Genomic DNA, 72,089 nt, shown 5'->3' with positions numbered 1-72,089 from the left:
CCATCAACGCGCCACATTGCGCCCGTCACACTTCGCCCGAGCCCGTGCGCGTCGGGTGCTTCGCACCCTCCGCTAGGACTACTGGGTGTGATTTGGCACATAAGAATATTATCATGTGAACTCTCTTCCTTATAAAGAGCTTACAAGTTTTGTAATCTAGCGATGTGGGACAAGAGTTAGAAATCCTATTTATACCATGGTGGAAGCCTTCCATTTTCTTCCCTCCACCAATGTGGGATGGAATTTTCCTTTACATTTTCCATTCTTCCTTTTACTTCTCTTTTCTTTCTCATTTCTTCATTTCTTTCTTTGATTAGTTTATTCTTTATTATGGTTTGTTATAGTCTCCCCTCCTTATTTTAAATCTCGTCCTCGAGATCTATTGAAATAGGTGTGGGTACTTCCGCTTCATTTTTGATTCTAATTCCCAAGTATATTCTGGTCCACGTTTTGAATCCCATTTTACTTTGACCAGAACTATTCTTTTATGCTTGAGACTCCTGTTCTTCCTATCTTCAATTTTTAATGGTTTTTCAACGAATTTTAATTTTTCGTTTACCTTTATATCTTGAAGGGGTACTTTTAATGATTCTTCAGCTAGACATTTCCTTAGGTTGCTTACATGAAATACATCATGTATACCGGCCATTTCTTCTGGTAACTCCAGCTGATAGACTACTTGTCCAATTCTTTTAATAATTTGGAATGGTCCAACAAACCTTGGACTTAACTTTCCTTTCTTACCAAATCGGACTACTCCTTTCCATAGATATACCTTTAGTAGCACTTTATCTCCAACTTGAAATTCTAATGGTTTGCGTCGATGATTTGCATAACTCTTCTGACTATCTCGTGCGGAATTTAATCTTTCCTTGATTTGAATTATCTTGTCAGTAGTTTCTTGTATGATTTCAGGACCTGATAATTGTTTTCCTCCTATTTCTGCCCAACACACTGGTGTTCTGCACATTCGTCCATAAAGTGCTTCAAATGGGGCAGCATTAATACTTATATGATAACTGTTGTTGTAAGAGAATTCTCTCAGTGGTAAATGGTCATCCCAATTTCCACCAAAATCTATCACACAAGCTCTTAGCATGTCTTCCAACGTTTGTATGGTCCTTTAACTTTGACCGTCAGTCTGTGGATGGTATGCTGTGCTCAAGTTTAACGTTGTTCCCATGGCTATTTGGAAATTCTTCCAAAAATGAGAAGTAAAACGGCTATCCTGATCAGATACGATGGATAATGGAACTCCATGTATTGAGACAACTTTGTCTACATACAGTTTAGCTAATTGTTCCATTTTAAAAGTTTCCTTCATTGGTATGAAATGAGCTGACTTTGTTAATCTATCCATAATCACCCAGATTATGTCATTACCTCTTCTCGTTTTAGGTAATTTAGTAACAAAATCCATTGTTATTAATTCCCATTTCCATTTTGGCATTTCTAATTGTTGAAGTAATCCTGATGGTTTTTGATGTTCGGCTTTAACTTGCGAACAAGTTATACATTTCGAAACAAAATTAGCTACATCCTTTTTCATTCCTATCCACCGATAGGTTTTCTTTAAATCTTGATACATTTTATCATTTCCAGGATGCATCGTATACTTGGTTTTATGAGCTTCTTCGAGAATCCTTTCTCATAAATTTCCAATGATTGGTATTGACGGGCGACCCATAGGAAAGCAACTAAGTGATATAAAAGATATAATTACGCTTACGGGATTAAGTTAATTCCATGGAATTAGTTGACTATGGTTGCTCGTGTGTTTGGAGGTTTAAGGAGCTAGAGAGCGGTGTTACGAGAACACGGGCGAAAACGGTGAAGGAAACAAGCTGGAACGCGAGAGATACGAAGAAATCAAATCGCGGAAATGAGCTCCACCGTGGCCCACGGTTTGAACCGTGGCCCACGGTCCACCTGATGCAAAAACTCCAGACTCCACCGTACCGTGGAGAAGAAGGGAACCGTGGAGGTGACCGTGGCCCACGGTCTACACCGTGGCCCACAGTCATGCTGGTAGACCTGTTGACTATTGGTTAACCGTGGACTACAGTTCACATCGTGGCCCACAGTCCTGGACGGAGACAAAGTTGCATGTCTTTTAATAGGCCGTTTGGGAGTGTCTTTTGGACTACTTTTTCACCTTGGCTGGCCTACAGGCGATTTTGGAGAACAAAAACATTATTTTGGGTCTTGTATTGATTTGTTTTATGTCTTGGATTGTGAGAAACAAGTTACTTGATGCAAAGATGATCTCCCGAACCATGAGTGGCTAGTTACTTCGGTATTTCTCTCGGGATGTAAGGTTATTTGCAAAACACTTTTGTTTCTTGTTCTTGAACTTGGATTGATTATCGACATGCTATGTTAGTATGATCATGTGCTTGTGTGATTGTTTGTAGCTTGTCCATATTCTTTCCATCTAGCTTTTAGCCATATGTTCTTGGTGTCGTTGGCAATCGAGATTGAGTGGAAAGAACTAGGGAGAATAGTATTGATTGATTGATTAAGTAGCAACCTCGCATTCTAGAAATCCGAGTACTTAGTGCTTGATTAATCACAACAATTGCATACACACAAAACTGAGATATTACAGTTTATCCATTGAGCGTTAACAAAAGTGTTGAATAATAACCCGAACCCCAAGAGGAATACTTGTTTAATTATTCGTTTACAACTTTCATTTAGTTTAATTTAGTATTAAAAATCAGATCAAAACCAACTTGGAAATTACTTTGTGTCATTTACATTTATCTTAGATTAATCATTAAGCTACTTGGTTAACGCATTTTCCCCAAACTCTTCGTGTTCGATACCCACTTACTGCTATCTAATTTAGTTGTATTTGGTTTAAGTTTGCGTGAGCCTTCGACCTCCCGTCAAATTTTGGCGCCGTTGCCGGGGAGTAGTGCGCAACGTGTGTTACTTTTGTAGTTTTTGTTTAATTGTTATTGTCAGTTTTACGCGGGTTGTGTTAGTGTGCAGGTACCCACAGGTATATGCATACGCGAAACTCTCGGTCTTCATCACCGTTAGTTTTTGATCTGGAAATCGAAAGATCTGCTCGTCAGAATCGGATTCTTCAAAGGGAGAATAAGATTACCAAGACGCCAAGCACACACAGTCAAACAACTGACACCACAAACATGGCTTTGGGTCAATCCGTACCACCTATACCACCACCCATCAACCCAGAAAATCCTCCTTCTAATGAAATCATTACCACTCCAAATCCTACTAGTGAGCCCATTTCGACCATGTTTAGCTTTCAACCACCATCTAACCTTCCACCATTGACTAATTTCATGCCCACTCAAGGACAATCATCGAACTCACAACAACAATCACCTTTCCAATCTCAACAAAACCCGTCTTATAATCAACCATACACATTACCACAAGACCCACCCATCATCCATACTTCACCGGGTCTTAGGTTGGGCCCGCATTCATTTGGCGGGCCACGTTTTGGTGACAATAGAGAAGGGTATGAAGAGTATGAAGAGGGGTATTCAAGTGGGGGCGACGGAAATCAAGTAAGGGTGCAAGGTCAATTTGGGTATGTTGCGCAACAACAAGTGCAACAATGGGGTGTACCACATGTAAATCAAGCACCATTGCAACAACCACAACCATTGCAACAAGTTCCTCCACAACCTCATTATCAACAACAACATCAACAACCAATACCTCAACCTCAATTCCAACAATACCCACCGCCAAGGCCCGTGTATAGGAAAATGAGCCAACCGAGAGTACCAATGGGGGTACCAAGAAAGCATGTGAGAGAGATGGCGAGGGGAATCGAAGCTCACTTTCGACCAATCATTACAAACAACCCATCTCCGGTGGTCATTCCTCAATATCAAAATGGAAGAACATTTGAGGTCAGATTCAACGCACTCCAAAGTTTACCAAAGTACAAAGGTTTAGCAACTGAAGAACCCTATTTCCATTTGGAGGCGTATGACTCGATTTGCAACATGATCGGGGGTCAAGGTTTTTCACCGGATGAGGTCAAGTTGGTTTTATTCCAATTTTCGTTAGAAGATAAGGCAAAAAGATGGTTTTACACCTTGCCTTCCGCATCAATCTATACTTGGGCCGAGATGTAACAAAGGTTCTTGGAAGAGTTTTACACGGCCCAAAAGACAAATGATGCAAGACGAAGTTTGAGAAGCTTCCAAAAACAATCGGGCGAGATGTTTCATGAAGCCTTTGAGCAATTCAACATGATGATCAAGAATTGCCCTCACCACGGTACTGCTCTTTGGGAATTGTTGAACGTGTTTCATGAGGGGTTGAGTACGGAAGACGAACGGGACTTAATGTCAATCACAAATGGTACATTTGGTACAAATTATGAACAAGAGGAATGGGCATTCTTGAAAAAAAATGTCATTTACATCGAAGAGAAAAGCTCAAACCGCAAGAAGAGCAAGACCGGCTACCACGAGACCACAAGTGCTTGCGGTTAACAATGAAGAACCTCAAGTCTCTAATCAAGTATATGATGTATGCACGAACTGTAACGGGTTGGGATGCAAGTGATTTGTTTCCCGGTGTGGAAGGGCAAGTTGAAGAGGTAAATGCAATTCAAGGTCAAGGGGGTGGTCGGAACTACAAAATGAATTCAAACACCTACCACCCCGGGTTGAGAAATCATCCCGATTTTCGATATGGCAACCCATTGACTCAACTCAACCCTAACTTCCAAGGAACTTCTCAAACCCATTTTGTCCCTCGTCAACAATATTTCAACCAAGGGAATGCTCAAGGTGGGAACAATCAAGGAAGTCAAAATCACTTTAAAGGAACGGGTGGAGGTCAAATCGGGTCTTCGGGCCAAGGTGTATCAAGTGGGAATGAGGTAATGGATATGCTAAAGTCAATGCAACAAGACATGCAGAAAAGGAATCAACTTGATGAAGCCCAAATGCAAAAGGACGAAAGTCGGGACAAGGCCATCCAATCATTGACCACACAAATGGGTAAACTTGCAACCGAGGTGGCGGAATTGAAGAAAAACAAAGGTAAATTGCAAAGCAACAGCAAGATAAACCCTTCTCATAACTCGTCTCATAATGTTCCTATTAATCATGTATGTGTGTTGAGAAGTGGTAAAGAATGTAAGGCGAACTTGTCGTTGGATTTGGTTGATGGGGAAGTTGAGGATATCATGGGTAAAGAAAGTGATGATGAAGAAGTTGAAATTAATAAACCCACTAAACATGTCACTTTTGAGAAACCAAACCAAGCCTCGGGTCAAGCCCAAAATTTAAATGACAAAAATAAGGAAGTGGAGTCAAATGTAATTCTATTTCCTTCGGCTTTACTTGACCCGGGCAAGAAAAATGTGATTTCAAAACGGGGTCCTCAAAAGGAGGAAATGTGGGAGGTATTTAAGCAGGTTAAAGTAAACTTACCTTTACTTGAAGCAATAAAACAAGTGCCCGCTTATGCAAAATTTTTGAAAGAATTATGCACTCAAAAGAGGCAACAAAAAGTGCCTAAACGGGTGGATTTAACCGAGTGGGTAAGTGCGGTTTTAAAAGGTCTTCCTCCTAAGCTTCAAGATCCGGGAACACCCTTAATTAACATTCAAGTAGGTGATTTTCAAATGTCTAGGGCGTTATTAGATCTTGGGGTCGGGGTCAGTATTCTTCCGGGGGGTTTGTATGACTGATATGACTTTGGTCCCTTGAAACGTGTGGAGACCACGGTTGTATTGGCTGATTTGTCTTATAAACTCCCCTGGGGAATCGTACGGGATGTGATTGTGAAGGTAGAGGAATTCTATTATCCTATGGATTTCTTGGTCTTGGATTATTCATTGGGTGACTCAAGTCAACAACAAAATGTTATCTTGGGTCATCCATTCTTGAACACGGTTCATGCCATCATTGATTATAGGTTTGGTATTGTTGACATGGCATTTGGCAACCGGAAAATGCGTTTAAATGTTTTTACTAATGTTGCTAATTCTTTGAGTGGTGAAGAATGTTTTTTGGCAGATGTGGTGGATCATTGTAATCCTCATGAATATGATGAAGATTGTATGGAAGCTTGTATTTGTGATGATTCTAAACAGGTACACGTGTGTGCTTTGCGGTTGGAGGAGCACAAACAAGATGCTTTAGCTTTGCAAGAGAAGAGACCACCATAGACACATCAAACGAAAAGTTTGCCAAGGGAGATCAACTCGGACACAAAACCATCCTTGGAATGTCCACCAAAAGTGGAGTTAAAGGAGCTTCCAAGTCACTTGAATTACGTTTTCTTAGGAGAGACTGAAACCCTCCCGGTTATCATTGCCTCTAATTTTGAGGAAGTTCAAGAGCGGGCATTGATGAAGGTGTTGGGAGCACACAAGGAGGCCATTGGGTGGACACTTGCAGATTTGAAAGGTATTCGTCCTTCTATTGTTATGCAAAAAATAATTACATATGAGAAGGCTAAACCAACAAGAGAGACTCAAAGGAGATTGAACCCGAACTTGCGGGAAGTGGTGAAGAAGGAGGTAATCAAGTGGTTGGATGCGGGGATCATTTATCCCATTTCAGACAGTACATGGGTGAGCCCGACACAGGTAGTGCCCAAGAAAGTCGGCATCCAGGTACTTAAAGATGATAATGGTGAGCAAATCGCCACCCGACTGGTAACCGGGTGGCGAGTGTGCATCGATTATAGGAAATTGAATACCGCCACTTCAAAAGATCATTTTCTGTTACCGTTCATTGACCAAATAATTGAAAAACTTGCGGGTCAAAAATATTATTGTTTTTTTGATGGGTATTCGGGGTATAATCAAATTGCAATCCATCCCGATGACCAACACAAGACCACTTTTATTTGCCCATATGGCACCTTTGCTTTCAGACGGATGCCATTTGGGTTGTGTAATGCCCCGGCCACTTTTCAAAGATGTATGATGAGCATATTTTCGGATATGGTCGGGGATTCACTTGAAGTTTTCATGGATGACTTTTCCATTTTTGGTTCAACTTTCGAGGCCTGTCTCAATGATTTAGAAAAAGTTTTAAAACGATGTGTCGAGACAAACTTGGTTTTAAGTTGGGAGAAAAGTCATTTCATGGTGCAAGAAGGTATTTTGTTGGGACATGTGGTGTCAAGTAGGGGAATGGAAGTCGATCAAGCAAAGATAAAAGTAATTTCATCCTTACCACCCCCGAAAAATGTTAAAGGGGTGAGGTCGTTTTTGGGACATGCCGGCTTCTATAGAAGATTCATTAAGGGTTTTAGTGTAATTTCAAAACCCTTATGTAGTCTTTTGTTGAAGGATGTCCCTTTTGAGTTTACTAATGAGTGTTTGCAAGTGTTTGATAGTTTGAAGAAAAAGTTAGTGCAAGCACCCATTTTGCAATCCCCGGATTGGTCAACACCGTTTGAAATTATGTGTGATGCGAGTGACAACACGGTGGGAGCGGTTTTTGGTCAAAGAGTGGACACAAAGCCAGTGGTGATCTATTATGCGAGCAAGACTTTATCCGAGGCACAATTGAACTACACCACCACCGAAAAGGAGTTGTTATCGGTGGTGTATGCCTTAGATAAGTTTCGCTCGTATATCTTGGGAAGTAAAGTTGTGGTGTACTCGGATTATAGTGCGGTGCGTTATTTAAGGGAAAAGAAGGATGCAAAACCGCGTTTGATTCAATGGGTGTTATTGTTGCAAGAGTTTGAACTTGAAATTCGCGACAAGAAGGGATGTGAAAATGTCGTGGCCGATCACTTGTCGAGAATCACCCTTGAGGGTGTTGATGGTCCGAAAGAGATAAACAAGAGATTTCCGGATGAACAGTTGCTCTTTGTTTCGACCGCACCGTAGTATGCCCATTATGTCAATTATTTGGCCACGGGTGCGACTCCGGAATATTGGTCCAAGAAGAGAAGGCAACAATTTGCAGCCCAAGTTAAGCAATACATTTGGGATGAACCGGATCTCTTCAAGATTGGAGCGGATCAAGTAGTGAGAAGATGTGTACCCGAGAACGAAGTACAAGAGATCTTGAAACACACTCATTCGTCGGCATGTGGGGGTCATTTTAGTGGCTCTAAAACGGGGTACAAAGTACTTATGTGTGGATTCTATTGGCCGACGATTTTCAAGGATGCTAGTGAATTCGCTCGGCATTGTTTAGATTGCCAACGAATGGGGAGTATATCGAAATGGAATGAAATGCCGTTACAACCTATTTTGGTTGTAGACACTTTCGATGTGTGGGGCATAGACTTCATGGGCCCGTTTCCAAATTCGTGCGGGTACTTGTACATTCTTGTTGCAGTTGACTATGTGTCAAAGTGGGTTGAAGCGGTTGCAACAAGAACTAATGATCATTCCGGGGTGTGCAAGTTTGTACAAGCCAACATCTTCTCAAGATTTGGGATTCCCCGAGTTATCATAAGTGATGGTGGATCGCATTTCAAGAATTTTGCATTTGGCAAATTGTTGAAGCGTTATGGTGTGAATCACCGAATTGGAACACCCTATCATCCTCAAAAAAGTGGCCAAGTTGAAGTGTCGAATCGACAAATTAAAGAAATTTTGATGAAGACGGTTCGAGTTGATAAAAAAGACTGGTCGACTAAGTTAGATGATGCATTGTGGGCCTATCGCAAGGCTTACAAGACGCCGATTGGTACTACTCCGTATCGGTTGGTGTATGGAAATGGATGTCATTTGCCAATGGAGTTGGCTCACTAGGCATTATGGGCAATTAAGAGTGTTAATTTGGATTACAAGGGAGCCGGTGAGTTAAGAAAGTTGAAATTGAACGAGTTGGAGGAAATACAGGATGAGGCATATGAATGTGCTTCGAATTACAAAGACAAATTGAAGAGAGTGCACGATGCCAAGATAAGGAAACAAACATTTGAGGTTGGGGCAAAAAGTGTGGCTTTATAATTCAAGACTCAAATTGTTTCCCAGAAAGCTCAAGAGCAAATGGATGGGCCCGTTTGTGATCACTAGGGTCGGGAAGTTTGGCGATGTGGAGATTGAAGACATGCAAAGTCAAGCTAAACAAGTTGTGAATGGCCATCGTCTCAAACCATACTTAGAAGGGAAAGATGTGAACATGCTTAACAATGAGTTTCCTCTTAAGATCACCGGACGGTTCCACCGCATAAAGGCCAAGGTGTGTTGTAGGGTGTAAATATTTTTTGTTTACATTGTTTTTCAAAGTTACCTCTCTCTCTCTCTCTCTCTCGTGGTAGTGTGTTCGAGTCAAGTGTGGGGAAGTCCTTAGGAATTTCTCTACCGTGTTGAGGACAACTAGGGATTTTCATGGGGGTAGGGTAATTTTAGTTTTCGTTTATTCTAAGTATCGATTAATCTTTAGTTTTCTTTCCAAAAAAAACGGGTCCACCGTTGACCACGGTTCAGACTGTGGGCCACAGTCATGTCAGCGTAAGACACGGTCCAGAGAGTCACCACGGTACGGTGCTTTCTGGAAATTCTGGAACAACATCACCATGGACCACGGTTCACACTGTGACCCACGGTCCCTCCTGGCTGGATCGTTGACTTTGGTTAACTGTGGACCACGGTTCACACCGTGGCCCACGGTGTGCGCAGAACTGCTGCAGTTTGGCGGGGGTTAAGGGCGTTAAACGAGTTTTAAAATTTTCTTTACAACCATTTTCAACCACAAACTTCACCAACCCTTTTCTATACCTTCATATTCTATCTTCCAAACCCTAATTTAACATCTCTTTCTCTCATTAACCCCAAAACCTAAACTTGTTAATCATTTTGTAAGTGAATTTGTGAAAGGATTAACAATACAACTCTCTTTCCTTCTCATTCTCAAGTGTTATCCCGTTTGTGAGTATTTGAATCCCGAAAAGTTCAAAATTTTTGGGGGTTTCTTGTTTGCTCGTCAAGAATTACTTGTATCATTCTAACACACCAACCAATGTATGTATTTGTCAATTCTTTGAATACATTGAAGAAATTGTTAGGATAGTGTTAATTTGTGTAAACCCACTTGCTTGTTAGTGATAATGGTTACAAATTAGAGTTTTGGATAAGAAATAAATGCTTGAAATTAGTGATTTTTCATGAAAAATCACTAATTTCTATTGAAGATTTGTGACATTGGTTAATTATAATAACAAGTTGGTTATCCACAACTATGGTAGCAAGCAAGTGTGCGGATGGACATATTGAATTAACTTGGTTGTCTTTGGTGATTTGTGTGTATAGATGGGAAGGAATTCAGACAAGGGGAAAGGAAAGGCGGCATCTTCGAGTAGTCGGGCCGCCCAATCCAAAAGAAAACGGTTGCGAGAGGAGCAAGAGCATGTTCAAGTAGAAGTCCCAAGGCCCGACTGGAGGGGTGGGGTGCTATCGAGTTATGCTGTAGAATGGCAACCGGAGTTATTCAAGGAAAAGATGAGCGGTATAAAAGAAGGATTGGAAGGGTTCATGTGTGAAAAGGAGGTGACCGACTCGGGGTTTGAGGCATTTGGCGTATTCGACAAGTTCGAAGCTTTAGGTTGGGAAGCTGCTCTGCAGTGTTATGATGGAGAGAGCGCGGTGTTGTATGACAGGGAAATGGAGAGTGAGTATCTACCTTGAGGTGCCCACCGTTTAGGAAGGGTTCAGAGATGAAGTTGATCGATACTGTGGGTGGAACGACCGTGGAAATGTCCTTTGAAACACTCAATCAAGTTGCTCACTTCGAAAGCAAGCCAGCCAATTCATATGTATACCCGTCGGTCAAAGATTTGATTAACCATCCCGACAGAAGCCCACAATGGTATAATATACTATCGTCGGTATTGGCGGGGGGTAGAGGTACGGGGTCGAACTTTAAGAGGAGGGAGTTGAGGATTCAAGCTCAATTGTTGATGATTATATGTCTTTCTAATGTGATACCCCGCCGGAGCGACATTTCGGTAGTGAGAAACAGCGATATGCCAGTGTTGGCCGCATTGATGAATGGACAACCGCGGATTTCCTTTCGCTACTTGGCCATGTTGAACATATGGACGAGTAGAGAGAGCAACAAGAGGAGGCTGATCCCGCATTGCCGATTGATCACGGCAATACTGAAGTTGCATGGCGCCATTCCAACAGGCGCGGTGGGGTTGAAAAAGACGTTTACGGAACACAAATTGGATTCGTTGGGCCCGGGTTGGACTTATACAAAAAACGAACGGTACCATCAATTGAAGAACGGTAGTGTGAAGTAGCGAGTGTTAAGGAGGATGTTGAGAAGGAAGCGGATGAAGAACTAGAGGAAATAATAGAAGAGGGAAGTGATGATGATGAAATGGAGATGGTTGGTGAGGCGAATGTTGGTGGTAGTGGGTCCCAACAAAGGGGTTGGGACTATTCTTCGGGTTACGCGTCTTATGGAGACAATTGGGCCCACATGGGTTCGATAAACGAGGTGGTGGAGAGGCATCGGCCCTCCACTTTTGATACTTGGTCGGAGGAGACTCGGTCACTTTCGACCGCCAAACTTTCATGGGGGCGTTTCATGAACGGGCCGAGAAAGAGAGACGACCGCAACGAGATGTGGAACCGTGCTCACGCCTATGCGCGCGAGCACGAAACAAACATGCGGTACATGGATGAAAGGAACAGAAGAATGCATGAACAATGGCATGCAGGTGAGGAGGTCGTCCCAGATCCACCAAGTGTGGATTACACATCTTTGCCTCCATACGACGGCTCCGTGCGATACCCCGAGCCTCCATTGCACCACTCCATATGGGTGGACCCGATGCAGTCGATGGCACCACCACCACCACCTTCGGGAGAGGGCACAGCGGCGGAAGTGGCGCGTTTAACTTTGGTGAATTTTCGGACTTCATGACCTCCATTTTCGGGCCGCCTCAACCGCCTTACTATTGATAAGGGCCTCGTCACACCAGGTCTATGTGTTTTTGTTTATTGTGTACAGTTGTTTATTTTGTTTTCGGTTTAGTTTTTGGGTGGTAGGGAGGAGGATTGAATCTTTTGAGATCATGTTGCGGGTCGGAAAGAGGTGGTGTTTTTGTGTGTGCTTCTCTCAAAACCGTACATTGGGGACAATGTATCCCAAGTATGGGGATGGGGAATATTTTTGAAAAATAAAAAATAAAAATAAATAAATAAATAAATAAATAAAATGACGAAAAAGATGTCAATTGAAAGAAAAACACCGGAAAAGTGGTAAGATTGGTGGGGCAAAGTTTTGGTCCCCTTTCATGGTCATAATTCCCCCAAATCAAATTTGCTTAGCTATGTTAAAAATGTGGTCGAGTAGTATTCTAGGCAAGGTTAGCATGATTTCGGTTTATCAAATCACATAACATGCCTACTGTCACTTGGGTATTTGGAAAACAAAGAGCGGTGACGAATCGGTAATTCTCCTTTAGAACTTGTGCCATCAATGCACTTCGAGATCTTAGCTTGGCATAAATGCAAAAGTGATTGAGGCACTTAGGTTAAAGCCTCGTCTCGGATGAGTGTGAGTGCGGGTTTTGGGGGTTCGGCCTCATACATTACACATATGAGCGTGGGTAATGAGAGGGGCGGGGGGTTGGTTTCTTTAGAAAACTTGATTGGACCTATTCTTTTTATTTGATCAACCCCGATATATTTGTGAGACGATCCGGCTTGATAGGTTCTTTGTAAATGTAGTTGTTTTGATGTTAATCTATAGAGAGTAGTATGTAAGTGCTTATGTTAAAAAATAAATAAATAAATAAAAATATATGAAAAAAAAAGTAAACTAAAAAAAAAAAGTTGAAGCTATATTTTTAGTCTTGTATATCGAGTTGATGATACAAGTTGTGTATATAGTAGTGTGTTTGTTTGTTTATTTTAAGTTTTAATGTAACAAGCCGGGTCGGATTACTTGAGTCACTTTCAATATTTCCCATTCCATACCCTTACACCTAGCCTCATTACAACCCATTTAAGACCTTTTGATTTGCATTTGTGTCAAAGCACGAGTAGGTGGAGATTTGACGGTGGTACAAGCGTATGCGAGGAGAATCGAGCTTTATTGTGATATTCGGAGCGGTCACCGATTAATGAGTTAATAGTGACGGTGTATTATGTGTGAGTAAAGACCGAGAGCATGTTAAGGTTGATTAGAATCCTATGTTTTGAAATGTAATGTCAAGTATCCTAGTGCAACTTTTAATTATGTGGGAATAGGGTATGACTCGGGACCTCAACAGAGCCGGTCTTGTGGTATGTTTGGTGGTGTGTTTTGAAAGCAATTGTGATTTAAAAGTGTTGCTTGGGGACAAGCAACGGGTAAGTGTGGGAATGTGACGGGCGACTCGTAGGAAAGCAACTAAGTGATATAAAAGATATAATTACGCTTACGGGATTAAGTTAATTCCATGGAATTAGTTGACTACGGTTGCTCGTGTGTTTGCAGGTTTAAGGAGCTAGAGAGCGGTGTTACGAGAACACGGGCGAAAACGGTGAAAGAAACGGAGCTGGAACGCGAGAGATACGAAGAAATCAAGTCGCGGAAATGAGCTCCACCGTGGCCCACGGTTTGAACCGTGGACCACGGTCCACCTGATGCAAAAACTCCAGACTCCACCGTACCGTGGAGAAGAAGGGAACCGTGGAGGTGACCATGGCCCACGGTCTACACCGTGGCCCACGGTCGTGCTGGTAGACCTGTTGACTTTTGGTCAACCATGGACCATGGTTCACACCGTGGCCCACGGTCCTGGACGGAGACAAAGTTGCATGACTTTTAATAGGCCGTTGGGAGTGTCTTTTGGACTACTTTTTCACCTTGGCCGGCCTACAGGCGATTTTGGAGAACAAAAACATTATTTTGGGTCTTGTATTGATTTGTTTTATGTCTTGGATTGTGAGAAACAAGTTACTTGATGCAAAGATGATCTCCCGAACCATGAGTGGCTAGTTACTTCGGTATTTCTCTCGGGATGTAAGGTTATTTGCAAAACACTTTTGTTTCTTGTTCTTGAACTTGGATTGATTATCTAAATGCTATGTTAGTATGATCTTGTGCTTGTGATTGTTTGTAGCTTGTCCATATTCTTTCCATCTAGCTTTTAGCCATATGTTCTTGGCGTCGTTGGCAATCGAGATTGAGTGGAAAGAACTAGGGAGAATAGTATTTATTGATTGATTAAGTAGCAACCTCGCATTCTAGAAATCCGAGTACTTAGTGCTTGATTAATCACAACAATTGCATACACACAAAACTGAGATATTACAGTTTATCCATTGAGCGTTAACAAAAGTGTTGAATAATAACTCGAACCCCAAGAGGAATACTTGTTTAATTATTCGTTTACAACTTTCATTTAGTTTCATTTAGTATTAAAAATCAGATCATCATTTCCTTTTGTCAGTTGGTCAATTGTACCATTTCTTTTTTCATTAGCAATGTTATTTCCTTCCTATGCTTGTTTTTGAGCATTTTTCACTTCATCAATTAAATTGATTTGAAGTTATATTCTTAGAGCTCGTTCTTTTTTAGGTTTCTCGTGCTCTTTTCTGCTTAATGCATCGGCTACTACATTCGCCTTTCCTTCACGATATTGGATTTCACAATCATAGTCGCTAAGAATTTCCATCCAGCGTCTTTGCCTCATGTTAAGCTCCTTTTGCCTAAATATATACTTTAAACTTTTATGATCTATGAATACAGTAAACTTACTACCATACAAATAATGTCTCCAGATTTTTAGGGCAAAAATTATTGCTCCCAATTCTAAATCATGTGTTGTGTGATTCTCTTCATGCTTCTTCAATTGTCTGGATGGATAAGCAATAACTTTTTCACGTTGCATTAACACACATCCTAATCCTGACTTGGAAATATCACAACAAACTGTGAAATCTTCAGTTCCTTCTGGTAATGCAAGTATTTGGGCATTTGTTAACTTTTGTTTTTAAGTTACAAAAGCTTCTTCTTACTTATATCCCCATTCGAACTTAACATTTTTACAATGTTAACTTTGTTAACGGAACTGCTATTCGGGAAAAGTTTTGAATGAAGCGTCTATAGTATCCTGCTAATCCTAAGAAACTTCGAATTTCTGTAGGAGTTTTAGGAATTTCCCATTTAATGATTGCTTCTATTTTGGCAGGGTCAACATGAATACCTTCCTGATTAATCAAGTGACCTAGAAATTACACTTCTTGTAACCAAAACTCACACTTTGGGAATTTAGCATAAAGCTTCTCTTTTCTCAATAGTGTTAAAAGTGTATGAAGATGTTTGACATGATCATCACTAGTTTTGGAATAAATAAGTATATCGTCTATAAAGACGATCACAAATTTATCCAAATACGGTTTACATATCCGATTCATCATATCCATGAATGCAGCTGGTGCATTGGTTAAACCAAACGGCATAACTGTAAACTCGTAGTGACCATATCTGGTTCTAAAAGCAGTTTTAGGAATGTCTTCTTTCTGTACCTTTAACTGATGGTATCCTGAGCGTAAATCGATCTTTGAAAAATATCGAGCTCCTTGAAGATGATCAAATAGATCATCAATTCTTGGTAAGGGATACCGATTCTTAATTGTGACCTTGTTTAATTCTCTATAATCGACACGAACAAGCGTGTTCTCGACCACCCCTCGAGGGTATTTCACAGAACTATCAGCAAGCTGGATACTCATCCTTGTAGGCCTCGGTTCGCCTAAACCCAGCTTGTGATACACGGAATACGGCATGAGATTAATACTGGCACCAAGATCAGCCAGCGCATGAATAACCGTATCATCACTCAAGATGCAGGGAATCGTGAAACTCCCTGGATCGGCCATCTTCTCTGGTAACTTCCACTGTAAGACAGCAGAACAACTAGCACTCAAAGGGATGGAAGCTTCCTCAGCTAACTTCTCCTTATTCGAAAGAATATCCTTAAGGAACTTTGCGTGTTTAGGCATCTGAGTAAGTGCCTCAAGGAATGGAATATAAAGGTGAAGCTGCTTCAAAAGATCAAGGAATTTAGAATTCTGCTCTTCATCTCTATCTCTGCGGAGTCTCCCGGGGTATGGTACTCTAGGTTTGTAGACTCTCGGTAGCTGGCTCGGTAGCTGCTGTCTCTCGGCCTGTGCTGAACTCCCTGGGCTGCTCCTCTGATGCACCTGGGCCGGTGGAGACTCCATCTGAATCTCCTCATCCACCTGCATCTCTCCATCATCAACCGCAGGCTCCTCGACGACTCCTCCTCTGGACCTCTGCTGAATCACGGGCTCATCTCGTGCCCCTGCACCGCTCCTCGTTGTCACAGCTTTCGCGAATCCCTTCGGGTTTTGCTCGGTGTTACTCGGTAGCGTACCCTGCGGCCTCTCGTTCAACCGACTAGCTATCTCTCCCATCTGCCGCTCGAGACTCTGAATCGACGCTCCATGATTCCTCATGAACTGCTCGTACTCGCGAAACTTCTCCTGGGTCTCCTTATGTCGGGAATCCTCTCGCGTCATAAGCTGTGACAATATCTGCGTCTGCTTCGCCATCATGTCCTCCAAAGTGGGCTTCTTCTCCCCACTGCTCGCTCCCTCACCGGCATCCTGGAATAGACTCTGACGCTGCTGAAAACCGGACTGATTACCGCCCCTCCAGTTGGAATTCTGGTTGCCTCTCCATCCCGAATTATAAGAATTGAAAGAATTTGGATTTCGGTTCGGATTTCCTATAAAGTCTAGGGCCTCCTCTTATGAACTAACTGGGCACTGAATGGTATCATGCCCTCCTCTGCATATCTCGCACAACCTGCTCTTCGTCTACAAGTCTTTCACAATCTGCGCTAACACCTCTACCTGTGTCGTGAGTGCGGTGGTCGTATCCACCGAATGCATGCCGCGTGATATGGAGTCGACGGTCTTACCACCCTTGGCGGGTGGTCGCTGGTATCCACTCATAGCTAACCCGTTAAACAAAGCGATGCACTCATCCAAGTCCTTCGTCGTCAGCAAATTTCCTCCCGCCGCCATGTCAAGCATGTTCCGCGTCACGTATGTCACTCCATTATAAAACTTCTCTACAACCGCCCAATCTTGCAAGCCGTGGTTCGGGAACAAGCTAAAAGATTTTTAAAACGCTCCCATGCCTCTTAGAAACTCTCGGTGTACTCCATCTGAAAAGAATGAATCTGATTACGTAGACGAGCGGCCTTAGTCGGAGGATCGTATTTCTCAAGAAATTGGGTCTGCATGGCAGCCCAATTAGCTATGGAGCCCTGTGGGAGGGACTCGAGCTACAGACTCGCTTTATCGATGAGTGAGAACGGAAAAATGCGGAGTTTCACGGTGTCTTCGGATACGCCGGCAAGATGGAAGGTGTCGCAGATACGCGCGATGCGAGTGAGATGATGATGCGGGTTTTCGTGAAGTAACTCGTGGAACTGAGCAGAATGAGAAATGGTGTTCAGAATATTCGACGGAATCTGCCAGTTCGTGTTAACTCCAATGGCGGGTGGTGCGATGCTGGATCTCGCGCCAGCATTGGCCGGTCGGGCCTGGTCTGCAACTGTCCTCCTCGGTGGTGGATTGTCGCCCATGATCCTATCCCTATCAACGAAATCGAAAGATGTAGGAGATGAGGATAAACTACCAACAGATGATGAAGTGGATGATTGTGAAACGGTGCGACGTCTCTCTCAGGCTCGGGAAATGCTTCAGTGTCAGGTGGTCCACGAGATCGAGTATGTCGCATACAACTATACAAATCAATAAAAGAAGCCAAAATATCCTAATAATTACAAGTAGCACAAAAGGTAAGTCCTAACTAGGATTTCTCTCAAAACGCCTAAAACCGTGTCCCCGGCAACGGCGCTAAAAACTTGATGTGCGTCGGATAACCCTATAACAATGACCCTCACAACTAAGCTTTAAATATAAAACGAAAATCCTAAACCACACACAACCGGCAAGTGTACCGATCGCAAGTAGTATAGACCTAGGAAGTCCGAGTATCAAACACGTGGACACGTCAGAACGCTAATGATCACTAACGCTAGACAAGACCTACCTAAGAATAATATTTAATTGATTTTTGATTTCTTTTAACTTAACTGAACTAACTAGACTGATTGACAAAAGTTACCTAAAATAGAAAACTTGCCGACAAACTAACTATGTTAACTTAGGATGGAAGAAAGCGTCTACCTAGGTCTGAATCAAACTGTAGGCCTAACAAGCTAATGAATTGAATGATATCTAGACACCGGTCCCTAAATATGACACGACTAAGGATCGCTCGGGCGCACTGGATTACCGGGAAACAAGCCTTAACTACTCAAAATCGACTAAAATGACCAAACCGGGAAACAATTGCTAACGTGTTCGACTCACCTCTCGGTCTCACCAACACTCGACCCTAATGGCAATGAATACTACACAACCAAGGATAGAGGAACAATTCAACTTAACCAAAATAGATCAACTAGTCGCTCAAAACACTTAAACCTGACAAGAAACGAACTCGCTCTCGCGCAATTCTTATTCTAGCATGCAAAGGCAATGAGACAGCCCTAACTTCTTATCACCTCTCAGTCTCTAAGAAGGTGTTTAACCGTTGTACTTTAACCTAAATTCATGCAACAAAACCCTACGGTTGTACCTACCGCAAACAAACCCTAAACACAAAGTCTAGAATCAAACAATGCACCAATCAATCAACACAAAACTAATTAACCGACACAAGGGGTTTAAGCAATGAATTAACCAATTTTCCAGCCATTAAACACAACCTATTTCATGTCTAAATCAAACTTTACAATAACATTTAACATCTATCAATCAAACAATCTAATAAACTCATCAAAACCTAACAATAATCATCATTCCTAGGTATAACTAACAAGTTTAGCCTCTAATCATAGTTGGACAGCCATGAATACTCAATAAAATCATTAATAAACTCATCTCAAACATCAATTCAAACATTCAATAATCAACAAATATCATAAACAAGTCAATATCTCAAGTAATTGCAAAACAATTCAACAATTGATCAAGAACAATGAAAGTGATGAACAAAGTTTAACAAGAGAGGATATAAGATGGTTTTCGGGCTACTCCTTGGCTGTGAAATTGATGATGAACGATCCCGAGGCTTGCACTTACTTCCTTCTTCCTTCCCTAGCCGCCACAAGTCCACAACCTAAGCCGAAAAAACTTTCTTCCCCTTGCTTCTAGCTGCTGCCGATCGCAGGTTGTTGCTGCCTTAGGGTTTTTTTCTTTCTTTTATATATTATAATATAATGGCATCTTGGGCTTTTCCAATATGTAACCGGGCTAGGCCTTGAGCTTTGTCTTGAAATTGTATGCGTAAAAGACCCGTAAGCTCTCCGAAAAGCTCGGTTTTTCTTCCTTTCCACCCTTTGCCTACAAGATAAATAAAAATATGTAAAACCTATCTAAAACAAGTTAAAATACATAAAATGTAATACAATACATAGATAAAAGGTGCGGAAAATACGTGTGTTTTACAACACATCATCTACAGAGATTTAATCACTGTAATGTAGTTTAAATCTTTTGAAAATATTTAAACTATCCGTCATGAGTTTAATGGTTTTGGAAAAGCATCATGACAATGTTGGAAAATCAATTGTCTCACGCAAACGTGAGTTATGCAAAAATTTCAAATGTCTCACCTTACAAGTTTATATTTAACAAGTCTTCTGGTGTTAAGCACCTAGATTAAACACAATGTAGTATATTTCTATTAGTATAAACCCATAATCATAACGATAATCACGAGACATGAAACTTTATACGATAGCAAATGTCATACCTTGGTTAGGTAGAGCTTTTGGATTCGTGTTATAAAAGTTCCTTTCAATCGGAGAGGTACCGTTACAACTAGCCTTATATATAAGAAATGCGAGAGAAAGTATGATTTTTGGGACGAGTTTGTGAATTCCAGATTGTTGCCCTATTTATGCTTGAATTTGAGCATCTTCGCGTATCGCGAAGTTGCAGTAGGGTTGTCGAGTCAGCCCTAGCTATGCCATGTGGCGTGACACGTGTCAGGCTACGTGTCAATGTTGCGTAGCTTTCACGTCACATCTTCTTGTATCGCGAAGAAGCTTAAGCATACTTCTTGTATCGCAAAGATGCAAAAACACTAAGGCGGCCCTTAGAGCGTGCGAAGTGCAAAGTGCGCCATCAAAGCGCCACATTGCGTCCATCGCACTTCGCGCGAGCCCGTGCCCGTGGGCGTCGGGTGCTTCGCACCCTCCACTAGGACTACTGGGTGTGATTTGGCACATAAGAATATTATCATGTGAACTCTCTTCCTTATAAAGAGCTTACAAGTTTTGTAATCTAGCGATGTGGGACAAGAGTTAGAAATCCTTTTTATACCATGGTGGAAACCTTCCGTTTTCTTCCCTCCACCAATGTGGGATGAAATTTTCCTTTTCATTTTCCATTCTTCCTTTTACTTCTTCTCTTTTCTTTCTCATTTCTTCATTTCTTTCTTTGATTAGTTTATTCTTTATTATGGTTTGTTATAACTACGACGATAGGCCCGGCTGAAATTCCGATAGAATTAGCAGGCGGAGTACTTGTAGAGACGGTTCTATGGGGCGGCGGAGAAGATGCAATTCATCCCATCGGAGATGCTTGAGTGCTCTTGGAGTCGGTGGCGACTGGAATGAGTCAAAGTTTGAATATACTTGTGAGAGATTTGTAATTGTGAACGCCAACAATGACTTCGTGCTTATTTCAACGATAATTGGTGATGATATTTGATAAATGTAATTTATAATAATTGTTTCATAAAATAGTAAATATAACTTCTATAATTAATTTAACATGATTGACAAAAATACCCCTATGTAGTTTGGTGTGTTATTGCCACATGTCATTTTCATATTGCTTCCTACGCTTCTCACAAAAGTTTTTCTTTTTATCCTACCTTTACTCTCTCTCTCTCTCTCTTTCTCTCATATATATATATATATATATATATAAGATATGAAAACTTGAGGAAAAAGGTAATCTATATTAGGTTTTGATAACTATAATATTAATATATTTATAACAGAAATAAAAATTTTAAATAATTTTAAATAAAAATATAAATAAAAATGCCCCATTCCTTAGTTTGGGGCATAGCTTTTACCGTCAACAATTAAGCCCTTACTCATGCGGCTGCTCTTCTACCGCCCATTTCCGGCTTAACAAAATCACCCACACTGGCTGACTTGAGAAGCACGTAGATGCTTTTGCATCAATTATACATTTGATTCTAAGAATTTTTAATAGAATAAGTTCTTTGGTTTTTTATTACATCTTTAACTAGGTGTTATCCCAGCGCGTTGTGCCAGTGTAGCTTCATTGTAGTTATTTCTTCATTTAGCTAGGCAGTGGGTGCAATTTGTTAATTGTTACAAAACTTCCTTCCATTTATGGTGATGTGTTTAGCTAGGCAATTTGGTATACGTTTAACACCAACACTTATCGTATATCTCACACCTTACAGCAATCGCTATTCAACAGGATATTCACACATGCAAGAACAACCGGCAAAATACATAACAACGTAGCACCAAACATACACGATTAAGATTAGAAGCAGCAAATAAAGGCACAGTCGACACTATCACCAAATAGAATCCGCACAATAGCAGACAATACACCAAGAGAATAAATAACCCAACTATACATTAGGCATATCAAAGCAAACTGTCGACGTTTGAAAACTCTAAAACCACATCAAAGCAAAGTCTTATATACACACCCGCAAAACGTCCAAAGAAAAGCACAATTGAAATCATAAGTTAAGCATAAATCAAAAATTAAGCGCCAAAGTATAAACCATTGTGATACACAAAACTTGGTATACTATGTGACAAACAAAAGAAACCTGACACAAAGTAGTTGTACTAAATGCTATTATCAATAATTTAATGGACTAAATATGCACACAATAACTGAATGGACTAAATATGCACACATGCAAACATTACTGTAACATATATTTTCACATGGGCTAACCAAAAGAATCTTGCTGTGTAATTATCCAAAATGCCCTGGACACTGTAGATTGCTACAGGAACACCATATGGTATAATGTGAGATAAATAAAGTGGTCTTCTTTTGTAGGTCTTTCAAGATCCTTAGTATTTGCATTCAAGATTCGATGTGGGATCAAGTTTGTAATAGATACGCAACCTTTTCCCACAATGATGTGTAGTGCTGTCACTTTTAATCGAACTTTGACCCGAGAAAACACGAGCCCACCCAAACCGAAGTAATTAAGGTTGGTTCTGATATCTGATTTATGGGTTCTGGGTCAGCCCGAATAAATCTTTGGTTTTAAAACTTGTTACTATTATTATTATTAGGTATAACCTAAGGTTATCAGATCGACACTTATGCATTATGGACATCATATACAGTTAACTCTACATATCTCACTTGTTTCCATTCCACCTATATATTATGGTTGATCGATTGTTTATTGTTATTAATATAGTATTGAAAGTGGAAGAGCAAACAAATGATAATACGTAAAAATTGAAGACAATTATATATGTTGGTGTTTTTTCATATAGTTGAACTTTGTTAAATTTTATTGCTTTTCATATTGTTTTATCACGTTGTGTTGGTTATGTTGGTTTGTTATTTGTTTATTTAGTTTACGAGTGAAGAAGAATGTGTTCCTTCAATTTTTAACAATGTAGCTTTTATTACTATTATTAGTGTTGTTTGTGTTTTTAGACACTTGAAACCCGATTAACCCAACAATAAAAAACTGAACCCAAAAAATGCATGAGAGATTTAGGTTGGGCTTCAAGTCTAGATTTAAAACTTTGAAACCCAAAAAAAGCCAATACCCAAAGGGAAACCCGAAGTAAAAAAAAAAAACCCCTAATCATGCCTATATGGTTACACATACGTGTAATGTGTTATCAACATTGTTCCTTAGTTAGACACTATATGTCTTGGATATTCTATGTAGGTGATAAACAATGGAACAATAACACATTACATATAGTCATATAGTCGTACTCATCATGTTAGGAAAAGGTTGAATGTTTATTGCAAACTTGATCCCACGCCAAACCTTGAATGAAAGAAGAATGTACGTAGTTTATTTTCTCACATATGTAATGAAAACCCAAAGGGCTCATTCTACAAGAAAACTTAGAATTAAATGTATAGTTGATGTAGGAGCATCTACTAGCTTCTCAAGTCGGCTAGTGTGGGTGTTTGGGTTAAGCTAAGAAGTGGGTTCGGTGGAGCATCGCAATGGAGGAGGGGGCCGCATGAGTACAAGCTTAGATGTCAATGGCAAAATCAAGCTAGGTTTGGAGCTAAGGAGCGGAAACTTTTTGTTTATCTTTTTATTTAAAAGTTTGATCTCATTATTTATCTTATTCTGTTTCTTTTCTTTTCAATTTTGGTTGTCATCTATAAGATGGGATCTAGGGTTTATTTGGGTTTCGTTTGACCTCGAACAGTTTTGTATTAAACATTCGATTAAAGCGTTTGATTTTCGAAGCTTTCGAGAATCGGTTTCACCCGTATATTCTTGATAACAATTTGTTTGTGTTTCTGTTTGCATCAATAATACTAATTGATTACTTGAAAAATAAAGTAAAAGTTTTTAGGCTAAAACTTAAATCTTTTAATAATTCTTTTTCTAAAATCAACTTCACATGCATAATTAACACTACTTAATGCATGAACGGATGAACAATATGATTATATGTTTTGACCATTTGTGTAATATATAGTGCTTATGGTTGGCACTACTGGTAATGGAGATCCCAAATAGACATTTTAAATCATGAAAAGAAAATAAAGTCAAAGCCATCATCAATTTTTTATTTAAAGCGTTATGTTGATTAGTCTTTAATCTTTATTAAAGCCTATTAGATTGGTCTTTAATTTTATTATTTGCAATGTTGATCATGCCTAGACTTTGAATATGAAAAGTTATATAGAAGATATAAAATCGGTCTACGAATATTCTTTTTATGATAGTATCATTTTTGTGTAGTAATACTGAATTAATAAGATGTCTGAAAGGTTAAAAGACTCCGAACCTAGTAAGTGCTAAGTCAGTGTTGAGTATGCCAGTGTGGTGGTGGTGGGTTAAGGATGTGGTACATGAGTGGCAAACTAAGTGTTATGAGAGTGGCAAACTAAGTGTTATGAGCACATGTGAAGAGCAAGGGTGGACCCAGAAAATTTTTTCTTGGGGGTCGTTTTAAAAGTCCATGGGGCAGGTGTCAATTTTCTTGGGGTGTGGTCGGAATTTTAACATATAAATATTAAAAATTATAAAATAAAAGGGGTGCAAACAACCCCCTTTCTAAAGCATTAAGTCCGCCTCTGGTGAAGAGATAAGGGGTAAAATTTTCATTTAATGTCATTTGAAGTTTAATGATTAAGAGATTTGCTGACAATTCAAAAGTATCATTTTGATGAACCAAACACACTCAATACCAGTGGCGGACCTAAGAAATTTTCTTACAGAGTTTGGAAATTTTTTTGATCGGTACTCAGTTAACTATCGGTATATAAATTTTTTCGGTCAGCTTCAACTGTTCAAGTCAAGTCAAATTGACATACAAACTTGTGTCTTGTTTGCTGGTTCCGTTCAGGTCAAATGAGGCCTGGTCATATAAAAAAAGATAATTAAACAAATATCATATAACCAAAAAAAAGTACGTGAAACATTATTAACAATGCTTAAATTAAAATACAATATAGAGTTATTCTTTACGAGTTTTTATCTTTTAAAGTCTAACTATATAACATCATCTAGTTTAACGTTCCTAAGCAAGTCTTTTTCAGTAAAACAAATACAAATACCGTTTAACTTTGAAATTAAATTCATATTTAATTGGGTATAGGACTTAAAAAATTCAGTAGAGATTGATTGGGTTAGGTATTGGGCTTAAAATTTGGATATTAAATTCAAATTTAATTGGATAAGTTATTTGTATTACATTTATATAGTTATATTTGTAAAATTATCTAATTAGTTTTTATTAGGGTTTGTCTCGAACTTTCATGTGGTCGTTCTCGAAATTCCAAGGGGTGATACCAAAACTTCATATAGGTCGGTTTTGACACTATAATAGAACTTAAAAGTAATTTCCACGAGGGACGGCGAACCCCTACGCCATGGATAGATCCGCGATGCTTAATAATGGTCGGGTATAAATCGTGTACATATTCGTATTATTTTATGGTTTTCATTCAGTTTATTGTGCGAACAATGGTACTTCATACATGTTTATATGTGGCAGATCATTGAATTTTAATGATGCTAAACCAGAACTTGTACAAGCACGGGATGAAGTTTCTGGATGATCAAAGAGCAATCGAAAGCTAACCAAAGTGGAGAATCAAGCCTAAGTGAGTTATACAAGTAGTGGAATTGAAGCGAGAACAAACCGTTGAAAACTGAGACCTGACATAGCTTACTTAGGGTTAACATATATGGAGCGTTGGCTTTTTCAACTCATTTTGTTTGGGCGTAGGGAATCAAGACCCAGCGTAGCTTATGCCGGGGAGGGAGTAGCTTAAGCCTGTCACACCCTCAATTTTCAAATACGAGGCTTTACCGCGAGACGCGTGACTTACCAGGATCTAGTCATGTGTAATAACGAGCAACCGTTTAATAATGAAAGTTTACCAAATAATATTGCTCATCGTTAATGAGCAAAATATAATTACAATACAATTTGCATTTTTGGAAGTGTAAAACAAGTATAACATTTTAACCCATAGTGTGCAACTAGGCGCCAGACATAACATTTCTTGAAAAACCCTAAGCATGTTTCGATGCTTGATGAGATCCACACATCCACGAATCAACATAATTATGATATGCACCTTAGTGACCTGAGAAATACATGCTATAAAGTGTCAATATAATGGTTGGTGAGTTCACAAGTTTGTATCTACAAGTTCTCAAAATGTACAGATAAACAAATTTTATCACTAGTTAATTACTCTAGATATCATAATACAATAGTGTGGGGCTCATCACGACCGAAGCTGGCAATTTTTTTTGTGCCTCCCGACAAGTCTTTCCCATAACTTGCCAATGTGTCTAGGTTAATGTTACACTCGTTCAACCTCGAGTCGAGTTAGAGCAACTAATGCGTTGGGGTTTGTCAAACCCAGTAGTACTACTCAATATTACCTCGCTAAATAAACTTAGTTAACAATCCGATGTGAGTGAGGACTTTCAGTTGGTAATTGGAATAAGTAACTATGAGATAAAACAGCCTTACATTATCCAAAATATTTGTGCATGCTTTTTCCCTCAAAAGGAGTAAGTAAAAGAGAGGGGTCATGAAACTCACCTCGAATGCGTGTTGTGTGAAAATCAATAGCTAAATGTAGAGTGGTCGGCATAAGTATACAAGTATGTGAGTATACGTGTAACGATTCCTTGAAACCCTAGTATCTAAGCAATCCCAATTTTATTGTGTTTAACTTTTGTTGTCCTTTGACCAAAAGTTTGACTTTTATTGACCGTTGACCAACAGTTTGACCGAGTTGACCCGACAACACTTTGGTGACTTATTAATGCAAACATGCTTGTTTATAAGTGTTATGTATCATTTCCAACAAGCAGTATTCAAAATGCATACACGTAAACTAATAACGTTATCATGAAAACAAATTGTTCAAAAACTATTACATTACATGTTAAAGGAAGTTTATGATAAAATAGATAGTAAGTTCGTTATTTATATGTGCAAAATAATGTTAAATGACTTTTATGCGAAAAATTAGAAAGCATATTGGTTTTTATGTGTGTGATTTTGGTGAGTTCATTATATATATTAAAGGAAAATTGGTTTTTATTGGTCCCAACTATTTCATTTTTGTCGGCGTTGGTCCCAACTTTCATTTTGGCTGGTAACGGTCCGAACTTTAACATTCGTTTCTTCCACCAGTCCGCGAATAACGGAGTGCTAACTCCGTTATGTTTTTGCTGACGGCCCATTTGACGGCGAAGGCGGACTCGTCGGAGAGGTCGACGGCGATGCCGATACGGCGTTGGGCGGTGGTGGTGGGGATGGCAGGAGTGGCGGTGGGACGATGGTGTGGGAAGGTGGCTGCCACGTAACATCTTTTTAACAACTCAGACGAACACATCAACAAAAACATAACGGAGTTAGTACTCCGTTAGTCGCGGACTGGTGGAAGAAACGAATGATAAAGTTGGGACCGTTGCCAGCCAAAATGAAAGTTGTGACCAGCGCAGACAAAAATGAAATAGTTGGGACCAATAAAAACCAATTTTCCTATATTAAATAGTTCTAATTTAGTACTTTTTTATCATGTCTAACTTTTTGTTAGTTTATTATTTGTTTTAAATTTAAATGATACTAATTTCTTTTATGTGTGGTTTTTAGTATGTGGTTTTGGTGCATTTATATGTTTAAAAATGGTGTTTATTTCTAGGTTTAAGATATGTTAATTATAAACAATTTCGTTCCATTCAACACATTTCCTTGTTATCAAGAAAATGAAATTATCATTATCATAACTGCCAAGAAAAAGAACAGGGAAGCATATATAAGAAAACGTTATCATATCTTCTCTTAGACTTATGCAAATTCAATCTTCTTAATTACTAACCATGTGCACCCAATGCCTCTAAAGTACCATTCGGGATTTTTCCTAAGTTATCATGATTGATATTGAGTCAAAGTATATGAACCAACTAGTTAACAACTCTTATGACAAATTGAAATCTCAATTTCTTAGATCGTTACTTGAATAACTATGTTATAGGTAATGATGTGCTAAAAGTATTTATAAAATTATTAACTAAAATTACATTAATCGAGACACTAAGGGGGTGTTTGTTTTTTTCAAAAAGGCATTCAGGGGCTCTTTTGTCTGCGCCGCGCAAACCATATGCAGACATAGCCCTCTGTAGACTGTTTGTTTTTCCGAAAATGTTTCATTAAAAAAAGGTCTGCGCACCCACTTCTTGGTGCAGACATAGTCCTTCCACTTCCTATCTCTTTAAACCTCTTCTCACACTATTCAGTATTATATTTTCTTTTCTCTTCAAACCCTAATCTCCCACATCCACTCTTCCCTCTCCTCCACCACACCTTAGCCACCACCACTCCACAGTTGTCGGCCAACCAACCGTCCCCCTCACAACAACCGCACCGCCGGCCAGCCGCCCCACCCCAGCCTCTGGTACGACGATCCGAACGCCGCCTTTTCTTCAACCAGACTCCGGCCATCGCCACCACCTCCAACCCCACCTCCGGCAGCCTCCTCTCCGCCACCCCCTGTTCCCCTTACTTCTTCTCCGCCAGCCGGTTTAGTCCATCTCCGACAATCTCTCCACCGGCGTCGGAAACTCCATCTCTATCAATCTCCCCATCTCCGGAATCACTAAGCCGGCCATAAGAAGGCTGGCCATGAGAGGCCAAGTCAAGAGAATCAACTATTAATGTAATTACGGTTTGATAGTTATAGTTGTGGTTGTCTTTAAGATTTTTTATATTTTTGTTCTTGATTAGTGATTTTCCAAGGAATTTGATTTTAAAGTTTGTTTGCCGGAGTATGATAATGTGATAGAAAAGATATACGCCCTCTTTAAATTGTTTAATATGTTTAATAAGTTTAAAAAAATCGGTTTATTTAAATTTATGTTTATTTTATCAGTTTGCAGAAGTTAAAAAACAAACAGTCTTCTTATTGCAGACTGCAGAGGTTTGGTCCACCTCTTCTGTTGCAGATGTCTGCAGATATGGTCCGTAGACTGCAGATGTTTTACCTCTTAAAAAACAAACAGCACCTAAGTAATAATTCTAGACCCTTAACTTAACTACAACTACTAACCGACAAGTGAACCATGTCACCCCCAACCTACGGCGGAATATGTCGGTCGTGACGTAATTGTATCACAGCTCAAAAGACACTAAGTAAATACACGTGTCAATATCTAAGTTATTTATTTCATATAATCTCAAATACGTAAAGCACAAACATTGTCTCACGAGAAATGTAAACGTTACAATTAAAATAATTTAAATAAGTTCATCATCATGCATCCTAAGGTCGAATCTACTCTTTAAACCTCTTGCTTCATCCAATATAGCTACCTGTGCCATGCGAGAAAATACGTAGTTTGTCAACATAAAGTTGAGCAAGTAATCACGGTTGTTGAATACATATAATATAAAAATGACAATTCCTTGCGATAATATGAAACACTACAACTAGCATAACAATAATATAACAATAACATAAAAGTTGTCTTTTCACTCGAATCCCATGGATAACGAGCTACTCTGACGGCATATGATCATACTAATGAGGATGAGGATGAGATACCAACCACCAAAACATAAAATAAACACATAGTCACATTTACATGTATACCTAATTGAGCAACATCATATAACGCAAATAGTGAAATTGTAGTGAAAAAATGATTAACGCGTAACGCACCCAAAATGTAAAATAGTAAAAAGGGGGATGTGAATTACTTACCTTTAGTGAATGGATTAGTGAGGATGAGATAATAATAAAATGTGAGAATGAACACGGTCAAGCCTTCGAGATACATCAGCAAGGATGCCCTAATTGTTTAACGATCGTATTAATAAATGAGGAAAAGAACCAATAAACATTTAAGATTCGATTAGCCATTATTGCGATTTAATCGGTTTGATAAATGGGAGTCCTTTAGGGTTTAGATGCAATTTTTGTTGTTATTATAATTAACTAGTTTTAGTATTAACATTATATTTATTATTATTATTATTATTATTATTATTAGTGTTACTATTATTATTTGGTAATTAATATAAGTGATATATTTTATCCATGCTCATATTTTTCAAGTAAATAGATTTTAAATAAATAATAACTGATATTAAGTATTAATAAGCATTATATATATGTTTAAATGAACATTAATTTAAAAAAAAATTCATATATATATATAGGGGAGGGATATTTTGAGAACCATGTTGAGTTTTAAGAACTTAAGAACTCAATTCTATGCCACACATTTAATTAAATTGATTGTAATATGTGGTTGAGATTAAATCTGGCAAAAAAGTCAAAGTAGGAGAGAGAATAAATATGTAAGTGGTTACACTAACTTTTACGTCCGTTACACATGTGTAAAAAGTCAACTCAGTGCGTAAAAAATTCTGTAATTTTTTTACGTGTATGTAACTTACATATATTACGCATGTGTAAAAAAATTCGAAAAAAAATCGTTACACTGAGTTCTTTCGAGTTCTTAAAACTCAAAAGGGTTCTTAATTGAAATCTCCCCTATATACATATATATATATATATATAAAACATTGGAGAATTCATTCGGACCCTTGAACTAGATCGGTTTAGTACTATAAATAATGAATAAATAATAAATATGAATAAATAAATAAATAAGATAATATTTATTTTATAGTGTTATATGTATATATATGTATTATATGAGTATACATGCTTATGACGCAAAGCCATGGCCAAAATAACACTTTCTAGGTTCGGTTTCGTTAAAATAATGTTTATTAGATATTATATTATTATTATAAAAAGAATTAAACAAAGGATTAAAAAAAATAAACAGAACCGAGTCCAGGGAGGGTCCAACCCGCGCCCTGGGCCGGTTCAGTGACTAAACATGAAACGCACCAGCCAACAGGCTGGTGCTTCACTTTGTGTTTCATATATGTTCCTAAAATATATAACCAGATGCAACCCAGTACCCAAATTCAATTACAAACCCAAAGAGTTTAAATTCATTGATTTAGTTGTTGTTCATTCAGGATTGGTGGTGAAACAGGGGAGAACGACGAACGGACTCCGCGGCCTGGACTCGGACCCTAATCAGATCTTAACAGATTCGTATAGGGTAATTGAGTTAGGGTTTAGTGTCTCAAGATTGAGAGAAAGGTGTGTGCGAGTTTAAATGAATTTTAGACGTGTATTTATAGTGTATTACAGTTAGGGCAGCCGCGGGTTTGATATATGCGATTAGCGGCGATTTTAATTAGTTTTTCCAAGATTAAACTGTCGGTGTGATGCGTGTTTTGGTAACAAACGATATGGTGTGATCAATTTTTTATTATACCCGAGAATTACGAATCAAGCAATGGAGGGGGGTGTTTGTAGGCGACGGGGTGAGGGAAAGAGGGGAAGAAAGATTTGAATAATGTTTGCAAAAAGGTCCTTAGACTTTGATTGTGGATGCAAAACGGATTAGAAGTAAGTGTAGGGGTTGTTTTTGCTATTCTTTGTAGTTGATATGAATAAATAAATAGTTAAACAAACAAACAAATAAAATAAAAAAAATGGTTCGGGTTTTAAAATCCAAAATTTAACGAATGTTAAAGTATTCACAACTTTTTGAAAATTTCGTCCCGAAATTAGAATACACGAAAAAAAATAATAAAATGAAAATAAACCCAAATTACTAAATCATTTCCGTAATAAAACGAAAAAACATAGATGCTCGAGTGACCCGGAAAACGCTACAAATGGTAATATGACAAGTCCACTTTTATATAGGATGTACCAGCAGCGTATCCACCATGACCTTATCATATTATATATCATTTGTATTGTTGTCCTATAGTCCCTCGGTTCTAAGTTGTTCGCCACCAACGTACCCACTATGACTTCCATGCGAGGGTTTCGGTAATTATGCATGCACTCATAATTACTTATTTCGTCGCATGGTCCGCATGGTTCGTTCCGTTGGGTAGGTTAAAATTATACATACACATTTATGAAAAAATCTTTTTTAAAATCAAGATAAAATTTGGAATAAAGGCGAAACAAAATTTAACGATCATTAAAAACTAAAGAGAATCCTTGAAGTCAAATATCAAGAACACAAAAACAATTGAACAAGCTTAAATATCCAAATTCTTAGAATTAATGTATATCGAGATAGAACGTTTGAAAGACGTAACAAGTTATCGGCTATTATAAACCAAATACAAAAACTCTTTTTATAGTAAATGAAAATAATCATCACAATAGTTAAGTCGAATATACGAAACATCGGGGGTCATGAAAGGCTAAAAAAATTGTGTAAACATATGATAATCACAAGAAAGACATTACAGAAATTATCCTTTATCTTTCATCCAAATTTCACTTGTTGTCCCTGATCTTTAAAATTGGTCTTTTTTATCCTTTACGTTTCAAAATACAACAGCATTTGTCCTTTTTGCCTAACCCAGTTAGATTTTCTCGTTAAGTCAGGTTATGTGCCCTGCACATGAGGGCAAATTCATCTTTATATCCATTTATTTAAAAAACATTTTAATTAATTAAAATTCCTCCACTGCCACCAAGCTTCATCTCTGGTGAGCCCACCACCACCGTCTTCTCCGACGACGAAAATCACCATCACAGCCACCGGAAAACCACCACCACCACAGCTAACCCGTAGCTACCACCAACATCTTCCCCGTTTGAACCCTAAAATTCACCTCGTATTCAAGCTCAAAATTCGCGTAATGTGATAAAATTTGAAATCCATACTTTAGGGCTTTTTATCAGAAAAAAGGAGCAAGTAGATTTGTATATCACCTACCTCGGATGGTTCCCGATTTGATGATTGTAGTTTTACTGGAGTTATACACGTCGGTGGCGGATCAAACAGCAAACAAGACGAAACGATTGAGTGACAAAACTGAGAGTAGCGATTGTGGTGTTCTTCAAATATGGGTGGCGAACACGAATCCAATTCCGATGGGGTAATAAAATGGTTCATCCGGCGGTGCTTTGGCCAGCGGGTTCAGCGGCTGGTGAAGGTGGAATTGGAAGCGATTGGAGGAGGTTGCTAGGCTGATTGTAGCAGGTCCGGTGGTGGCGGTGCTAGAGTTAGTGGGGGGGAAGATCCGGTGCTGTCTATGGTAGTTTCGGTTCCGGTGGTATTTAGGTTGTGGTGGCTGTTTAATGGTGATGGTGGCGACAGATTAACGACGGTGGTTGCGAAGATGATTGTTGCAGAGTGTTTGGTTCGTGATGGTATATTTGTTTTTAACATATCTCAATTACCAAAAAGGTTGCAGGTCATAAATACATGGTATAGGTGGTTTGGTGGTGGTTGTGGGCCAACGGTGGTGTTGGTGGTTTTCCGGTGGCAGTGGTGATGATTTTCGTCGTCGGAGAAGACGGTGGCGGTGGGCTCGCATGAGATGAAGCTTGGTAATGAAAATGTTTTTTTAAATAAATGGATAAAAAGATGAATTTGCCCTAATGGGCAGGGCACATGACCTGACTTAACGAGAAAATGTAACGGTGTTAGGCGAAAAGGACAAACGCTGTTGGATTTTGAAACGTAAAGGACAAAAAAGATCAATTTTAAAGATCAGAGACAACAAGTGAAATTTGGGTGAAAGATAAAGGACAATTTCTGTAATTCTGTCTCACAAGAAACTATCAAAATTAGAGAAATAATGCCGCAAAATTGTTAGTTGCGATATTCCCGAAGAAGTTTAACCGCTGCGGGGAGGATGTAAGTTTGTGACGCTTAAATTGAGATAATGGTAAATCGTAAATGAGAATATAAAATAAATAAAATATAATGGATGCATAGGGCTCCTATTAGATAGCTATGTCTTAACCAAGTATACAGCCCCGGTTCAAAGTGACCGGTCATAGGCAGTTAAATTTAGTTGATCATGAGCAAACAATTATAATTATAAAGATAAATATAAACAATGCGTGTCGTGCTTTGTGAGGAGAGTAAATGAAGATGGATATATCAAATGTAAACACAAATTCAATAATAATATGAAAATATGAGTACGAAGAGACATTATTCAGAAAAAAGAACCAAAACAAAAGTAATAAATGCGAAAATGATGAATAAAAATGTTGCTTGCAGCGTTTGTCTTCTCGGGGTAGGTAGGTATTTGGGCATTAGGACTAGTGTGAAGTGGTTCCATGATTCCTAGGTTGCAATTTATTGGCGTTGGTGTAGTACACACGTCCTTGCATGCCTGATTGGCTTGATTCGTTTGGGTCTGCTCGGCTTGGTTTGGTTGAGGTTGAATAGCTTGGATGGGTTTGGCTTGCATTAGTTAGGCTTGGTCGGCTAGACCGGCTTGGGGTTGGAAAGTTTGGGCTTGATATATTTGGAGTTGATTGGTTGGGCTTGGGTAGGTTTAAATTTGATAAACGAATTTTGGACATGTGTTGCGAAGATGGTTTGGGCTACCGCAATGATAGCAGGCTTGTTTAGATGGGAGAGATGGAGCAATAGGTAGGGCATCTGGTTGGGAAAATGATTGAGTGATGGGTTGGGGAATAGGGGAGTTAAGTTGCGTTTTCATAGGCTCTCGACAATATTTGGTGAGGTGGCCGAATCGGTGGCAATTGGTACATACTCGGCAAGTGGATTGGGTCAGATGGTGGCGTTGGCAAGTGTTGTGTAACATCCAACTCTTGTTAAATAAATAACAAAAAGTTTTGTTAATAGTGTGTGTCGTTAAAATAGTCTTGTGTTAAGTGTTTGGGAAGTAGGGATTGGGAATGGGTGGTGGGACCCATGAAACCCTCTGTATATATAACCCAACCACTTCTTCCTTTTCTTTTCCTTTTTTATCCAAACACACACAAACACACACACTCAAGATCACACACACACTTTCTATCTACACTCCGGATCCAAATCCGTGTACAAAAAAAAGAGAGGAAAAATCTCATGTGTAGACATCATCAAATAGCAAGAATCATCGTCCAGATCTACGTATTGTCCGGATCTGAACTCGAACCCGAAGCAAAGGTAGGTTTCGGTGTAAATGGTTAAGTTTTATGGTTAGAATCGTCATGCAAACAGATATAATGATAGATCGGGTTGTAAAATGGAAGAAAAATATAAACTTGGTAAGTTATAACCTCTTGGGTGCACTTTGTGATAAAAACGTGGTGTTTGGACTTTGAGAGATGGGTTCAGGATCAGGTGCATGGGGTCAGAATGTGTCAAAAGTTGGGAAGGAGTAAAAATCAGGTCCTGAGGAAGAGCCACGAAGTAAAATGGCTTAAAAATGGTAAAAGCGACGAAAGGCAGGCATTTCACTTCGCTCAGCCATGAGAAGCAAAATAGGCATTTCGCTTCGCTTAGCCATGCGAAGCGAAACGCTTCCATGCGAAGCGAAACAGTTTCATGCGAAGCGAAACAGTCCCATGCGAAGCGAAATTCTTCCAAGCAAAATTTTATAAAATTCATTTTCTGATGCAATTTTGTTAAATGACTGTTAACAAAAAAAAAAAAAAATTTCCGAGCTGACCTGGCAGCTCAACCCCAGCCAGGGGCGATGCCCCTTGGACCCTGCTAGGGCGGCAGCCCCTAGACCCCGCTACCAGGGGCGCTGCCCCCGGACCCCCGTGAGTTGAGGGTGTCATTTAGATATAAGAGGTAGTAGTAATGGATACTTGACACTCATAATGCGTTATACAGTTAGCCGTGCACAGCTAAAGAAGGGCATTACTTTTAACGGCGAGAGAAACCGACTTCAGGTGAGATTCTAGCCCCTTTATCCGTTATGTTTTTGGGGCTGCATGCATACTCCTTTGTGATAGTTGTTAATACACTTAACTTAAGTGGTAAGTGTATGATATGTGAATGTTATATGTATGACTAAGTGTTGATTGTTAGTATGGATTGTTTATACGAATGAATATGTACATATACGTATGTGCATGACCAGAAGATATGTAAAGTATGCATAAATGAAAATGAATGTATGATCGAGTGACGTGACAGGTACGGTTATTGGAGACAAAGGGACCAGACCCTAATAATATCTGAGACAGAAGGGACCAGACCCTGATAATATCTAAGTCAGAAGGGACCAGACCCTGATAATATCTGAGACAGAAGGGACCAGACCCTAATAATATCTGAGACAGAAGGGACCAGACCCTAATAATATCTGTGATGGTAGAGATAGAATAGCTTATGGTAAATTACAAGGCCTTATGAAAGAAAGTTTGTAAGCGCGTGTGCATGTATACAAAGTTTGTATGAAAGAAGTAAGAGTAAATAAGGTATAAATACGTATCTTCGGATGCATATGAGTAAGGGTTTGAATGTATTGTATGTTAAATGATTAACTAGAACTCATTCAGCGTAGCTGACTTTTAGTATGCATGCAGGCAAATAGATTGAGGCAGCTGGCTTAAGGTGGGATACAGGCATGGACTGAATAGACCGGCATCCATGATGAAGTGTTATGATTGTTTTAATTAATTACTTATGAAAAGACAAATTGTATGTTAAGACAATAATGAATGTTTTGGAATGTAATGTTTGAAGTTTACAATTAACTCTGATTTTAGAATTTTGTTTATGAGTAAATCCAACACCAAAGTAGGGTTACCGGGAACGGGGCCTTACATGTTGCAATATGGGTGAGGGATGGTGTATGGTTTCTTGGTTGGAGGGGCTTGTTGGGCTTGTGATTGGGCTAAGACATAGTTTTGTGAGTTGGGCTTTCGTTTGTTATTGTGGTAATGAGATGAGTTATGGTTGTGGTTGTATTTAGAGGATTCGGGCTTGGACTCTTTAGCGGGCTCGGATGCAGGCTTATCATTGGGCTTCTTGGAACTCTTTCGCGTCAAGGTCCCGGCCTTAACGTGGTTTTCAATGAGGGTACCGGCTAGGGTAATGGCATCACGAAGTTCCTTCGGGTCACGACTAAGGACGGAATCTTGGATTTGCATCGGCAAACCCATGATGTACTTGTCAATGGCACGCTCCAAGGGAGTGACCATGTGCGGGATAAGGACGCTCAATTCGTGGAACCGATCGTTGTAAGCGGTATTATCACCTCCCTTTTACTTCAAATTCCAGAATTCTTCTTCCAACTTACAGAGTTCATATTTCGGGCAGATATGGTCTAGCATGAGCTTCTTGAGGTCATCCCATGGCAAGGTCACGGCAACCTCAGCCCCAAGGTCTCTCTCTTTGCTATTCCACCAAGTAAGGGCACTAGATTTGAAAAAACTTAATGCATACGTGGTCTTCTTGTCATCCGGACATGCACAGTAGAGAAACACGCTTTCCATGTGCTCGAACCATTGAAGAAGGGTTGTACCACCCTCAGTCCCAAAGTAATCGGTTGGGTTAGCGTTGGTGAATTGTTTGATAGAGAAAACATTAGGGTTCACGGGAACATTAGCAGCATTCACGGCTTGAAGTTGACAGATAACTATTGGGAGGGCTTCCACGATTCCCTTCGTAATGCGAGATGACATGCGACGGCCAGAGTTGCCGACGCGGCGTTTACGGTTAATGAGACTAGAAGACATACTACAAGGATAAAATGTGCAAAATTTATGAGACTTGGGTAAATGTTGTAAATTTATGAGTTTGTGTAAATCGATACTTGTGAATTCTATTTAACAATTTGAGGTTGAGGTTGAGAATGAAGTCATTTATGAGACGTGATTTTATAAGTGTTGACGTAATGAGGAATAATAAATAAAATAAATACATAAATAAATAGTTATAACATAACTTAAAACTTGAAACATAGGGGCTTCATTTGTTGGTTAGGATTTCATGAATCACCATGGTTCCTTCCAATGAAATGAAAATATCGAAAACCAATTAAAATTGTTTAAAATTGAGTTGTGAGGGGTGTTGAGATAGATGGTTGAAGTACTTCGGAAACCACCCCGTATTTGTGTACTTCACCCAACTATTCCACTAAAACACAATACGGAAAACCGAGTATAGCCACGTATCACCGTGAATTCGGTTATAATTTAAGGATATGATCGTCACATGACCACGATTGATACAATGAGGGTAGTAGATTAGTGAACGTTTGGTGTGATGCGCTTTGGCTTAACAAGTTTCACACTCACACCTCACCCTCTAGGAAGGCAACCAGGTCTCACGGTTGATTGAGATGTATGCGCATTACACTTCCTTAGGCTCGCAAGCATCGGTGTCAAGGGATCGGTGTACAGGTGTGTCCCCCTTACATTACCACGTATCCATTACACGAATCATCCTCAAGGAGAGGGGAGGTAAAAAGTGGGAATTCTTAAGTAATTTTCCGATTAAAAATCGTCCTAAAATTTTGAAAAATGATTTTGAGGCATAGCCTCGGAATAAGTGTGTGCTTTCGTATACAATTGTATATGATAAACAATTTAAATAAATTAAGCTATGTACAAAAATTTAAACAAATAGGGTGCACGTATAGGGACCCTAAGCATGCTACTAGGCCGTTACGTCTAACCATCTATCTTATAGCCTTCGGCTCTAATACCAATCTGTCACACCCCAACCTACGGCGGAATATGCCGGGGCGTAACATAATTGTATCATAGCTCAAAAGACACTAAGTAAATACATGTGTTAATATCTAAATTATTTATTTCATATAATCTCAAATACGCAAAGCACAAACATTGTCTCACGAGAAATGTAAACGTTACAATTAAAATAATTTAAATAAGCTCATCATCATGCATTCTAAGGTCGAATCTACTCTTTAAACCTCTTGTTTCATCCAATATAGCTACCTGCGCCATGCGGGAAAATACCTAGTTTGTCAACATAAAGTTAAGCAAGTAATCACGGTTTTTGAATACATATATTATAAAAATGAAAATTCCTTGCGATAATATGTTACACTACAAATAGCATAACAATAATATAAAAGTTGTCTTTTCACTCGAATCCCATGGATAACGAGCTACTCCGACGGCGTATGATCATACTAATGAGGATGAGATACCAACCACCAAAACATAAAATAAACACATAGTCACATTTACACGTATAACTAATTGAGTAACATCATATAACGCAAATAGTGAAATTGTAGTGAAAAAATGATTAACGCATAACGCCTCCAAAATGTAAAACGGTAAAAAGGGGGATGTGAATTACTTACCTTTAGTGAATGGATTAGTGAGGATGAGATAATAACAAAAAGTGAGGATGAACACGTTCATGCCTTCGAGATACGTCAACAAGGATGCCCTAATTGTTTAACGATCGTATTAATAAATACGGAAAAGAACCAATAATGATTTGAGATTCGATTAGTCATTATTGCGATTTAATCGGTTTGATAAATGGGAGTCGTTTAGGGTTTAGATGCATGATTTGTTGTTATTATAATTAACTAATTTTAGTATTATTATTATTATTATTATTATTAGTTTTACGATTATTATTTGGTAATTAATATAAATGATATATTTTATCCATGCTCATATTTTTCAAGTAAATAGATTTTAAATAAATAATAACAGATATTAAGTATTAATAAGCATTATATATATGTTTAAATGAAACATTAATTTAAAAAATCAAATTCATATACATATATATATATATATATATATATATAAACATGGGAAAATTTATTCAGACCCTTGAACTAGATCGATTTAGTACTATAAATAATGAATAAATAATAAATATGAATAAATAAATAAATAAATAAGATTATATTTGTTTTATAGTGTTATATGTATATATATATGTATTATATGTGTATGCATTCTTATGACGCAAAGCCATGGCCAAAATAACACTTTCTAGGTTCGGTTTCGTTAAAATAATGTTTATTAGATATTATATTATTATTATAAAAAAAATTAAACAAAGGATTAAAAAAAATAAACAGAACCGAGTCCAGGGAGGGTCCAACCCGCGCCCTGGGCCGGTTCAGTGACTAAACATGAAACGCACCAGCCAACAAGCTGGTGCTTCACTTTGTGTTTCATATATGTTCCTAAAATATATAACCAGATGCAACCCAGCACCCAAATTCAATTACAAACCCAAAGAGTTTAAATTCGTTGATTTAGTTGTTGTTCATTCAAATTAATTTAGGGTTACTGATTGTCGATTCAAAGCGATGGTTAATCATAATTCAATTACCAGGATCGGTGATGAAACAGGGGAGAACGATGAACGGACTCCGCGGCCTGAACTCGGACCCTAATCAGATCTTAACAGCTTCGTATAGGGTAATTGAGTTAGGGTTTAGTGTCGCAAGATTGATAGAAAGGTGTGAGCGAGTTTAATTGAATTTTAGACGTGTATTTATAGTGTATTACAGTTAGGGCAGCCGCGGGTTTGATATATGCTATTAGCGGCGATTTTATTAGTTTTTCCAAGATTAAACTGTCGGTGTGATGCGTGTTTTGGTAACAAACGATATGGTGTGATCAATTTTTTATTATACCCGAGAATTACGAATCAAGTAATGGAGGGGGGTGTTTGTAGGCGACGGGGTGAGGGAAAGAGGGGAAGAAAGATTTGAATAATTTTTGCAAAAAGGTCCTTAGACTTTGATTGTGGATGCAAAACGATTAGAAGTAAGTGTAGGGGTTGTTTTTGCTATTCTTTGATAGTTGATATGAATAAATAAATAGTTAAATAAACAAACAAACAAACAAAATAAAAAAATGGGTCGGGTTTTAAAATCCAAAATTTAATGAATGTTACAAATCGGTCGACTATAGTACAGCTAAGTAAGTCCGAATAAAACCCACGAGACTCTTTAAATTACGTTTAACTAGCTAATTAGACTCGACTAACTGACATGACTATTTGCTTATTTGTTTTAGGGGGTTTTTATTAAAAATACTATAAAATTGAATTATTATTAAAAACTAAATAAGAATAACAAGCAATTTAAACAAAAGACAATTTTAAGTTGATTTTAATCAGATGATGATGAAAAACCACCTAGGCTAGAATCTCCTAAGTTGTAGTTGTCAATTAACCGGGAAATATTAGTTATGAAACTGAAATCGTAAAATAGACGCTTAAAAGAAAAGTCGAGCAGGACCCCTGCCCCTTCTCAAGAAGACACCTATGGGTTTCTAATAAGTTTAAGCAAACCAATTTTAAAAATCAAGTTTGTTTACGGTCACCTAATTAATTATGAAAAAGTTTCTTTATTTGAAATCCTACCTTACCGTGCGGGAGTCAAAGGCAGTTTAATATAAATAATTGACTCGATAGACAAAGTTGACAAATCAAACCTAGACGGACTCCTTAAGAAGAACTAAATGTAGCAATCTTAATCAGCAATGGCCTATCAATAATCTAACACCTTACAGCTATTTAGATCAGCAGCACACTTAGGTTTATTTGATTAATTATTATTATTATTCCTATGGCTTAATGCATATCAACCACAAACTAGTCAAAAATACACAACAGATTACCTAATAGCAACCTATTATATGATAGACAATCACCAAGACAACTATGGAATAATAAAACTAATCAAATAATCATAAGCACACATATGTATCAATTAAATATAATCAAACCTTTTACTAGTTTATAAAACCATAACTTAAACAAATCCCAATCAAAAATCAAACTTTAACGAAGGTTCGTCACATCTAGGTAGTCTATAAAGTTTAGCCTGTCATTATAAAATCAAACGAAACAATGTTTAAAGAAATCATGGTGAAAATAATTGAAAACAGAAGAAAATAGGTGATAAAACCTGTAGTCTTCGTTCTTGATCGAGGAGCACTTCACCAACTGAATTCTAGACTTCAACCCCACCAAAAGTTGCAATCCTAAGCTCCAGGAAACACCAAATCGGCTCTGGTTCGTAGGTTATGCTTAGCATTAAGTTTAGTGGTGTTTATATAGTGTTCAAGGCCCAAAAATTGATAAATTCATGGAAATTTCTGGAATATGAACTTCCACACGCCGCGCAGTCAACCAAGGCTCCCCTGGTCACGGGACGCAGCGTGCTCCGAAGGGAGGGGGCGGTCCGGTCTGGTTCAATCCTGGTTTGCTTCCGATTCATTCTTGATCCTTCCGGTTCTCCGTTTTAGCTCGTTTTTCGCCCTTTTCAACCACAATCAAGTTTCAGAACCAACATCACACAAATATGTTAGTAGTATACAAATTGTAAATAAAAACAAACAAAAACTAATAAAATATTATATAAAATATACAATGGAATTATATGTATTTATCATTATATTAGGTAACTCTACTACCTCTATGCCCTCATCACCCCAAAAATCATCATCAATGGGTTAAGATCCATAGTATCAAAGTGTAGGATACTTATAAGTTGAATTAACTTCTTGCTGAACCGAAGGTGGGACTTGTTCGTCTATTATCGTCTCCGGTTCTGACTGAAGATATTCGTTGTTCATTATAAACTCTCTAAAACTATAGGTATTATCGCACCTGTGGCAATTTAATTGCAATCAAATTTCCTTCCATGTCATAAAAAGAAATATTTAGCGGTTTCGGGATCGCCTTGATATGATCTATTATAGACTGAATTTCCTGATCTCTTTCTTCCCTTTCTGCTCTCATTTGTACAAGTAATTCTTCCCATGTTTCATATTGCTACAGCTGCGAATACGAGTTAACATCATAGTCCATGGAGTACCCTGATGAATTTTGACAATGTATAGCGAAATGGGGTCCTCCACAGATCTCGCACAAGATTAGGACACAAAATAAAAGACTCAATAGACTAATCACAAAATATACAAAGACACTGACTCACAAGACACACCACAACTCAAGACACAAAAAGACCAATTAACCAATTAAGTTCAATCAAAGCTAGTTTTGCTATCGCCTAAGTGTCTTGGGCAATAGCGCCAAAAACTTAATGTACTGAAAGCGGTCTGCAAAAAAACTGGAAAAGAAGCCCCTCGCGCATTGCGGGGGGGAGTAAGCCAAGTTCCTCGCCATGCGCGTGGAACCTAGAAGATAGGAAAAGCCCAGCCCGGCTATTTTGTCAGCCGCGCATTGCGAGGAAGACAGGAAGTTAAGAGAATCCCCCATGACGCTCGAGGAACCCTTATGTCGACAAAAATGTTTGGAAAATCCTATTTAAGCATTTTTACAACCCTAGACGAAATAATAAACCTTTAGCCGTCCCTCAGAGACCTTTGGGGCGATTTTGGAGCAAGAAAGTGTTCGGGATCAAGATATTAAAGGTCAGTGCACGAGATTGATCATTAACCGAGTCTTGGTCTGTTTATTCGGTTTTTCTTGTGTTTTCTTCTGTTTCCAAACACTCTAGTTATAAATTTATAAACCCCAAAATCTCCTAATTCTAGACCACTACACATTCAAGTATACCTATTGACTGTAGTAAAGCCTAATGAAGTCCGGATATCGAACCTAAAGGATACTAGCGACACCTAAACTAGATTCTGACTAAACACTTAATGATTTTACTGATTGGGCAATTAACTAATTAAGACATAACTGACACTGACATTGGCATACTTCAACACTATGACCTAGACGAACTCAAAGATAGGAGAAGCACTACCTATGTTTAGAATCCTACTTGTAACTCTTGGATTTCTCTCGGCTATGGAAACTTTGAACCGGGATCTTAAAATATAACACCTTTAGACAACCTATTGGATCCCTGGTTATTCCCTGGGTGTGACCTAAAAGGAAACTCTAAGTGGCGTTTAAAATTACCGGCTGGTCGGATTACCTGTCAGTCTCTCCAACAATATTAAAGTACCGTAAAAGAGAGATCACTCGTCTATATCACTATCTCAATACACTCTAAGGTGTCAGGGGTAACCTAAAAACAATCGATAAACACGGAATTACAATGAAACTAAGGAAGTCTAGGGAAAACTCCTGTTAGAGTGATTAAACCTTAACTCCTAACCCCAAAGATAGCCTGACTATCTATCACCTATCAGTTATCTAGATAGGTAGAATATGAAGTTCTAACCAATCGCCAATCAATGCTTACTACGTTTAGCAAAACCATAAAATAATCACAAACACAAAGTAAGTGACCTACACATGCATCTATAACTGAAATACATTCAACAAGACACATGCAAAACAAAGAAAGACAATAAATCAGACCTAAATATGCATAAACATCATAACAATTGTAATCAAGTTCTTTACTTTAGCATTAAACCAACATTAGGATCCAATAGACCGATAAAAATCCGTAAATCACAAAGTAATCATTAAACCTATGTAGAACGAGAATCTAGCCGATAATCATCAAGAACCGCAGCAAAATATAATAATTAAGCACATACATGTTCTGGAAATAGAAGAAAACACAAGAAAACCCGAATAAACGAACCAATAATCGCTTAATGATCAATCTCGTGCACCGGCCTTTAATATCTTGATCCTAAACACTCTCCTGCTCCAAAATCTCCCCAAGGGTCCCCGAGGGACGACTAAAGGTTTGTTATTTCTTCTAGGGTTGTAAAAATTGCTTAAATAGGAGTTCCCAGACATTTTTGCCGACATAGGGTTCCCCACACGTTGCGAGGGATTCTCTTAACTTCCCCGCAACACGCGGCCTACAAAATAGTTGGGCTGGGCTTTTCCTATCTTTTAGGTTCCCAGCGCATGGCAGGGAACTTCACTTACTCCCCCGCAATGCGCGAGGGGCTTCTTTTCTATATTTTTTTTATTTTGCTTTACCTATTTCGTGCTATTCCCCGTACGATCTGATTTTCCATCATGTAGCCTCATTTTCCGCTTCTTTTATGCACGGGTGCCTGTAAACATGAGAAATCGTAGATACACGCCATTTTTTATATATAAACAATGTAATTAAGCATGATTTATTAAAGAAACAAGTATTAAAACCATATGTGTTTTGCAACACATCATTAGGAGAAGGGGAAGATTGTCTCGTTAAAGACGACATGCCGGGATATTGTGATTTGACAGGTTTTTAGATCGAGACATTTGTACTCGCAATGATTATTCGGGTATCCGAGAAAGACGTGGATTAGAACGTAGCGAGCTTATGTTGGAGGGTTGAAGGAAGTAATGGGTAGCATAATGAGCCGAAGACTCGGAGATGTTCATAAGCGGGATGACACCGATAAAGGAGTTCGGTGGGGGGTTTTTGCAATTTAGTAGTTTACTAGGGAGGATGTTAAGGAAATAAGTGGTCATTTCAAGACCGTGATGCCAATATGTAGGTGGTATGGAGGCGTGAGCCAATAGTGTGCGGATAATATTATTAATCGAGTGGATTTTTCATTCTGCCTTCCCGTTTTGAGAAGAAGTGTGTGGGCATGATAACCAAAAAATCATACCACATTCGTTACAGAATTGTTTAAAAGAGGAGTTTACGTATTCTGTTCCATTATCACATTGAAAATACTTAATATTTCATTCAAATGAGTTTCTATTTGTGTAGCATAGGTATTGAATATGGAGAACAGTTGTGACTTTTTGGCTAATGGAAAAGTCCACAAAAAATTGGGAAAGTCATCGAGGAATAAAATATAATATCGATGACCATCCGTGCTTACAATGGGTGACGTCCAATGATCACTATGTATGATATCAAAAGGTAAATTAGTGCAAGTATTAGAAGACATGAATGGTAATTTAATACTTTACCAACCAAACAAGAATGACAAAGAGTCTTATTCAATTTATTAAAAGTAAGAGCATTAGAATTTTTCAAAGTTGTTGAGAGATGGATGCAAAAGTGGACGGTGAAGTGTAGTTTGTAGACTCCGGTGGAAGCAGCGGATAAAGATCACCGCACTATTGCATCGAAGGATAGGGATCCGGGTCTTAAAATCCTACACAAGAAACCCAAATGGATCAAATTCTATGGAAACCCAATTATCAATTGTTAAGCGACGAACAGAGATAAGGTTTTTAATTAATTTCGGGGCATAAATAACATTATTTAATTTAAGGGGTGGGTATGGGTGGGGTGAGGTTTGGTTGCCTCCTCCGGAGACCGGAATGGTTGTGTCATTACCAACAATAATATTATGTAAAATGCTCGAATTAAAAAGAGATTGGAAATTACGTGGATCATTTGTCATGTGAGATGTAGCACCGGTGTCTATCATCCACTGGTCCAAAGGGTTTTGATGCATTGTGTAAAGCGCGTGTTCAATGTTGGTTGGGGCATAGACAACAGCGTATACTTGATTGGGCGGAGGCACAAGCAGACCAGAACCGAGATTAGGCTGGTAATGTTGTTGGCTGTTGTAATAAAGGGACCTAGTATGAGTGAAGCCAAAACCATGTGAAGAAGAATTGTGACCAGGTCCATTTTGTGGTGATGCGGCACCTTCACCACGACCACCATAGGTACGACCAAAAGTTCGCTCGCATGACCGACCAGCACCACCACGTCCTCTGTCTTGGTTTTCTAACCGATAGTCGGAATTTGGGTTAGTGTCAGATTTAGTGCTAGCATGAAGGGTCGTACTGGAAGTGGCAGCGGCGGCTTGGTGTTGTTTTCGGGTTTCTTCGGTGATTATGGCGGGTGAAAGGAGTAGTTTTTAATGTTTGTTAAGGTTACCGCGGGGTGAAGCTTATTTTCCATGGTGAGGAGGCGGAAGGTGGGGATCATAGGCCGTGAGATGTAAAGGGCAGCTAAGGTTGAGCGTATGATACCATGATAGAGTTTAGAGTTTGATAATCAGCTCCCCCCTTTACGTTCTCATTAATCTCCGTTATAAACTAATAATTACAATGCTCTATTTTAGGATAGGCATAACCATAGTAAATGACAATTACAAGGTAATATATATATATACTAGTTTTAGAGCCCGTGTTACACACGAGATAATTCAAATTATAAAATTATAAGTAAAACAAACAATTACATAGCGTATATGAAAAAAATGTATTACATCTATGCTTGTAACTATAAAATGTGTACATAAATTTATTTTATTTATATCACAAAATGATTTTTTTTAAATAAGCTTAATAAAAAAATGTCTGTGCAAAATCGTACCCAAGAATGCTTCTTTCTATTGAAAAATTCATTCTCGGTGTCATATATGTATAATTGAAATAATTTTAATTATAAACCAATTTCGAAAATAAGACTTTTCATACGATAGTAGTTCTAACTATTCAGCCTAAATACAAAAGAGACGTTACCTTTATTGATATATTATCAATTTACCACCCATCAAAGGAAAATAGGATATTAATTTGTAGCAATGGATGTTCTTCAGAAACTATGTTTTTCTAAGCTACACCATAAAAAAGATTTTAATAAGTTTCAAAGGGCTTCTCGACTTAGTCATAATGACAACATAAAAAATAATATGTTAACTCATTCAATTTTGTGAATATTTTGTTTCATTTGAGCATAGTTTTGCATGACATGCTTCTCATTCAACGTTCTGATCACCATTGAAGGAAAAATTAATGTTGACATAAATATTTCAAATTTGATAAAAGTTAGAAGCATTGATAGGCATGGGGGTGGCATGTCGAAAGTGTTTGCAATCTTTTCTTAAATTTTAATAGTTTGAAGGAAAAATAGTCAATTTGCCAAATCCCGAACCTTTTGATTATTTCAAAAAATGTCCTTAAAAATAAACTTGAAACCCGAATCATGTTTAAAATTCTAACTTTCATACTTTTGACATTTTAAAGTCAACACTTTGAACCTATAACAAATTTGACGATAAATCTATTTTGCGTTTTCAAACTTTTAAAAATACTCAAAATTTTCATTTTTGACATCTTAAATGTAGTTAACTTGTACCAAACAATCTATTTACCAGCTTTTGACCTATAAAATCAAATTTAACTTCCACAAAAAACCCGAAACAATTTTCATTTGAGAAACATGATTTGTTGTTGATTTTTGGAATTCATCAAGTATTTTGAAATATATAGTAAAATAGTATGTTAATAGTTATGTTTATAAAAATATATAGATATTATATAAATATAGTGTAAAAGAAAAGTGAATAATTATTGATTTATTACATATATTAGGGTATATTAGTTTTGGAGGGAAAAAATTATGAGAATTAACTAAAACATGACAAGTGTCCCCATTTATTTTACTTTATTAGAATAAGTATATATATATATATATATATATATATATATATATAAGCCTATTGGTAATCAAAACATTACCAATTATAATTACAATGTAATTAAGAAACATAATTAACCATGAACTAGTTGTTAGTATTGGTTCTTCAAATTCACCAACTTATAACTTAGAGTCTGAAATTACCACCAACTATGACTATGTTATTCAGGAACTGTCAATGTAATTATTCTTGGGAGTTGAATGAAGTGAGATCAACGAGTGAATGCAACTCCATACGTTTCACACTTCTTTTTAAGTTCATACGAGTGCGGTACTTTACACATACATTGAATGATGATATCCTTCACTAATTCAACGACTCATAAATAACAATACCAAAAACAAGGTGTTTTTTTTCCCTTTTAAATATGAAAATATGGATAATTAAAGGTGTTCGTGTGATGTTAAATGGGTGGAGGAACACGATGAGTTGTGTGAATACAAAATATATATATATACGTCTAATCAATGCAACTTTATGCTACAAATGTAGTGGATAGCAATATAAAAATAGAGTGGCATTTTATTTATTGACCGTCAGTGTAGGAGGTCAATTGTATTGGTTGAAACAGCAGCATTCTCTTAATGAAATTATATAAACAATTAACATGTGATTCACGTGATTACACGAGAATCATTGTATTATGACATATTAATAATAATAATATATGTAACAAATAAATTTAAGGGTTGGACACCTATCTATTTTTGAATATATCTTGTATGATTTAACCCGTTTAATATTTAATATAAATTTCATGGAGAAGTTTGGGCTTAGTCACAGCGGTGATCAAAGTCACGGATCCAATACATTGACGAGACCGTACTCAATGCCTATAAAATCGTGAATATTTACAAAATGAAGCAAAAAAAAGGTAGTACCCAGTTTGAACCCCGGTCCCTCTTATTCTCCGGCCTGTATAAACTCAAATAAGTATTACCCCTTATTATGTATTCAGCTTTAAGGTCGTATAAAAATATGAAGTTAGAAGGAAGAAAGAAAACATCCGGAACGGACTATAAGAGGATTATTCCAATATTCGGTTAGTTCAACAAAGTTCACGGATTTTAAGCGGGTGTAATATTAAGTGATACACGTATAATTATCTAAAGATAGGAAGGATATATTTATCTAAGTATAAATTTAATGAGAGGACAAAGAGCAAAGTAGAACTAAAAGATGCGTCCGGTTCACTAGTGCACAACAACGCTTCAAGTAATAGTCAAGATAAGGATTTGATTCTGATTCGAAACGCTACCTATATATTTAAAACAAGTCAAAAATTTATCTTTAATTCTAAAGCGACTCATTTGAGTTCAGTTTCGAACAACGTCTCCTATTTTCGTTGTTCAACTACCAAGCCATCAAGAGTAAAAGATAGCTTCTCAGCTTGCGGAACATAATCTATAAAAAAAAATATCAAATGGAACCAGCTCTTCTTGTGCAATATCCATTGTTAATAATTTAATATAATCTAAAATAAATACAATGAATACTATCTTGACGTGGTTAGAAACTTGAAATTTTTAAAAATATAGATTTTGTAGAAATGTAGTTGAATATTTGATATTTTAAGTTGGATTTTTAGATGAATTTAATATCGGTTGTCAATAAATTAACGTCCAATCGAGTAACTTTTAATAACAAAACGCCATAGATAGATATAGTAACGAGTAAGAGGTGCCCAAATATCACACACATTTTACAATTAAGAGGAAGGTTGATATCAAAGGGATCCATGATCATTATCATCCCAACACTCAATATGTATAATTTTGATTAACTGATGTATTAATAATTAAATTAATCAAATTGTCAACTCTAATACAATGGGTTCACCACTTCGCCTAAGGTGAAATTCTTGATAATTATTACCAGCCCACTAAAAATGCAACATAAACAGAAATACTTGCTATATAAACCAACCCAAAATGTTCCATTAAAAGCCACAAACTCTTCTCCAATATTCTAGCCTAATAACATAGTTTGCAAGTGATACAGATGGAGAATCTTGAAAAAGGTCAAGAAGTAGTAATTGATGAACAAAAATGGGTTTATGATTCTTCGTTTGATCATAGAGGTCGAACACCTCTCCGTGCTTCAACCGGGGCTTGGAAAGCGTCCTTGTTTATTATCGGTAATGATCCTGATTTGTTCTTCATTCTCACTAATTAGTGTAAAAAAGATCTTTTTTGTGTGTTATAAGGTTGTGTTATGAGTTTTGGATCCTTATCCTTGTTTCTATCTCAAAAATCAAAACTATACTCGGGAAGAGTTGTTTTGGAACATTTGTTTGTACTTGGAACGTTAATTTAGCTTCTTTTTGTTGATGAAATGTCATTGATAGTGTAACACTCAGTCTAGGATTAGCCTTGCTTCTTTTTTGCTTCAATTTTAAACCGATTAAATCATAACTAAATGGTTTTATTAAAAGCAAGCCAAGTCGTTTGTAAGCTAATTGAGGTCACTCGTTGAAAGATCGAGTCGAGTTTAAATCCAGACCTAAATTGCGCTCATTAATTAACTAGGCTTGGCCAACTTATTTCTTATGAGAATATATTACTATCTATGTAATAACATAATAACTATTATAATTATATGTAATTGTAATAGAAAATTAAATGATATTATTATAAATATAACTTTATATAAAAAAATAAATATATAAGTAAATAGTATTTAGTTAAATAATATATATTTTATGTTCATACTTATAGAATTACTCACGAGTTAAGTTTTGAGTTTTAAATATAAGAGCCAAAACAAGCAGTTCAATCTTAATCATATTTAAACATCTATCAGACATACTTGTTACAACTTATAAGTGGTATCCAAGCCATTTCTAGAGACCAAACCAGGAATCTAAGCATAAATACACGTGACATTTGATGTCATTATGTCAAATGATGTCACGTAAAATAAACTTGTATTTTTAGTTATTATATAACATTTTAAATATAAATATGGTGACTCTAGCCTCACAATTTAAATATAAATATATTATTTGGTTAATGTGATCAAAAAAAACAAATTCAAATGGTAAAACAGTGTATAGTTGGTTTCTTTGGTCATGGGTTTGGTCTACCAAAAATGCAAAAGATGGTGATTCTAACCTCACATTTCAGATAAAGCATTCCTTATATAAGTTATGTAGCAATTTAAAAAAGAAAAGGCTTTATTTAAAATTTGTAAAATCAATAAGATTTAAATTTATATCTCGTAATGGTCACGACTGATATCGTTCTAGTTAAGCGCTTACGTCGAGAATTGAAGAAAATCATGAGTTTGTTCGGGTTTCGGGTTTTGGTTTCATAATATCATGATGATTTAGAATATCATGACTACTTATGTATCATTTCTAATATCAAACCTTTTGCAGCAATTGAGTTCGCCGAGAGGCTAAGTTACTTCGGAATAGCAACAAGTTTAATCATATATCTTACTAAAGTTCTCCATCAAGACGTGCAGACATCGGCTAAGAGTGCTAATCATTGGGTCGGTGTGACGACTCTAATGCCTCTTTTTGGAGGCATTCTAGCCGATGCTTACTTGGGACGTTTCGTCACTGTTCTTTTATCATCGGTTATCTATCTAGTGGTACCTCCAGTTTCCAACTTTATAGCATACTATCTTTCAGTTTTATTTCTCTTAACAAATTAATATGATTGTGTATTTAATAGCTCTGGCTAGATTATTTGTTTGTATTGCAATGTACAATCAAATAATCCAGCCTTCGTTATAAAAAATAAAAACAAAGAACACAAGTATTATCAAAAGATATCTGATTTATCAAATTTAATTATTGACTACAGGGTTTGATTCTCCTGACCATGTCAAGTATGATTCCGAACTTAAAACCTTGTGCGAGTAACGGGCTTTGTTTAGGACCAAGGAAGATCCACGAAATCATGTTCTTTGTTGCAATATATTTAATATCCGTGGGCACGGGTGGCCACAAACCATCTTTAGAAAGTTTTGGAGCCGATCAGTTTGATGATGATCACTCAGACGAACGCAAAAAGAAGATGACGTTCTTCAATATGTGGAATGCGGCCCTTTGTGCTGGAGTGTTGCTCGGTGTAACTCTTATCGTCTATGTGCAAGATAAGGTAGGTTGGGGTCAAGCAGATATTATTCTCGCCATGGTAATGGCTTGTTCGATTGTGATCTTCATCATCGGTAGGCCTTTTTATCGATATCAAAAGCCAGGAAGCCCGTTAAAGCCTATGGTTCAAGTATGTGTTGCAGCCTTTGTTAAGAGAAATATGCCTTACCCTTCTAACCCCAATGAGTTGCATGAAGTGTCCAAATCAGAAAAGGTTCGAGAAAGGCTACTTGGCCACACAGAAACTTTCAAGTAAGCAAATTTCTTGTGGTATAGTTACTTTTTAAACGTTCTATGTCAGGTCAGTGTCGGATCCAAGATTTCTAACTAGCCTCCATACATATTATCATAACAAATTCTTTTTACTAGTTTCATGTCGGTGTCAGATCCAAGACTTTTAACTAGTGTCAGCTCTTATGCTACAAAATATGTTTAATCAGTGACAAAACTAAAACTTTTCGGTTAGGAACACAAGATCTTTACTTCATTCTCTTAGGCCATCCGTAGTCGTGGCCTTATTGTGGCGTTTTGGGCTAAACGCCGAGGGCACCCCCCCCCCTCCCCAGGTGTTTTGGTCTTCAAATCTGTGGGTGAGAGATAGAGAGGGGGGGGGGAATAAAATAATGATAGTAGAAGAGTTGTGGCCATTCTCCCACTACACTTGTTTTTTTGCAAAACTTTGAAATGCTGACTGTGCGCCACATGGCGTAAAATGCCTGGGTTACCTAGTTTTTACTACGCATGGTCTTAGGGGTCAAACTACAAGAAAATGACTACATTGAATACCTTTTTTAATAGAAACCGCAATACTAGAAGAACAATGCCTGAGGTTACCTAATTTTGACTACCCAGGCGCCTTTGTCGCATGATTCATCCTAACGCTTTTTCCATTTAAAGGTTTCTTGATAAAGCCGCGATACTAGAAGAACAAGATTTCTCCAACGGGAAACAACACGATCCATGGAGACTATCAACCGTAACAAGGGTCGAGGAAATGAAGCTACTTTTAAACATGATCCCAATTTGGCTAACTTCACTACCATTCGGTTTATGTGTCGCACAATCCTCAACATTCTTCATCAAACAAGGCGTGTTAATGAACCGCAAGATCACCCCTCACTTCATCCTCCCACCTGCCTCAATCTTCAGCCTAGCCGCCTGCGGAATGATCCTTTCGGTAACCATTTATGACAGAATCTTAGTCCCCTTGTTAAGAAGAATTACCCGAACCGAAAGAGGAATCACGATCCTTCAAAGAATAGGAATCGGGATGGTGTTTTCCGTCACAACGATGGTCATTTCCGCCATGGTTGAAAAGAAGCGGCTAGCAATTGTTCAAAACAATCCATTACACGGCTCGACCACCATGAGTGTGTTCTGGTTAGCACCACAGTTCCTAATTATTGGGGTCGCGGATGGGTTCACTTTGGTTGGACTTCAAGAATACTTCTATGATCAAGTCCCCGATTCATTGAGAAGTTTAGGAATTGCATTGTACCTAAGTGTGATTGGGGCTGCAAACTTCTTGAGTAGTTTCCTGATTACGTTTGTTGATCACGTCACTACGAAAGTGTCTGGCAAGAGTTGGTTTGGGAAAGATTTGAACAGTAGCCATCTTGACCACTTCTATCTATTACTAGCTGTGATCACTGCAACAAATCTGTGCGTGTATGTATTTATAACGAGCCGGTACTCGTATAAAAACGTGCAGAAGAAGACTCGGGTGGCTGTGGCAGATTGCTACGAAGGTGAAGGCCATGGGGCAAGTGCTTGATACAAATAAAGCTGCAGTCCTATATATTAAAATTCTATATGGTTTGGTATGTTTCAATTGTTACAACTTAAAAGTATTGTTATCATTAAGTAAGAGTGTAAAATCAGCTTTGCAACTTATAAGTGTGTCTACTGTATCAGTGAATCATCTATTTCTAATTCTATCACTCTTAGCTTGTTGTTTTACGCCTTGGTTTGTGATTAAAGTCACTTCCAAACGCAGATAAAAATAATTTCACGTCACCTTCAGATTCATCAAAAATAGTTTATGCTAAAAGCATGTATATGTTGAATAAGAACAGGACAAGAAAAATTCCTGTGTGTTGTGGTCGGCGCTTGATGTTATATAACCATTTAGCAAGGGTATTCATGTTACCTTCTTTTTTTTAACGGCATTTGAAACTCCTCTCAATATCCGAATGAACGTTCATCAGACTTGATATCAGCTATCCATACTAATATCAACCACCCATACCAATTCGCATTCCCTTCGTACTACCATTTTAAAATTACAAAACAAGACCGATAGATTTACCATGCCCAAAGAACTAAATGCCCGAAAACCAAAAACAATTTGTTATGTGTTTTGGTTGAACTTTCAAGCATAATATACCCAAGTTACCCAAACCAACTAACCCATATACTAAGCCCATTAACACCCCTACTAACCTGCTTTTGTTGGTCAACTGATCTAGTTATGCACTAATAAAAATTGATGATAATTTTTTCCCACTTGTCTTGGCATAATTGTAAATACTACTAACGTTTCTTTTACGTCAACTCTTAATACCCGAAACCCAACCAAATTAAGCCGGATTAACCCGATTATTACTAGTGTGAGGTTTCATTTAGCCTCTAAAACAACAAAGGCCAAATAACCCGAACTGTAACTGAAAACCAATCAGCACCCCTAGTCCAGGTTGGCTAGGATAACCTGACCAAAACCATCATGTTTTGACGGTTTCAAAGCAGGTTTTTTCTTTATTTTTTCAAATTGTTACTCAAAAACATTAGTTCATTAGCATAATACAATGGGGCAAAGAAGAACCAATCCGTACAAAAGTTTGAAGAGGTATATATGTTAGTCTATTTAGGTTATATATTAGCCCGCAATAATATCTCATTGTATGTATAATTTGTCTGAGTCGTTAAAATTTGTGACACGACGTGGTGATATAGGCCACAAGAAAAAAAACTATAATAATGTCATCGATTTACAAAAATATGAAATAATTTATGGTTCAAATGTAATTTGGGGATATTCATGTTTATTGAACATTCCATATATCTTGAGTTTCTTATTACTTATATAATTTAAATTGTTAAACCCATACACGGGTAATAAAGGTAAAAAGAGCCGATCTGTTTACAAAATCGGTTTTAAGATCCAAACCAACAGCCGAATACAATATACCATCAAAACTCAGAATATAAAAATGCTTCGTAATTTAGACGAGCATTTCGAGAATTACGACCTCTACACAAAAAAAAAAAATTTAACTTTGGGCAACGTAACGTGCCTATATAACAAGTAACCTACAAAAACCATAACAATTTCCCGAGCACGTGTCATTATGAAAATCCAGGTAGTCTTCATGGTATGACAAGAGATTTGAAGGCTCACAAATACAGAAAAATGGAACAAACACCAAATCTCTCACCTAGAAAGAAGGCAGCTCAGAATTCAGATAGAAGCTTCTTCAGTGTCTCATATGTCATGAACACAATTCCTACACCAGGGACAAATTTATAATATTCTGGAAGAATCCCTCTATAAAGACCACGTATCCCTTCGGTTCGCATAATGTACCCGAGTGTCCCAAGTAGACCACTATTGTAAACGCGGGCCCGTCCACCGACTCCTTCCAACTGTTTTCTCCGCCTCACAAGATCCAAAGGAAATGTGGCTGTTGAACATAAATAGTTATATGGTTATATGCTACTTGTGATTATTAACTATTATTATTATTACACATGCTTACCTGTTGATGAAGCAATGCCAGAAAGACTGCCACAAGTTAGGCTCACCATAACAGTTGAATCATCCGGCCTATCATATGAATATGAAGATATTCACCTCTTTGTTATTGTTACAAAAGAATGTTTTTTTCCTGTTGTATGTAGCCTACTTCCATTTTCTTTACTAGATAAATGGTTATGTGGTGGTGTGTGGTGTTTCCATTTTTGGAAGTATGTAACATACAACGGATAACAGCATTTTTACCTATAAGATTTCCAATATGACCGCAAGGTTTCATAAACAGAAAAGCTAATAGCAATACTTGGTCCAACGCCCTGCATGAAGCACAAATTGATAATGTTGTAATTAAGATAACAAAAAACAGAAATCTAAATCTTGTACGGTGATATAAATTACCAATAATGTTGCTCCAAGTCCCTTGTACAAGCCAAAAACGCCCTCGTCTCTACAGATTGTACGCAAGGCATGCCCGACTCCATTGTAGTATATTGTGCTTCTCTGTGAAATAATAAGCATATGTAAGTTCGTAGCTTATATAGGAAAAGTTAAGTATTAATAAGATGCAAAAGAACACATACCATCATAATTGAATAAAAATCAGTGTTCTAAAAATCAAAGTAAGCGGATAAGATTAATCATGATTTGGAAAAATTAAGTGACTTAGCTATGGTTGAACTTACTTACCTGCTGCAATCGACTATAATTTGCAAGCTCCAAGTTGTGATTTCATCTTCTGAATTCCAACCTCATCTTCAATGTTTCAACTTGTCTTGCAAATTACAATTTCAAATGGCTGCTGAAGCATCATTAGCTATTGTACAACTCAATCATGTATGAAAAAATAGGTAATTCAAACATTTATAAGCTGATTAATGTTTAATTATCCAACTAATCCTTTGATAAGCCTAAGGCAGGCGAGCAACCGCCTAGATCCGCCTAATGCTTTTTAGAACACTGATATAGAAACATCTAGCTGTGAACAACGGAATGCTTTCTAAAAGCTTTATCCATATTTCTACAGAGGCAATAAACAATAGGAAATTATGAAGAATTCATTTTACACCTGTGCTGCAAGACGTGTCCTGATGAGATCTAAAGGATATGTGGCAGTAGCAGCTGTTATTCCTGCCATTCCACCGCCTACGAAATGCACACAAGCATCCGCAGCTGCCGTTCCACTGTTGTTTCCTATACTAGGGATTGATTTGAGCAGCTGAAACAAATCATCGGTGATATATCACAAAATATACACATTATACAAAGTAACTTTAAAGCATCACCATAAACAGCACAAATGCAAAAAAAAATACTAACTTTTTTGTACTGCTCGTAAGCATAGAAGTTAACCGCTGTATAAGGAAGGCGATGAGCAATAGTAACAAGATTTCCTTTCCAAAAGGCTCTAAGACCTTCTTCTGAAGAAACACTAAGTGAACCCTGGATAGATTATAGATAATCTGGGGGTTTAAGTAATGTTTCCCATGGATGAGATCTAGCTGAGAAGGCTGTTCTTCAGGAGACCTGCAAAACAAACACCGTAAGCTCGTCACTGAGAAGGGGGGGGTTCCTCCTTGTGACCACCCTCCGGCGTGAGAATCAGACTAGATTGCTCTGAATATAAGTGTATATTAAGAGATTGCTAGATAACTGGATAGCAGATGATCTTACCATTCCAAGATGTTGGAGTATTTATAGCCGAAGGTAGGTTTCCAAGCAGGTACAGCCGGCTGAATAGTATTCCTGTTCTACCAACAGTGGATTATGCACAGGCCATACTGGTTGGTGGATAAGTTACGGCCAACAGTAATAAAGTCGGCTGCACTATTCCACCAACTGTAGCTTATGCACGTCCCACCTACTGTGGATTATACGCAGGCCATGCTGGTTGGTGAATAGGTTACGGCCAACAGTAATACTATTCTACCAACTGTAGGCTACGCACGCCCGTCAGTAGGAGTTGGTGAGTAGGCAGCGGCTAATAGTGACAAACAGTACTAAAGGGTGCTCCTCCTCGTACTGTTGTCGGTGAGCTGTCACCCTGTGATTGGCTCATGGGTTGTTCTGGTCAGATCGTCTGTCCTATCCATACCTTGGTAGGTATAGTACAAAAGATCTTTCAGAATCATACGGACTGGCTCATTTTGGCGGGATTGTTCCCGCCTTGCTCATTCCTTCATGTGACTACTGAAGTAGCTATTGCCTTGTGCGTGTAGCCCTGCTGTCTGCGGGTAGCCTTCCCTGATGGCTTGTATCCGCAACTGCGGGAACAGGCGGGGTACTTCACCACTGGGAGGCTTTCCCTGCGTGTACAGCTTGCGTACTGCGCGTAAGATTCTATGAGCATGGTGGGTCCTGCGGGAGTAGATGGCCTTTGCGCAGACGTCCCTATTCAAGGTGAGTCTTGCGGGACCAACTGGTCTCTGCTGGGACCTACCTCTTCAAGTCCCCCCAGTCCAATGTTCTCATGAATGTTTAATAAAATGAGGTGAACTTTTGGACTTTAAGCAAGGGGTTTTGAAAAGGGTTTTTAGTTTTAAGGTTCTCCGTGGGGATTCTTCCCGCGGGTTTCCTAATGTCACTTGCAAAAATTCCCGATTTTTTTGCTTGATCTTTGGGTATGATGCGGGTAGGTATGTAACCTTCTCGCAAGTCAGGAGCGTTGAGTCTCACTTGTGTGGATTCTCCTTGAGGTTTTAGTGGTTTTGAACATAGTGATCAATTATGTTTAAACCACCAATTCCATCCTGGAGCCTCAACAATGTAGTTCTCGACGTTCCCGCTATGCGGGGATGTTATTTCCGTTTCCGCAAGCATTGCCCAGAAGATCCTTCTTGGTTTCAATTCCCCGCGGAGCGCTAGGTATGTGAAGGGTTTTGCCTTAACACTGTACCCGCGCTCGTCTTACGGTTACTTTACTTTCAAGGTACCCCTGGCGTCAATTCCCTGCGGGTGATAGGTATGTGAAGGGTTTTGCCTTAACACTGTACCCGCATCCGTCTTATGGTTACTTGGTTGCCAAGGTAAGGGGTATTTTCCCGCTTACTTTTGAATCTTTTTAAATTTTGAATTTTGAAATTCGAAAGGTTGGTGAGGATAAGAACAGTCCAAACATCTGAAACGTCGTGCGACGGTTTCTTCTGACTGTGTCAGGACGTGCAGGAAGTTATGGTGACGTGACAGTACATGGTCATTCCAGACGCTTTTTCAGGCGCGTGGGCGCGATTTTCCGGGCGCGTGGCCGCGAAATTACTGGCACGCGTCCTTTTTACAGCTGTTGCCAGCTTGCTTTTTGCCACGCGTCATAGTTTCATTGCACCCTCGATTTCTCTCTCCTCCGCATTAAATTCACCGCATTAATTGCGATTAGTATATAAAGGGGGAGAGGGTCCTTTTTAATTCACACCTTCACCTTTCTCTTCTTCTTCTTAGCGATTTCCGGCAAATACTCCCCTTTTCAGGCAAGCATTTTCCCGAAATCGCTTTCTTTCTGCAAGATGTCTTCACATGATCTCGAGTCTACCACCGATGACAGGAGTACTGCTGGCGAGTGCCAGTGTGCTCTGCCCGGCGATCAGTACCGGTATGTTGTTAGGAAGTTCATGCTCGATCCTCTCGAGCCTGAGTTTCCTGAACCCCATCAGACCGTGTACGATGCCCCCAGTGGCAAGATCGGGGTATATGCTGCATTCTTTGTTTATGGGAACCTTAGGTTCCCATTGACAAAGTTTGTTTACCGTGTCCTCGAAAGGCACGGTGTTCATCTGACCGAGCTGCACCCAATGGCGATCGCGAAGATTCGCCACTTCGAGTGGGTGTGCCGGATATTGGGTGTTGAGCCCTATGTGGACCGCCTGATGACCTTCTATACTTGGAGGTGCATCCAAGGGTGGTACACCCTGACAACCCGGATCAAGGGTTTGAAGATTTGCGCGACCGAGCGCAGTCTCCGATCGTGGAAGCGGGAGTTCTTCTACATTTCTGCCCGCGCCGTCCCTATTGCCATGAAGTTTAAAAATGGCCAAGCCATTCCGAGCCATCACGCCACCAACTACCAGGAGGCGGAATGGTTTGCAAAGATATCCCGGGTCCAATCTCCGGTTTACCGGTTTGCGGAGTCCGGGATGGTGATGCTGGGGATGAGCCGGGTATGGAAGGAGGCGTCTCAGGTTCCCATCCTTCTCGAATACGGTTTGAACTCTACTCCTTATGGTATGTCTTGTCTTTCTTGCTGATATGAGTTTGTCTTCTAACTGTTTCTTTTCTTTCAAAGGGGAACAATTTGGAGTCGCTCCTATACCCGCGGGAAGCTGACGATCCCGTGCGGGTGGGTACTCGTGCTTTTGACGAGAATGAGTTGCCCATCCTGGAGCAAACAGCGGATCGGTTTGTGGAGGTCTATCCGCTGGGCCACGAGATCCTGAGCCACCGGCGGCCAGGTAAGGCGTTATTCTCTCCTCCCCCCCCAGTGCTGTACCCGCTGCTGGAATTCCTGACCTGTCTTCTTCTGAGGAATCCGCAGATGGTCCTCCGTTAGTGCGGAAGAAGAGGGCTGCCGGCGGGAAAGGGAAGGAGAAGGCGGCCTCCACAGCCGATCCAGTGCTCCTATCTGACACTGAGTCAGATAGTGAAGAGGTGGCGGGGAACCCCGGTGGTGAGAAGACCACTGTTCCGGAGGCTACGACTGTTACCTCCGGAGAACCAATGACGACGACGGTGACCGGCATCAAGAGACCGGCTCCATCGGGTTCTTCCCCGCCCGTCCGTACGTTCAAGCTCAAGAAAACCCGTAAGTACAACTCTTAGCTTTTATCTTCGTAGTTTAATCTTCAAGTCTTTTTAACACTTTTCTTCTTTACGCAGGTGTGGATGTTGGCGCATTCCAGGGTGAGGGGCCGAGTACTACCTCTCCGCCAATGACGGTAGGCTTGGTCAGCCTACCTGAGGCGTCGACCCAGGCGCCTGCGCCTGCTTCCGCTGGTTCAGTTGCTCATTCTGAGCCGACTGTTCCAGCCGAGATGACGTCACCGCCGGCTGTGAGTGCAATTTTTACAGCATCCTTCACAGAGCCGGCGGTTACTTTTGCCGCGGATTCTGCGGCAGCGACCGCGGCGGCGACCACGGCGGCTGCTACTATGCCCCCGGCAACGACGGCCGGTCCCTCAGGTACGCGTGGGGCTTCTCGCATCTTTCCGCCACCTTCCCATCTGCCTGACCTCTTGGATGGATTTCCATTGGGTTCAGGTGATGGGTTCGGCGGCTATCGGGCCTGTAATTGACCCTACAGGTGCGTAGGGTTCCTTTGGCCCTTTTTCATTTATATATTTTATCATCTTTTCCTAACTGCTTTTTGTTTTCTGCAATTTTGGATTCCAATGAAGTGTTTGTTCCGCGATGGAACATACGCCGAGGAACAACCCTTCGTACCCCTGTGGAGTGCGTGGAATGGGCTCGCCACGCTGCTCCCCATGGTGCGTTGGGGGAAGCCATGGCTAGCTACCAGGAGGGTAGGCTAACCAATGAGCTTCGGGTTCTCCAAGCCCGGATGCAGCCGCGCGTCGAGCTGCTTTGTCGTGAAAACGACAAGTTAAAAGCAGCTCGCGCCAAGGAAGTATCTCAAGCGCGGGCTCTTCGGGAGGAGAACCAAAAGTTGGCCGCAGCTGCTGCGGAGAAGGAGAAGGCCTTCAAGGCCCTCGAGGTTGAGGTTCAAGCGCGACTCGAGGCCCGCTCCAAGGCTGCCCAAGCTGTTAACGAACAGCTTCGGCTGGCTAAGGAGACTGCGAGGAACGCAACCGAGAGGGCCACCAAGGCTGAAGCCGTTGCTGAGCCTTTACGCGTGGAGAACGAGGAGCTCAAGGCCAAATTGGAGGCTCTCCAACGTGCTCATGATGCCTTGGCGATGGAGGATGCCAAGAAACTTCAAGAGATCCTGGACCAGAGGGGCGTGCTTGATCACACCGAGCGGAAGCTTAAGGGCGTCGAAGAGGCTGCCGCAAAGGAAGTGCTACTTGCCAAACTTAACAAAAGCGAAGCCGAACGCGCCTGCACCCAAGCTCAAGCCGCCCTTAAAGAAGCTCTGGTTGCCAAGGAATGGCTTCTTCGAGAAGCGTTGTCTCAGGTAAGTCTATCTTCATGTCTTCACGCTTATCTTTGTAATTAGGGTGTTTGACACTTGTATATTTTCTTATGTAGGTTGTGCATCGGGTCTTCTCAGAGACATCTTACAATGATGCAATGAGCGCAGCCCTCAACGCTTCTCACGAGGATGGGGAACGGGTCGGTTTCCTGCTTGGTCTAGGGTTTGTTGAGAAAGGCGTCCCGCCATCCAACTTCCCTTTGTACAATGTAGATACCGAAGCCATATATGACCAAGCAGTAAATCAATACGCCGCCTTCCCGCATCCGGTGGTGGAGAAGGTGAACCAAGTAGCTGCTGCTGATGATGGGTTAGCTATCCTTAAAGCTTTCCTTGAACCGCCCCGTTCCTCTGATGGAGCGGGTCCAAGTGGAAGCGGCCCTGAAGCTTGATCCCGAAGATCCCTTCCCATTGCTAGGATAGTCTTGTACGGATGTATTTATTTTTCTTTTCGTAGGCGGGTAGTTACCCGGCCATTCTTGTAATAATTTATTTGTGAAATATAAATCTTTTTGCGTATAAGATTGTTATTTCTTTCTTTGGGTTCCTTGCTTTATAAACTTATGACTTGCATACTTAGTTTAAATTAGCAATTTTCCAAGTGTTTAGAATAAGTTAACCTGTTGAACGTGGTTGATAATGGGTTAAAGTTTTGCTTCCTCTTTCGTGATTGTGCGGGTAGAACCGTCACTTGCACTTAGTAGGATGGCTAAACTTTAACCTTTATCTGACCTGCGTGTAGGTTTTCTTCATCTTTTGAGGATAAGTTAACCTTTGAACGTGGTTGATAATAGGTGTGAAGTTTTGCTTCCTCTTTCGTGATTGTGCGGGTAGTACCGTCACTTGCACTTAGTAGGATGGCAAAACTTTACCCTTATCTGACCTGCGTGTAGGTTTTCCTTATCTTTTTTTATTTTTTTTTTATTTATTTTTTTTTTTTAGGATAACCTTTGAACGTGGTAGATGATAGGTTGAAGTTTTGCTTCCTTGTTTGTGATTGTGCGGGTAAGACCGTCACTTGCACTTACAAGGATGGCTAAACTTTACTTACATCATACCTGCGTGTAGGTTTCCCATATTTTTAACGTTGTGTTTATGCGGGTTTTGCCGCCTTCCACACGTAACGACTTACTTCTCCCCGTTTATGAGGTAAATACCGGCACCAGTGGGAAGTTCATAAGGATAAAGGTAAACACATTATGAAAGGAGAATCATTTCCATTAGAAGTGGCTCTAGGCCTTTACAAGTTTTGGAATTAATCTACATATAACATTTGCGTAATTGAGCTCCATTCCATGTTCTTGGGATGGGAGTGCCATCGAGCCTTTCGAGCCGGTATGCGCCCTTTCCCAGGACTTCTTTGATAATGTATGGCCCTTCCCAAACCGGGGCCAGCTTTCCCGGGCGCTCTTGGTTTGAAGCCTCGTTGTTACGCAGTATGTAGTCTCCTATTTTGAAGTTGCAGAGTTTTACCCGCGTGTTGTAGTACTTTTGCATTTGTCGTTTGTAGTTCTCTTCACGCACTGCGGCTAAGTCTCTGCGTTCCTCGGTTAGCATAAGATCCAACCGTCTTTCCGCATCATTGTCTTCTGGCTGAATCAAGACCCTTGGCGAGGGTAGACCAATTTCGACCGGGACCATGGCTTCAGTGCCATAAGTGAGGCTGAACGGGGTTTCTCCCGTACTGGCCTTCTTCAGCGTTCTGTTTGCCCAAAGGACGTGCGGAAGCTCGTCCACCCAGCCGGATCTGTGTTCCAAGAGTCTTTTCTTTATGCCATCGACGATGCTCTTGTTTGCTCTTTCCACCTCACCATTACCTTGCGGGTGTGCCACTGAGGTAAAGGTGTGGGTAATTTGAAGTTCTTTTAGCCACTGTTGTAGCTTCTTGTCAGCAAAGTTGGTGCCGTTATCGCTCACCAAATTCTGTGGAAGTCCAAAACGACAAATAATAAATTCCCAAATAAATTTTTTGATATGCTTCGCGGTTGTTTGGGCTAAAGGTTTTGCTTCTATCCACTTGGTGAAGTAGTCGATGGCTACCACTAGGAACTGAACATTTCCTGCTGCTGTAGGAAATGGGCCTGTCACATCGATGGCCCACTTCTGAAATGGCCATGAAGAAGTGACTGGAACCAGTTCATTCTTCGGGCGGTGCGTGTTGGGTGCGTAAAGTTGGCAAGACTTGCATTTTCTGATGTATGCCAGTGCATCCGTATGCATCCCCGGCCAAAAGTATCCCGCGTTGTTTAGCTTGGCTACAACAGCGCGAGGACCTGCGTGTACTCCACAGATGCCTTCGTGTACTTCCCTTAGGAGGTAGTCGGCATCTTGGTTGTCCACGCATCTCAAGAGTGGGCCAAGAAAGTTACGTCTGTAAAGGATGTCGTTGACGAGCTGATAATTCAGTGCTTTACAGCGTAGTTTTCTTGCCTGTGTTTTTGACTCTGGTAGTGTTCCTGCTGCAAGGTAATTTATTATTGGTGTCATCCACGTTTCTGTACCGGTTTGGATGACACAAATTTCCTTGTGCGGGACTGATGGTGCTTCGAGGAGTTCAATGCGGATGTCCTTTCCCAAGTGGGTGAAGGCTAGTGACGCAAGCTTGCTTAACGCATCCGCAGATTTGTTTTCGCTGCGCTTGACGTGTATGACTTTACAATCACTAAAATCACGCATAAGGGTTTTTGCCTGGGCGAAGTACAGGGCCATTGTGTCGTTCACAGCCGTGTACGTCCCATTTATTTGGTTGGCCACCAGCATGGAATCCACGTGGGCTTCCAAGTTTTTCACTCCCATTTTACGCGCAATTCTCAAACCGGCCAAGAATGCTTCATATTCGGCTTCGTTATTCGTACTTGGAAAATCCAACCGAATAGCGTAAGTATATTCTTGGCCTGCTGGGTTGGTTAATTTTAACCCTGCGCCTGAACCCTCGTTATTGGCTGCTCCATCAGTGTAGAGTCGCCAGACATCATTGATGTCCTGTGCTGGGGAGGGTTGAGCCTCCTCCTGGCACTCTTTCTCCCGCGAAGCGGGGACTTCTGCAATAAAATCGGCCAGGACCTAGCCTTTTATGGCTGGTCTTGGCTTGTACTTAATTGCATATTCTCCCAATTCAATTGCCCATTTGGCTAGACGTCCCGATAATTCGGGTTTGCCTAGAACGTTTGAGAGTTTGAAGTTGGTGAGAATGGTGATTGGGTGGCCCTGGAAATATCGTCTTAACCTGCGTGAAGCGTGTATAAGTGCTAAGACCAATTTTTCGAGGGTAGAGTACCGGGTTTCTACGTCTGTTAGTACACGGCTAACATAATAGATTGGCATCTGGATGCCTTTTCGTTCTATTAGCAGGACTGCCCCGGTTGCTCTATCTGTTGCGGAAAGGTATAGGATTAACTCCTCTCCCGCTTGTGGTGCTGTAAGTGTTGGGAGTTCGATCAGGCGTGACCGAATCTCCTGAAAAGCTGCTTCCGCTTCTGGTGTCCAGCGGAAGTGCGTTTTCTTTAAGCAGTTTCTCAATGTTGACACGAAAGGAAACGACTTATCCGCATGGTTTGCCAAAAAGCGATTAAGTGCGACTAGTCGTCCATTCAGTGTCTGAGCCTGTTTGATGGTGGTAGGTGATTCCATTTTAACAATGGCTTCGACCTTTTCAGGGTTCGCTCTGAAGCCATCTTTAGTAACAATGACTCCCAAGAACTTCCCTTCTTCCATCCCAAACGAACACTTGCTCGGGTTGAGCTTCATGTTTATCTTTCTAAGCGTGTTGAAGGTTTCTTCAATGTCTTTCAACATCGCTTCTGGCTCGGGGCTTTTGATGACCAAATCATCCATATAGACTTCCAATTTTCTCCCGATTTGGGCATGAAACTCTTTGTCCATCAGTCGTTGGTACGTGGACCCTGCATTCTTAAGTCCGAATGGCATCATTTTATAACAAAATGTACCATCGGGCGTCCGAAATGCGGTTTTGTCCTGGTCATCTACGGCCATGTGGATTTGATGGTACCCCTTATACGCATCCAGGAAGCATTTAAGGCGAAATGGTGCCAACGAATCCACCTTAAGATCAATTTCTGGTAACGGATAACAATCTTTGGGGCATGCTTTGTTCAAATCTTTGAAATCTATGCACATGCGCCATTGTTTGTCATTCTTCGGTACCATTACGGGATTTGCAACCCATGTTTGATATCTACTAACGCGTATGATGCCTGCGTCAAGGAGTTCCTTGACTTGGGTTCTACACGCGTTTGTTTGTTCAGGCCCCATTACTCTGCGCTTTTGTACGACTGGCGTGACAGCCGGATCGCACTTGAGCTTATGCTCCGCCTTACTTCGGGGTACACCAGTCATATCAGCTGGTGCCCACGCAAAGATGTCAGCGTTTTTCTGCAGTAAGCGTTTGAGTAGGGTGCGGGTGGGATCAACGATTGTTGGTCCAATGGTAACGGCCTGGTCGGGGTATTTGCCATTGAAGGCCCATTTTTCCGGTTCGGTGATGGTTGGTTTAGCCATCTTTGGTTTGGGTTTAGATGAGACAGATGCGATGCATACCTGGGGAATGCCAGTGATCATCGCCACACCCTCAGCTGTTGGCCATCCCATCATGCCGTGGACTGAAGATACCACGGCGTTGAATCTTGCCATCCCGTCTCTCCCGAAGAGGATGTCGTACGTGTGGTGTGGCTTCCTCATCACGACAAAGTCCACATCCTCTGTGCGGGAGTGTTTTCCATCTGTAAGAGTGACGGGGAAAGATAGGATACCCAGGGGGGTTTCTGTACTGCCGTCAAACCCTTCCATTGAAGCGTAGACCGTTTCCAGGCGTTCTTTGTCTTCATCATCTAGCTTGTCAAAGAACTGCCTGTACATCACTGTTGACGAAGCGCCGTTGTCAACAAGAGTGCGGGAAGTGATGTAATGCCCCAGCTGGCTTTTGATGACGATGGGGCCTTCTTTGCTGGGGCCTCCTGGCACTCGCGGGAAGCGCACCTCAGCTTCCTTCCACGCGCATGGTTCTGTCATTCGTCTTTTTCTTCCTCCGACCTTGCCATGAACCATGTTGATGCTGATGTCGACGGGCTTTCGTCCGTTACCTCTGTACCGGTTGTCATTCCTTCCTCCCTTCCTGATTGATGCCACGAGATGTGCAAGTCGTCCATCCTTGACAAATGCTTCAACAATGTCTTTCAAGGATGTGCACTCTTCAGTACCATGACCCTTTGTCCCGTGGAAATCACAGGACTTGCTTTGATCCGCATTAGGTTTCTGCCGGATCAATGGGGCTTTTGGCCATGGCAATTTTTCCGTGGCAAATATCTCCGTGACGCTCTTCGTGAGTGGCGTCCACCGGTGTTTTCGGTTTGAAGGGTGTGTGTTGTCCCTTCCGCCAACAAGAGGGCGAGAGCTGGATGAGGTGTCAAAGTTTACCCTTGACTGCCAGATACCTAGCCTCCTCTTTTTGTTTTGCCGGGCGATCCGGACATTGTTTTCTCTTGTCATCTGCGTGTAGAGGTGTGTACTCTGGGGAAGATCCCTTCCCAGTTGCTTTTCCGTCTCGGCAAAGCGCTTTGCCGCCATCATGATGGCATCCCATGTTGATGGCATGCCATCCTTACCCGTCAATGTGCGGATAAGTTCTGGGTATTCGGCGCCTTGGATGAAGGCGGCGCGAACCAGATCCTCACTTATGTTGCCGAGACTTAGCTTTTTGGAGTTGAAGCGAGTGATGAAGTCTAGTAAAGATTCATCCTCCTCTCTCACGCAGTTGAGGATCGTCCACTGCTCTTCAGTGTACTTCCTCTGTTGGCTGAAGTGCTGGCTGAACTTGTTCTGAAAGTCCGCCCAGTCATATATGTGGTGGATCGGTAAACGATCGAACCATGCCCTGGCCGCTCCGACCAGAGTCATCTGGAACATGTAGCACCACGTGGGTTCCGTCCAGTTGCTGACGGTGGCCCCCGCAATGAACCTGTTCAAATGGTCGTCTGGGTCGGATAGACCATCATAAGTGCCAATGTTGGACATTTGTTTGGCACTTCTTGGGGCGATTGCTTCCGCAATGTCCCTTGCGAATTTTGACTTTCCTGCATTTGTAGCAGTTGGTCTAAAGGTTTTGGAGAAGTCACGCGGGTTTCTCTCCGCGATTGGTTTAAAAGCTTCCCCAAAATTCCTTTTTGGTTGGACGTCCGTTTCCTTACGCTTCCCTTTCGCCTTATGGCGAGGGTTTGCGTCGGTATCGGACTCCAACTCGTCGTCTGAGTACTCGCAGTCACTGCTCATATTGAGGTGTTGGCGAGTACTGGCGAATTCTTCAGCCTGTTGAACTGAACGCAAGCGTTCATCCAATTCGGCTTGGAATTCTCTTTGCCGTGCTTCGGCCCATGCCTTCACTTGATCTAGTGTTTGGCGAGGGACCTTCGTTCGTTTTTCCAGCTGGGTATCGGTGAACCCCAGTGGAATATTTACTGCACTTGCCCCGGCTTGGGTAGTCGGGGTAGTGTTCGTAAGGATTGTATAACCGCCGGTGTTCCCCCCAGTTGCTGGGGTTGTTACCTGGGTTTCTTGGTCGGTTACTGGCCTTTGGACCGGAGTAACGTTAACCATTTCTTCAGAAATTGTGAAAAAACTAAAATAGTTCTAGCTTTTATGCACGGAAGGCTCTAAGACCTTCTTCGTTAACAATACGCGTTGCCTCACTCCATATGCAAGGCCTGCTCAGCAAAGCCCCCTGAGAATGCATACCTTGCACCTGCAGAAAGCAATAAAAAATTAACTACAAAATTCACTATCGAATCAAACACTTTAATTTAACTTTATAGCGAAATACAGATCAGAAGATATGGATTCTTATACTTGATCACCAAAGTAAACATAATCAGATAAATCTTTAATTTCTTAAAAAATAATGTTATACTTGTGAATATATGTTTAAACAATAAGTCAATAGTTACAAGAATTAAGAGAACAAGTGATGCGATTACCTGAAACAGAATAGTGAGACATGCGAGTGGAGCCGTACAAGTTTTGCTAAAAGCGCCGGAAATACCTCCGGCGAGAAGCTGAGAAACCGTGCCTATCTCCGCCGACTGCTGATGGCGTGGCGACGAGACGGCGGCTGCGTATGCAGAAACTTAACGGCGGTGTCACTGTCCACGACTCCTCCGTGACTAGACATCCCGACTTGAGCTTCCATCCAATCCACAGGATGAAATTGGTAAAGAGTTAGGGTTACTGAAGAGGTAGGTACCAGCAGAGCCCAGTTGGACCCGCAAGACTCACCTCAAAGAGGGACGTCTGCGCAGTTGAACCCGCAGGACTCACCTTTAACAGGGACGTCTGCGCAAAGGCTAAACTCGTAAGACTCACCTTGAAGAGAGACGTCTGCGCAGAAACCAACTGGATCCACAGGACCCACCATGCTCAGAGACGTGACGTCCTTACGCGCAGTACGCAAGTTGTTCCCGCAGGAAAAGCCTCCCAATGGTCGACGTACTCCGCCTGTTCCCGCAGCAACGGATACTAGCCATCAGGGAAGGCTACCCGCGCAGCAAGGCTACACGCACAAGGCACTTAACCCGCACAAAGCCGGGAAAACTCCCGCCCAAATGAGCCAGTCCGTACGATACTGGAGGATCTTTTGTACTGTACCTGACGAGGTATGGACAAAAGATCTGACCAAAGATACGACAGCTCACTGACAACAGTATGACGAGCAGCACGCTCTTGTACTGTATGTCACTATCAGCCGCTGCCTACTCACCAACCTGTCGGAAGACGTGCATAGCCTGCAGTTGGTGGAACAGGAATAGTACACAGCCGGCCTGGTCACTATCAGCCGCTGCCTACCCACCAACCACCAGCATGGCACGTGCGTAGCCCACAGTTGGCAGAACAGGAATACTATTCAGCCGGCTGTACCTTCTTGGAAACCTACCTTCGGCTATAAATACTCCAACACCTTGGAACGGTATCATCATCTTCTCTCTAGCTATTTCTCTTAATATACACTTATATTCAAGAGCAATCTAGTCTGATTCTCACGCCGGAGGGTGGTCACAAGGAGGTACCCCCCCCCCTTCTCAGTGACGAGCTCACGGTTTGTTTTGCAGGTCATCAGAAGAACAACCATCTTGCCGGAACTAACCCTCGTGGGAAACATCTATTTAACCCTCAGATTATCCGTAATCTGCCCGGGGTCACTTAGTGTTTCTTCAGTTACAAAACAGACGAATCTGGAAATGAATATTAGAAAGAAAGAAAGAAACCCTGAGAACCCCTAAAATGTTGCGTGCAAATGAAGTTTGGTACAACAGAGTCCGCTATTTAACGGTGGCCCGATAACCCGAGCCTGTTAAAGGATGGGTTTGCTTTGGTGTATTGGAAAAAATAATTATCTTCGTTATTCCCTTACATTTCCATAAAACAAGGTTGCAAAAAAGTCACTAGACGAACTCTAAATGGTCGGCTGAGAAATTGGATGTACTCGGAATAATTGGAGAGTACTCGGACATGGTAATATAAAGGAAATTCATTTTTGGATATTATATATATGTCAAACATCATAAGTTTACTAATATTTATAACAAAATAGGTGAATATCACTATAAATCACAGAAATACATTTTGAAATAATAAATTATTCTAAAAATTGTTAATCATTAATTAAAAAAATGATATTTGTTCTTTAATATTATAGAAATACGAATAATGTTTTAGTGTTTTTAAGTCAAATCAGCCCAAGCTGTAACATCTCGGATTTTTCGACACCGTATTCGTTTGCGTATAACCTGGCCCGGAAATATTTTGAGATCATTAATATTAATCAAACCAAGTAGCTATATGTAATTAAGTTTCCAAAGTTCACTTTAAACCCCTCATAGTTTATATAATGTCCATTTCTTCTTTATTGCATAAAAAGTTCAATAAGTAACCAAATATCAAACTTCAGGGACCAAATCTGCCATTTAGTGAATCTCCACCATAGGAGCCGGAGCGCCACGCGGGCAGACCCCCACCCCCCCCCCCCCCCCCGTCGCGTGCCGCCTTGGTGCACCTGGACAGATCGTTTATGTTTTAGTTCGTTTTCTAATTCGTTTAAGGTATAAAATCGTTTATTTTAGGCACATTTGAGTGAATTGAGGTCCAAGTAAACATCATACAACTAAAATACCATTCCTAATTTGTTTTCCCTTGTCCAAGATCAGATCTTTATGAATAAATCGTTGATTCTTTCCTTAAATCGTATATTCTTACCTAAACGGGCCAAAAGCCCATAATTAGTTCGTTTTTGTTATTCTTATATAAACAAGCCCCATTCATTTGCTGTAAAATTTAATCAAAACCTAAGGAACATCCTCCAGCCATCCCTTACCTCTGTTCATCCTCCAACCCTTCGGTTTTTGCATCTTCGTTAAAGATTCAAGACTTGTTCATTGACTTTGCTTGTTTTAGGATATTTGACTTCCGTTTCTCATCATTCCTTTCACTTTCCGGGTAAGTTGTAAACTGTAAAATCGTTCATACATGTTCTCTAGTCAATAATCTTCAATCAATTTTGGTGATTGAAGGGTGTTGACTGGTCAATTCGCTTAAAACCCGCTAAAGGGCAGAACAGTCAACAAGTTTGACTTTACTTTTTCTCATGCTTCTGGTCGGATTCAATGTTCGGTCCAGAAGACTTTTATTCTCGTAACGTAATTTTAAGGCTACTACCCAAAACCCGACTTCCGACTCGCTATTTGGATTATGGTCAGTACCAGCTTGCTTAAACGTTTAATTCAACATAACTAGAGTTCTACTCATCCGTTTGGATTGATTCCAGCGACATTAAGTACGTTTTTATTTATATTTTCATATCACAAAGTTTCAGGTTTTGATCAGTTATCTCGTTTGACGCGTATTGGACGACTCGCTTATCCGTTGACTCATTTATTCTTAATTATATTAACTTGCCTTTAATCTAAGGTGAGTTTTATCATTCCCCTATTTTACTCGATTTTCATAAACGTTTTGGGGATATATGCGTATATAATACCATACATACATATCTATATATACATACATATCAAAAATAGCAAACGTGTAATTGTGTGTGATTAATCAAATCTACTTGTTATGTGCTTATGTGTTATTGTATTCATTCGTTTGACATATCCCCTTGGAGAGGGTTCTCATTCTATTGACCACCGCCCGATTCGCTTAGCAACGGTCTTATTCTATTTATTTTCTCATGGTT

The 72,089-nt window shown here is 39.8% G+C and overlaps 2 protein-coding genes and 1 pseudogene across 3 annotated transcripts; 2 read left to right on the top strand and 1 right to left on the bottom strand.

Annotated features, from left to right (window-relative positions):
• The first annotated feature begins 8,185 nt into the window (after nt 1–8,185).
• Nucleotides 8,186–8,737, top strand: LOC143564060 (uncharacterized). Its single transcript, XM_077051451.1, has 2 exons — nt 8,186–8,377; nt 8,489–8,737. Exons 1-2 carry the CDS (start codon nt 8,186–8,188, stop codon nt 8,735–8,737), a joined length of 441 nt encoding a protein of 146 aa, XP_076907566.1.
• A 41,074-nt stretch (nt 8,738–49,811) lies between these two features.
• LOC143564840 (protein NRT1/ PTR FAMILY 5.6-like) lies at nt 49,812–53,776 on the top strand. The gene is made up of 4 exons (XM_077051992.1): nt 49,812–49,994; nt 51,237–51,454; nt 51,670–52,214; nt 52,860–53,776. The coding sequence occupies exons 1-4, from the start codon at nt 49,859–49,861 to the stop codon at nt 53,734–53,736; spliced, it is 1,776 nt and encodes a 591-aa protein (XP_076908107.1). The 5' UTR covers nt 49,812–49,858; the 3' UTR covers nt 53,737–53,776.
• A 1,636-nt stretch (nt 53,777–55,412) lies between these two features.
• Nucleotides 55,413–69,047, bottom strand: LOC143564824 (uncharacterized; annotated as a pseudogene). The gene is made up of 8 exons (XR_013140943.1): nt 68,836–69,047; nt 68,522–68,603; nt 57,031–57,125; nt 56,780–56,929; nt 56,113–56,214; nt 55,960–56,030; nt 55,718–55,785; nt 55,413–55,642 (listed from the first exon to the last, which is right to left on the bottom strand). The product of XR_013140943.1 is annotated as an uncharacterized LOC143564824 (transcript).
• Nucleotides 69,048–72,089: the final 3,042 nt, after the last annotated feature.

This window comes from Bidens hawaiensis, unplaced genomic scaffold (genome assembly GCF_021521415.1).
Source record: "Bidens hawaiensis isolate Kalapana, Puna unplaced genomic scaffold, B.hawaiensis_p1.1 tig00001206_1, whole genome shotgun sequence".
NCBI classification, from domain to species: domain Eukaryota; kingdom Viridiplantae; phylum Streptophyta; class Magnoliopsida; order Asterales; family Asteraceae; genus Bidens; species Bidens hawaiensis.
The sequence above is the reverse complement of the archived record's forward strand: the minus strand, read 5'-3'. Positions and strand labels throughout refer to the sequence as shown.

Excerpts from the sequence above, each read along its gene's own strand:
- LOC143564060 (XM_077051451.1), top strand. The coding sequence starts at position 8,186 with ATGGGGAGTATATCGAAATGGAATGAAATGCCGTTACAACCTATTTTG. Across the intron at positions 8,378-8,488 it reads GAACTAATGATCATTCCGGG|CGTTATGGTGTGAATCACCG; the intron begins GTGTGCAAGTTT and ends AAATTGTTGAAG.
- LOC143564840 (XM_077051992.1), top strand. The coding sequence starts at position 49,859 with ATGGAGAATCTTGAAAAAGGTCAAGAAGTAGTAATTGATGAACAAAAA. Across the intron at positions 49,995-51,236 it reads AGCGTCCTTGTTTATTATCG|CAATTGAGTTCGCCGAGAGG; the intron begins GTAATGATCCTG and ends AACCTTTTGCAG. Across the intron at positions 51,455-51,669 it reads CATCGGTTATCTATCTAGTG|GGTTTGATTCTCCTGACCAT; the intron begins GTACCTCCAGTT and ends TATTGACTACAG.